Here is a 70,740-nt window from a genome sequence, read left to right on the forward strand (position 1 = left end):
TGGCTGTGGAGGTCTTCTCCATTTTAGCCTCTGGTGCTGGTTTACTGGCTTTCATCTTTTTACCAAAATGTTACATTATTGTGCTGAGGCCTGATTTGAACAACAGGAAACGACTAATTAAGTGAAAACGTTAGAATTATTAATTGTAAGCAGTTTTATTTATTAGAATGCATTTCATTTTTTTTTAACAGCATTTCCTTCAATACTTGCAAATACAAAATTCTCCTTGCCCCTGACATTTATAGATATCTTTAAATTGTGGGTAGTTCAGTTAGTCTCCTACAGAAAAGAACAACAACGGCTCTTCCGGCACATTAAAGACTAACAAATTAATTATGGCATAAGTTTTCTCCTGAAGCCCATGTTTTGTGTCAATTGCAAATTAGTGGCAATGATTTGTTCCAAGTACAGTACAGAATTTCCCTGTGAAGCTGCATGCAACTCTCATTGTAGTGTCCTTACTAAAAACTACCAGCATACTTTGGCCTTGACATTTGTGGTGAAGGAGATCAATCAAAACCACCATCTCCTGCCCAATGCTACCATGGGCTTCTGCATCTATGACAGATACTTCAGTGAAAGGTGGAGCTATCGTGCCACAATGGAATTTTTCTCAACACCGACCAGATTTGTCCCCAACTACAAGTGTGATGCATGGGATAATCTGAGAGCAGTCATTGGAGAATTTTACTCTGAAATCTCCCTGGTGATGGCAACTGTTTTAGGCAGTGCTTTATTTTTCTGGGGGACGCAGGGTTACATATACTGCACACCTAAACATTTTGTGAATCTAAGTTTGGCCTCATTGAGGGGCAGTATTTCAATATGAGTAGGAAAATGAGGGTACCCCTAAACATTTTTGTTTAGGAAATAAGCACTGATTTTAGGTCTCTACAAGGTTCCACAGGTGAGGTGCGCATGTGTATAGTGTATTTCCAGATATTTTTGTGTAGTTTGGGGATGAGAGAAGGACATGTTTGAGATGAACATGCAGACTATCCATTCTCTTTAGAAAACCCATCACAACCATATATATAACTTTCATCCAGCATAATTTGTTCACACAAAAAATAATATGTGGAACAATAAACATGCAGGATTTAAGAGTTACAATTCATACCTGTGACTGGACAGGTTTGAATCCTCTAATTTTCTGTTCTCTTATTTTATATGCTTTTATGTGTTCTTATATTACTGCTTTAATGGTTTCAATATGCTGTTAACTGGGAGCAACTGATGACATTTTTAAACAACTTGGTAATTATCTTGCAAACCCACTCGCAGCACCCCTACCCCTGTGGACGAAAATGAAGGCAACACTAGGTATAAACAACTAGACAAGACACTATTCAGGAAATTAAAATTGGTCACAACTTTTATTGATTACAGATGTAGGTAGACTTTGTCTCAAGTACTGGGCGTGTAGACATTATTAGCCGCCAGGTGGAGGGCTGAACCACACACACACACACACACACACACACACACACACACACACACACACACCCCTCTATTTCTATTTCTGCTTCTACTGCTTGCGGACTGCCTCGCCAGAGTGGTGCATGCTCTAGTTATCTCTCGCTTGGATTACTGCAATGCGCTCTATGTGGGGCTACCTTTGAAGGTGACCCGGAAACTACAACTAATGCAGAATATGGCAGCTAGACTGGTGACCGAGAGCGGCCGCCAAGACCACATAACACCAGTCTTGAACGACCTACATTAGCTCCCAGCATGTTTCTGAGCACAATTCAAAATGTTGATGCTGACCTTTAAAGCCCTAAACGGCCTCGGTCCAGTATACCTGAAGGAGCGTCTCCACCCCCATCGTTCTGCCCGGACACTGAGGTCCAGCGCTGAGGGCCTTCTGGCAGTTCTCTCACTGTGAGAAGCAAAGCTACAGGGAACCAGGCAGAGGGCCTTCTCAGTAGTGGCGCCCACCCTGTGGAACGCCCTCCCATCAGATGTCAAAGAGAATAACAACTACCAGACTTTTAGAAGACATCTGAAGGCAGCCCTGTTTAGGGAAGCTTTTAATGTTTAATGGATTATTGTATTTTAATCCGTTGGAAGCGGCCCAGAGTGGCTGGGGAGGCCCAGCCAGATGGGTGGGGTATAAATAATAAATAATAAATTATATCACTTCTTGGCCTTTTGGCTAAGATCAAGTGTAATAAATGATGATGATGATGATGATGATGATGATGATGATGATGATTTCACCATTCTCTAGTTCACATATGGCTCGGCTCCATTTATTAATGAGGACACCAAAGCCCTTTCATTTTACCAAATGGCGCCAAATGAGGCCCATCAGTACAAGGGGATTCTTTGATTGCTTATGCATTCCCACTGGCCATGGGCAGGACCCCTTGTTGCAGATGATAGCAACGGCGAAAGATTCTTGGAAATAGTGATGCCAGAGTTTTCACAGTGTGGCATTTGCTTTTGCTTTAATAGAAAGAGTCAAGGCAGTTTACATCACTGATGTTTTTAATATGCTGGAATGGGGAGCATAGCTATATGATAATATTATGGAGAACAAAGCCAATGTGCTCATGATCTCTGTAGAAACACAGTCTATGATAAATTGGAGGTAGTTGCTACATCTACCTGAAATAAAATAAGTCCAAGCTGACAGAACTTGAAAGATCAGCAACATGCAACAACCAACAACAACACGATCATAGAAATTGAGATGGTGAAGGGGGGTGGGTTAGAATATCTAATAATTAAAAATGGGGGGGGGAGTAGAATCCATCCTTCTGCCTTGGGTCGTCTTTTTTCAAAAAAACCCAAAAACAAAGCCAAGCCAAAGTTTTCTTCTTTTTGCAAGCTGTTAGGAACTGGAAAATAGATGGGCAGTGGTGTAACTACTTGCTCGGGCACCTGGAGGGGTACACATGCCGTGCACCTGGGGGCGCGGCAAGCCACCATGGGGGCAATCGGAGTGGCAATCCCTCCCAGGAGGGATTTTGTCAACCCCCCCCCCAAGGGATGATACACAGGGTGATGGGGTGGTGTGGGGGTGGTGTGGCTGAGGCTAGGAAGGGAAGTCTGCAAAGTTAAGAGCCCACAGACTTTCCTTGTGGACTTTCCTTCATTGGAGGTTTTTAGGCATCTGTCATAGGTGCTTGAGTGGAGATCCTTACCTTGCAGACTGTTGGACTAGATGAAGAGGTGGTCCATTTTCAGTCTCCCCAAAAGTCATTCAAAGTAAAATGCTGTCTGAATTTGAGATTAGAGTTGGGTGAAATGTTTTTTTATTATTATTTAAAATTGAGTTTATGAACCATCACAGTTGTCTCTTCAGAATGGCATCAGCATTTAGATCAGAAACAAAGGTCTCTCTCTCTCACACACACACACACAGTTTGTATTGCTAGAAAATTATATTGTATTCAGGTTTTTTTCCTGAGGAGTTGCTCCCTATTGTTCAGCTCAGGCCTCAGCAGAATAATGTAGCATTTCGGGAAAAAGATACAACCCAGCAAGCCAAAACTGGATGATATGATGGAAAAAATTTCCACAGCCACCATGTATTTCCCCTTGGTGCTCAGGTAGGTTGGGACAAAAGATAACCAGACACTGCAAAATATCAACATACTAAATGTGATAAACTTGGCTTCGTTGAAACTGTCAGGCAACTTCCTGGCAAAGAAAGCTACCGTGAAGCTAACAATGGCCAGGAAGCCCAAGTACCCCAAGACACAGTAAAACATAGTCACAGACCCTTCATTGCATTCTAGTAAAATTTCCTCAGTCACTGAATGCATGTCAACATCTGGGAATGGGGGAGAGGTTGCCAGCCATATAGCACAAATACCTGCTTGAACAAGGGAGCAGGAGAGAACAATGGTGTTCGCCAGTCTTTTCCCCACCCATTTCCTCATTGTAGAACCAGGCTTGGTGGCAATGAAAGCCAGAACAACAGTGATAGATTTTGCCAATACAGAAGAAACAGCCATGGAGAAGATGATGCCAAAGGCAGTTTGTCGGAATAGACACCCCAGTGTCCAAGGTCTGCCAATGAAGAGCAATACACAGAGAGGGCAGAGCAGGAGGGAGAGAAGGAGCAGGTAGGTAAGATTCCTGTTGTTAGCTTTGACAATAGGAGTGTCGTGATTCTTCATGAATGCCACGAGCACAAGAGCTGTGATCAAAGAACATGAAAGAGCACCGGTGACTAAGCTGATCCCCAAGGGCTCTTCAAAACCCAGGAAGCTTACAACTTTGGGAGTGCAAAAATCCTGATCTTCATTTGGGTGATGATCTTCTGAGCACCAGAAACAGTCATTCATGTCTGAAAAACAATATTCCCTGTCAGTCTTCCCAAACATTTCCTGATCGTCAATTAGAATTTCAATCTGAATGGCTAGCCCTTGTGCTGCATGTGGCGCTGTGGTCTAAACCACCGAGCCTCTTGGGCTTGCTGATTGTGAGGTTGGCAGTTCGAATCCCCGCATAGGAGTGAGCTCCCGTTGCTGTGTCCCAGCTGCTGCCACCCTAGCAGTTTGAAAGCACACCAGTGCAAAGTAGATAAATAGGTACTGCTGTAATAGTAGGAAGGTAAATGATGTTTCCATGCACTCTGGTTTCTGCCACAGTGTTACGATGCGCCAGAAGCAGTTTAGTCATGCTGGCCACATGACGTGGAAAGCTGTCTGTGGACAAATGCTTGCTCCCTCAGCCTGAAAGTGAGATGAGTGCCGCAACCCCATAGTCACCTTTGACTGGACTTAACTGTCCAGGGATCCTTTACCTTTACTTTTACCTTTACCTATGTGAAAGCAGAATATTTCTATCCTACAGCACAGATGTGGGAAAGCCTTGTTCCATGCCCAATATGTGTGGGGCACCTTTTCCTGGCAGCACTGAGGCCCAGAGACAGCAGCAAAATACTGGGCCCAAATATTGCTTGGTATCTTCCCGATGCCATGGGTTCATGGGGAAAAGTTGTCCCATTAGCCCTTGCAAAGGGAAGTGGAAATATTTCATCAGTTGTATCATTGGATGAAAGTGTCCTGAAGTGCCAGTGCAGTATCGTGTGTGTGTGTGTGTGTGTGTGTGTGTGTGTGTGTGTGTGTACAGTGGTACCTCAGAAGTTGAACGAAATATGTTCCGGAAATCCATCCAACATCCAAAACCTTTGAAAACCAAAGAACAGTTCCTGATTCACTGCAGGAAGCTCCTGCAGCCAATCGGAAGCCATGGAAGCCCCATGAAACATTCGGGTTCCAAAGAATGTTCACAAACTGGAACACTCACTTCTAGGTTTGCGGCATTCAGGAGCCAGAACATTTGACTCGCAAGGCATTCAGGATCCAAGGTATGACTGTATATTAAACCAGGCATATTCATCTCTTGTCATCACTTGTCAGCGACTTTCCTATCAACGCCTACAGGTCTTCAAATGGTATTTTGTATATTGCTGAGATTACATATTCACCCTGAAATTGCTTTTACAATGAAAATTCTATAATTGATTTTTATATGTGAGATTGTTAATTAATTGGTTTTACTATTGATATTTTTAAGGTTGCAATATTTTATGAGAAGCAATTCATAAAATACAACAAACAAACAAACAACATATGAGGCCCATATACTCCTTGCCTTTCTGGTTGGAAATCTTCCCTTCTGGACACGGGATGCAATCATGGCAGCAAAATGGCGCCCCTTCCTTCCTTTTTTTGTGATAACCAGGAATGCAACTGTCTGTACACACAGAAATAGGCAGTGTCTGACCCAGAATGAAATAAAACAATGTTACCATTTAGAAGATAAGCAGCAGGAAATTGTATTTTCTTAGTAAATCTTTACAGTAGTTCAACAGTAGGCATTGAGATTTTTGAAAACCTTTGGTATTTGATACTTTACTAAGGATTTTAGGCAATATGAATGAAATTTACCTCTAGTTTCATACACATGTTGGTGTTGGGAGATTCATTCCCCATCTGCAGTCATAGGTTTATTGTATATCATATGACTGTATGTGTTTTCATTCCACAGAGCTGGAAGTGACGTAGACAGGATGTTTGTCTTATGTGTTCCTGAAGTGGGAGTGTTGTTTCCTTTGTTCTTTCTGCCTGCTGTGCTAGAGAGAGGCAGCCATGCTAAACAGCTCTGAATGTCTGAGCTGGGCAAACAGAGAAAGACTCTGCATTTTGCCACAATAAAATAGTTTAGCCTTTTCCAATGTGTGTGTTGTTTTTCAAGCTGAGAGCAACCACAGATAATTGTACCACCGGACTCAAGTAGCCGGGCCTGTGTGCACTGGCTTTTTCCTTGCCCTGGGCAGTCTCACAACTGGCCTGGGCGACAAATGCTAACAGTTGGACCTTGGCCCAAAATGTTATCAAAGAAGGGAATGAGGGGATTCATGAGCTTCGTTCATTTATCTTTTCCAGGTTCACTCTGACCTGTGTTCCATTTCTCAGAATTTTGGATATATTAGGATAATTGCCAAAATTAATTCTGAGATTGAAGCAAGAACAGTTTGTTTCAGTGTTCTTTCCATCCATTTCTCTAATTTCCACATAACAACAAGAAAATTGATGTAGCTGTTAGTGTACGGTATGTTATAATCACAATGAGAACTGAGGCACATCTTGATGCAATTGTAAATATAATCACTTAGTTTGCATATGTTCTCTCCCTCTTTCTCTTGGATTATTTTATCAATGTGCACAGGATACAGACACAGTGGTGTAACACCACATTAAGTTTATAATTATATTAAATGAAAATATGCATGACCATTTTGGCCATCGCATATTTTTTCACCATATACATGTGTAACCTCTTTGTGTGTTGAAGCAATGATTCTTCGCCATCAACTTCGTTGGACTAGTCATGTTGTGCGGATGCCTGATGATCTTCTTCCAAAGCAACTACTCTATTCCGAACTTAAAAATGGAAAGTGTAGTGCTGGTGGTCAACAAAAGAGGTTCAAAGACTGTCTCAAGGCAAATCTTTTAAAATGTAGTATAAACACTGACAAGTGGGAAACACTGGCCTATGAGTGCTTCAGTTGGAGAACAGCCTTTTCCAAAGGTGTCATGGGTTTTGAAGAAACTCAATGTCAGGACGCAAGGGAGAAATGTGCTAAGAGGAAGGCATGCTTGGCAAATCCACACGGTGATCAACTCCCGCCTGGAAACCAATGTTCCCACTGTGGAAGGATATGTGGATCCAGAATTGGCCTCCACAGTCACTTACAGACCCATTGTTAAAATCGTGTTTATGGAAGACAATCTTACTCAGCTACGAGTGATCGCCAAAGAAGAAGAAGATTTTTTTGTATATTTGAAGGTTGATTTCAGTCTCTTCTTGCCTTCTCATTACTAAAATACTTATCCTATATAATAAAGTCCAAGTTGTCCCTGCATCCAGTCCCTGTGTCCCGTTTTCGCGCTAATGCGCATGTGTCCCGGGGACACAGGGATTGGACGCAGAGATTGGACCGTTTCCCTAACCATTTCCCTGCGGCCGCCAACCGCCAATATTTTTTTTTTGCCTCACGCGTGCGGTGGGTCGCGTTCCTCTTCCCGCCGAACTCACATGGACGTAGAGCGCGGCGGCCGCCTCCACTTCCTGAGCGGGAGGCTGAGGGCGGAGGCGCCTCCGAAGAGCCTCTCTGGCGGCTGAACTGCCCGCAGGCCAGCCAGGAGCGCCGCCTTGAGCTTGCCAAGGGCGCCCATGCCGCTCCGCGCTGCTCTCAGGTCCCGGAGATCTCTTCCAGTGCCTGACGGGCGGAGGCGACGAGGAGTCCGCCCATAGCGACGGGAAGGGCAGGGGGCGGGAGAGGCTGGGCTCGACTGGAGCTTCTCTGGCCCACGTTGCTTTTCACACAAGCGCGGTGGTCTGAGGGTGGGAGAGGGAAACAGGCTGCTTGCCTCCCTCAGCCCCCGGACAGCTCGGAAACCTTCCTCAGGCCTCATTCTGCCCCCTTCGGAGGCCGGCTGGGGAAATGCCTTGACGACGAGCGGGGCTCACGGCTTCCCCTCAGCCCCCTCTTCCCTTTGTCTCGCCTCCCTACCCCCTTTTCCCAGCGGCGGGAGCGGTGCTTGCTCCGGAACTCATTGTTGGGCAGCAACACCTCTGGGCGTGTGCAGAGTGCCCACACTTTTCTAGCGCCCGTTTTCTAAACGGGCTGAATGACACTAGTAAACAATATTACCCCTCATATTTCAGACAGTCAATGGGCAGAGAGCTAGTCACCACCCCACTCAAAGCTGCTTGAGTGTGCTTACCTGAGCTACCTAAGATATATTGCATTCTTGTGCATACTAAATTAAAAAGCAATGAAAAGGAATATCAGATGCTCAAATCCTTAAATCAAACAATAAAACACCCAATCTGTAGCAGTACACCCTTTATCTAAACATCTGTATGGAGTGGAATAATAACAATAATATAATCATCATCATAATCAACAACAACAACCAATAGCTAATCAGGGTCACCATTTGATAATCAAAGTAGCCTCCTGATCCGTGACTAGATAATCTCAGAGGGTAGATCAGATTAAAGTGGATAGATGGTAGCATCCCTGTGAATGAGATCACATCACATTTAAATATATCAACTGGATATATATGGCCATATTGAGCAGAAGCACCCTCAACCACTTTTTTGGGTTGGAAAACATGACTTCATAGTATTGAAGGAGGGATGGCCAGTGCTTTTTCTGGGAGTAGTCAAGGTCACACAGTACTGGCACCTCCCTCTACCCCAATGTTAAAAGTGTGGCACTTACTGTAACAACTTCCTGGTGATCACAATTAAAGCACCGGGGATGGTTGTACTCACATTCAAATAGTAGTAAAGTCTATCCCTATCTGGGCATTCAGACTCCTTGTGTATAAACATTTATGTGAGGGAGAACAAAAGTGCACTACGAAGTCCCTCATTCTCCAGCAGAAGTGGGGGAACTCTCCTCATGAAAAGTCCTAATGAAATTCAAACCCTGAATGTTCAAACCCTCAAATCATACCTGGTTAAATCCAATGTGCCATGTAATAGTAGACTCATTAATAGTGAATAATTTTACAGGAGTCTGGAGATTCACTTTTCCAACTTTCACTCTGAGGAAGGATTGATTTGGGAATGTGATCCAGTTGACAATGTCAAATCCTGCTTCCAGGGCCCCATTGTGATCAAAGGAAATTTTGTCCCCAGCACTGTTGTTAAATGAAATACTCCGAAAAAAGTGGTGGAGCTAGGTTGGGGTGTGTGCAGAAGAAGAGAAATGCAGGAATGTAGTAAGTTGCAACAAACTGATTCCAGAAATTCTAAGAATTCTACCCAAACACACACACACACACACACAGAGAGAGAGAGAGAGAGAGAGAGAGAGCGCCAAATATTGTAGCAGCATTTCTGGATAGACAAGTGAACATACTGTGGAGGGACCCACTTCCTATTTCTACTAGGTCCTCTTGATATACCTAAAGATCCCAGATAAATTATCTGAAATCATTACCTGCCATGGCAGCCAATTCTTAAGCTTCTCTTCATGCACCGTTGCTAGTGGGCCTGAATTTGCCACACACCTTATTTCTGAAAAACACCTCCAATCAATTTTCCTGAGAGGAGGGTTTGCTTAGAAGTTTGACAGGCCGACAGGGTACACATAATTAGTATGACCCTCTGGGGAGAACTACATAGAATTTATGTTATCTTTCTCACAGGCTCAGGACAGAAATATTAAGATGTATAATATACATAAACAACATACAAATGAAATGCTAATCATAATCATAGTCATTAAATAGGTAAAGGTAAAGGGGCCCCTGACCATCTGGTCCAGTCGTGTCCGACTCTGGGGTTGCGGCGTGCATCTCGCTCTATAGGCCGAGGGAGCTGGTGTTTATTTGCAGACAGCTTCCGGGTCATGTGGCCAGCATGACAAAGCCGCTTCTGGCGAACCAGAGCAGTCCACAGAAACGCCGTTTACCTTCCCGCTGGAGCGGTCCCTATTTATCTACTTGCACTTTGATGTGCTTTCGAACTGCTAGGTTGGCAGTAGCTGGGACCGAGCAACGGGAACTCACCCCATTGCAGGGATTCGAACCCCCAACCTTCTGATCAGCAAGCCCTCTAGACTCTGTGGTTTAACCCACAGTGCCACCTGGGCCCCAATCATTGAATAAGATGCAGTAAATTAAAACAGTCACCTCTGTGTTCCCCATTACCTGTGCTTTGTTGAAACTTTGGTACTTGCTATCTGGCCTCTAGGCCTTCCAGAAAACAAAGTCCCATTATTACCTAGAGACCCAGTCATTTATTAAATAATAACTCCCAAAAATGTATTTGTCAAAAAGAAAAACAGAGGCTGCTGTTTTAATGATGGATCTCGAGGCTTCTTGCTGTGTGGTCTTGTTCTTGATGTGTGTCTGTGCTCAATCATGGAGTCCCTTCAGCTCCCTCTGGAGCTTTGAAAACTCTATGAGAGTGTTCACTGACACTGCTGGACTCTCCGGAACCCAAAGTAAAACCTTCGGGGTTTTTTTGTTTTGTTTTTTGAGAAGGTGCATTGTCTTCACCACCTTCTTTTCTCCTCACAGCGAGCGGGTCGCTCGGAACGAGCAATCTCCGCCATCCGCCATTGCCTGCGGAAGACCCAGAAATCTCCTCTTCATAGAATTAGCAGACATTCTGTCCAATTTAGCACAATTGTCTAGAATTTGGGCTGGAAATGGTGGAGCAAGATAAGCTCAAATATCCCAATATTTGGGAGAAGATACATCAGAGGTGCATACTGACTTAAAGGTACATGTGTGGGGCCAACATCAGCTATGATAACTGTTTGCATCTACATATCTATCAATCTGTCTATAAACACACACACACACACACACACACACACACACACACACACAGTGTTTGAAATGCATGACCTAAAATTTGTGGCTATGAATATTTTCACAAAGCAGTGAAATATGAAAATATCCAGCAAGAATTAACTCAAAACATTACCTGCCAAGGCTGTGGATTCAGAAACTTCTCTCTGTCTCTGTGTTTTGACTTGAATGAAAGCATGGCGTGCAGCGCATGGGTCACAGCATACACAGCGTTGTAGATACTGTAGCTGTGGCCAGTTATTCTCATTTCAAAAACAGGATCAGGGAGGCTCTCCAGCCTCTCCTCCCCAGTGCATGTTTCATCAAACATCTTCTTCAACACTGAGAAATGACAGAGGAATGCCTGTTCCCAGAAGTCCATGATGAAACCATCTTCTTTTGTCAAGAGAGGATTTCTACTCATAAGAAATTGCTGGAAGCCTTGGGGTTCATTTGTGTGCACTGTGAAAGATAAGGCACCATGGATGATATGGATATCCCAACTCCTTTGGAAATAAAATGAGATGAAATCCATCTGTGCTGTCATAACCCACACTTTCCCCTTTGGCCTCACTGTCATGTATCCCATCTCTGAAAATTTTCCCATCCATCTCATATATATAAGAGACTCAATTTCTCCATGAAAGACCAACGTGTTGGCTTTACTCTCCATTACAGTGTCAAATGTTTTCCACATCAGTTGCGCCAAGTGAAAATAATCATTGAAATAAGTCATTTGGGGAATTTTTTTTATAAAGTCAAAACAGATGCCATTCTTCCAAAGCATGGGAAGCATGGTCTGCTCAAATCTTTCTCCATTGTCATCTTCCACAGTAATGATTCCTATCCATGTCCACCTGAAATGCAAAAGTAACTTCAGAATTCCTGTGTACTGAAAGTTTTCATTTGGGACCATCTGGTAGAAGGAAAGCCTTGTGGATTCATCACTCATATCTGGAGCAGAGCCGTAGGTCACCTAAATTTAAAATAAGAGAAGACGCAGAGAAAGAGACATGAATTTTTAGAATGAAATAAAACTAAGTTTATTAAAGCAAGATAGAAATAGACTTCTAAATGTATTAATGTTAGTTAATATTAACCAAAATTGATTAAACCTATACCAAATGCTATGAAATGCTGCTGGGTGATATTTTGAAAAATTATTTTCTTTTCTTGCCCAGAAGTCCCCAGAGTGAATGTTGGAAGTTATTACCCTGGTTTTGTTTCATGACAGCCTTCAATAAGCTGTGGATATGTATTGATGTGTGAAGCCAAATTAAAGTAAGGCTAATACTTCCCACCCAGGACTGGTGATTTGTTAGGCAAAATGCAAGTACAACAATAATCAGTGACTGCGTAGAACACCTGTATATTTTTTAAAAATTATCAAAGATTTTATTAGTTTACAAACGTATGTGCACTCTCTCTTTTCTCACGTTGTAAAGTCTTTTCTATATATCAGATACATCTGATGTGAAACATTGGTGTTATACGCAGAATAAGGTTGGGGAAGAAGAAAAGAGGGGGTAGGGGGTAGTGGTAAACTTATATTTTTATACTTAGTGTGTATGTGGGGTTTTTATGTCAGCCTCATTTGGGTAGGTTCTCTTTCTGTTTGTTTATTATCCTTCCTTGGTAGTGAGAAAGGTTGGGTGTGGGGCCCAGGGGATGGTTGATTGTGTTTAGCTGCCTGTGGTGAGATTTGTTTGTGGGGGAGGAATTGTTGGGTTAAGTTACCCAGATTGATTCATAGGCTGTCAGTGGGTTCTTGTTGCTGTCTTGTTGGGCTGTGATGTGATAAAGGGGAGCCATACTGGGGTGAAGACACCCTCTTTTATCTGTCCCCATGTCAGTTTCAGACTATTGGTTAGTTTTTCTAATGAGGTTGTTTCGCATAGTTTAATACCACTGGCCCATGTTTACTCCTGACAAGTCTCTTCAGTGTCTGGCTATGATGCTTCTGGCTGCTGAGAGTAGGTGGGTTATGAGCTCTTTATAGTGTGCATTGGCATTATTATCTTGGAAGATCTGCCTGATTGTTACATATACACCCCAGATGTCTCAAACCAGCCATTGTATGTGTATATTGCCTTTATATGAACTATTATAGTGGTAGTGATTTGGAGAGAAGTTCCATACTCAGGTCCCCCAATAACTGCAAAAAAGATGTCAAAAATCTCCCTGATTACTCACATATCCATACTTGTCGATAGATCAACAAGACACTTCTTAAATTCAATTGTATATGCGCACTGCCTACCTGTGGAATATTATAGATCCGTATGATAGTAGCAATATGCAGAGACGTTTCAGATTCAAGTCCCCCAATGACTGCAACCAGATTGTTCCAGGTGTCACATTTGTAGTTGGGGATAAGCCTTCTGCTTGTGCTCAGAAGTTTTAAGGTGGCATGATAGGTCTGCCTTGTACTGAAAGTGGTGTCGTAGATATGGAAGCCCAACGTGACATTGGGTAGGAGGTGGCTGTTTTTGTTGATTTGCTTTACGGCAAATGCCAAGGCCAGGACATGCTGGTAGTTCTTAGTCAGTACACTGCAATGAGAGTTGCATGTGGTGTCACTATGTCATATGCCAACCATGCTATTCTTGATCAGGAGGCCCTGAATCAAAATGCAATGCTCATTTCACCATACAATATCAAACAGATTGTTATTATTATTACATGCGATAAAAACAAATGCTATAGATTTGTTTGTGTTTTGGTTGTATTATGCAGATGAACGGTGTTATAATAATTTAATAAATACTATAATTAATAATAATCCCTGGAAGTCTGCAGAAAGTTTCAAAATGAGCTGTATATCCTTTCCGCTATATCCCCAAGTTTTCCATGATGAATGACCACGATTCTATCTGTCTACAGAGAAGCATATTTCTAACATGAGTTCTACCAATAAAATTAATTCAACACCACAGAGCTGAAGTTAATATTTACAAGTATTCAAAATTCACAAAAGCTTTTTATTTTTAGTCTGCCCAGGAATTAAGAATTCTGAATTAGTCTTTATAGTGTGAAATGTATACTGCTTTCAAAGATATTTTTAAAATGGTAACAGCTACATCAATAAATAGAGATACATGAACAAGTGTTTCTGAGCTCATATTACTAGGGGTGAAAAGAAATTTTAATCCACGTTTAAAGTTGAATGTACCAAATTCATGCTGTGTGAACCAAAGCAAAATCATTCTCCAAGATTTGCAGTTTTCAAAATTTTGCAATGCATTTCTCCAGTCAAGTAATGTGTTCAAAAATGAATCTACAGGGGTAAAGTGTGCATTAAAATTCATTTATTAGTGAAAATAATGGACACAAATGCATTTTATTAAGGGAAATTGGTCTACAAAAATTAGTTTCTTAGTGAAATTGCATACAAACCTGTATGTTAAGAAAAATTTGCACTAAAATTCTGATGAGTTTTAATGAGAGCCCTTTACTTTTAAAAAATAAAATACACACAAATGGATGCGGAAATGTGGAGAACTGAACTTAAGATGGGAAAAAATGAGGAATAGAGAGAGAGAATATTAACAAATTTATCCATTCCGACATATCTGATATACAACAGTTATTGAAAAATGCCTTGTATATATGTGAGTATTGTACTTCTTCAAGTAGGTAACAATTTTAGATTTAAAGCCTAATGCATGACATACTAGTCCGTCAATAATCCGTAGAACGTCTCCTGAAGGACTAGGGGGTGTTTAAGGTCCCCTGGATTATAATAAATATAACAGAGGAAGGGTGTCCTATCATTAAACCTTCATTCAATGTCAAAACAAAATCTGTCAAAACAAAATATAGACTCTAGATCATATGTGTGTCTTTGGTGTCACATGTAGTGTGTATAACATGCCCAAACAACCAGAGGCTGAAAACACTAATTCAGAGAAGGTAGTTGTTGTTTATGTCTGTGCAGTAAACGTTTGCTCCTGCCTTTCTGCATATTGAGTAAAGTGTTCTGACAATATTGTAAACTATCAAAAAAAATACTTTATTGCAACTGAAAACTAAACAGTGTGGAGAAGATTCGGCAATATTCACAAGAAAGTATTTTGAGGATTTAAAAATAAATTAAAATAATCCACCAGACTGAACTGACACTAATAAAAAATCAAGCATGCAGTTGTACAATTGTATGAAGTATGTTGGGGGGGGGGGACTTACACAGACTCTTCAATCACTGCCTCACTGGGATGGTGCTTGAAGGAAGTCAGCTCTGAAAGGATAAGTGAATGTGACACAATTCCACCAACAATGAAGTCTCCTGGTTGATAATATTTGTGAAGAATTGGAAGACGATCACTGATGGTGTGTGGCAGCAGCAACAGTGCCAATGCCACTAATAAAATCATCCTGCTGCGAACTTCTGCTTTGCCTCAGGTTTTCCTTTTAAGAAGTCACATTGCTGAAAATGACACTGAGGAATCCTTTGATTGGTTTCCAAGCTTCTTGCCAGCAGTAAATGAGGTTAGATGTTTGCAGAGACATTGAGGAGGGCTTAATCATATAAAAGAACAGATTGGTATGGTCACAGCTCCCTCTAATCTTCTGTTCCAACTCAGAATTCCATGGGGCACTTTTATATAACATCCTTCATAGACATAGCTATTAATTTTGCTAGCAACCACTAGAACTCTCTAGGAGTTTTGGCAAGATTAATTATAGCTTTTTGATTATTACAGGGCAGACAATCAATGACTAAAATTGAGATTTAATTATGGTGCTGTTGAAGAAATCATGTTTGCCACATCTTTAGTAGAAGGACAGAGAACACATGAACAGGAAATAAAACTCCACCAGAAAACACTGTAGAAAAATCAAGACCTAACTCGTGTGAGTCATGAGAAACCTAACTCTACTATGCACACAACACAACAAAAACAATCAGTTTCTGGGAATCTTTTCAGAGACAATATCACAGCAAGAGATGTGAAGGTATGGGGGGGACTGAATAAGATAAGGAATGGACATTTTAATTTTACATTTTAAAAAAAATCTGAAAAAAATTGGAGGGCAACAGAAAAATGGGGGGAATAGGGGTTTATCCCCAATTATTCCAGGTCTTGACAATACTTAGCACAGCCCACTTTGAGTGCCATCACGCTCAGAATATGTTTGCACCTCTTGCATTCAGTACTGAATAGGTTTACACCTCTGTGGTTTCTGTAAATTGTTGGACCTCATATTTCATTAGTCCTAGCCAGCATGGACAAAGGCCAGAAGTTACAGAAGTTGTTGTTTGACAACATCTACAGGGTCACATGTTCCCCACCCCTGCCCATCAGTCTGCCTTTACAAGATTGCCATGCTTTTTGTACACTTTGAACCCATAAAATAAAGTAGGAAGGCCTAGGCTATTCATTCTACCCTGCTCATCAGTGTGAACATATCTATTTCCTGTTTTGCCAATATGTGTGTTACTCTATTTCTTTTAGTCTTATTATTTAATCCGTTTACATTCCAAGATAATATTTTAAGATTCATTCTAGTATGTTAAGATGTTTATTCAGTTCTGCACGAGCCACTTCAGGTTTTATTCATTCATTCATTTATACTCCTTTTCTTCCTCCTCTTTCTCTTCTTCCCCCTCCTGTTGAACTTCCCCAAATTCTTTTTCATACAGTATTTTGTGGGAAATAGCAATATGGTGCAGTTCCAGGCTAGGATAGTTCAAACAGAAAATAAAGTCCATGTAAAACATCACTTTTGTTACATTACCTGATTATTTGAAATTTTTACTGATTAGTAGTTCCCTTTTGTTCAAATGAGGCTTTATTACAATGACGTAACATTTTGGGGAAAAGATGCAGCCCATCACCCCACTACTGGAGGCTAAGATTGAGAAGATCTGCACAGCTACTGTATATTTCCCCTTGGAACTCAGGTAGGTTGGAACAAAAGAGAACCAAACACTGCAAAATCCTAACATGCTGAAAGTGATGAACTTGGCTTCATTGAAACTATCTGGTAGCTTCCTGGCATGGAAAGCCACAGTGAAGCTGGCAAGTGCCAGGAAACCCATGTAGCCCAAAGCACAGAAAAACATGGTACTTGAACCCTCATTACATTCCAATACAATTTCATTAGGCATTGAATGTTTACCAACATTTGGGAATGGGGGAGAGATTGCCAACCATGTAATACAAATAGCTGTTTGGATAAAGGAGCAAGAAATCACAACAGAGGTGGACAGTTTTCTACCCACCCACTTCCTCACCCTGGATCCTGGCTTGGTGGCCATGAAAGCCAGAACCACAGTCAAGGTTTTTGCCAGCATGCAAGAAACAGCCACTGAGAAGATGATGGCAAAAGCAGTTTGCCGGAGAAGACACATTACCTTCTCAGGTCGGCCAATGAATAGCAATGCAGACAGGAAGCAGAACAAAAGAGAGATAAGGAGAATGTAGGAGAGAGAACGGTTGTTGGCTTTGACAATGGGAGTGTCATAGTGCTTTGCAAAAATGCCTAGCACCAGAGCTGTGATCAAAGAACATGAAAGAGCAGCAGTAGCTAAACTGATCCCCAATGGTTCTTCATATGACAAAAAGGTTACAAGCTTAGGAATGCATGTCTTTTTATCCTTGCTTGGATAATGATCTTCTTGATATTGAAAACATTCAGCCATGTCTGGAAGAGAAGATGAGATAATATTTCTCTGAATTATGTACACATTTTTTATAGTACTCTACAAAATCATTCTCACCATTCTTATCAGATATCCTCTCTTCTGGACATGGAAAGCAATCATAGCAGCAGAATGGCTCCCCTTCCTTCTTTTTCTTGCTATAACCAGGAAAGCAGGAATCAGTGCATACAGAAATGGGATGTGTCTAATGCGGCAAGGAAATAAGAGGGTGTTAATTTTTGTGTCACTTTAATGGCTGTTGTTTGTTAAGGAAGCTTAGCATGATTCAAATAGAATATGGAGAAAAATGTGAGCATTAAAAAGTGCAACAATTGCCTCTCACTATAGCCTAAAGTGTGGAAGTTACCCACTGAGATACAGCTATTTATTTATTTACTTTATTTATTTATTTATTTATTTATTTATTTATTTATTTATTTATTGAATTTGGATACCGTCTTTCATCTGAAGATCTCAGGACAGTTCACAACATAAAAGTACAGAATAAAACCACAAAGTACAAAATGAAAACAAGAAGAGCAACATAAATCAATAACCTCCACCCTCCCACATCTAAAATGACATTGACTGTTAATCAGCCAAATCCCTTGTTGAAGAGAAACTTTATTGCCTGGCACATAAAGATATATAATGAAAGTGCCAGACAAACCTCCCTGGGAGAACATTTGCCAAACATGGAACCACTGCAGAAAATGCTCATTCTCATGTTGCTACTTTCCAACCCCTTGTGGATGAGGCACATGAAGAAGGGCCTCAGATGATGCTCACAGTCTTGGTCAGTTTATATGGGAAAAGAAGGTCTTGAGGTGAGCTATTTATAGGTCAAAACCAGACCCAACCAGACCAAGGCACCACCACATAGAATGTATGGCAGTAATCAAGACTTGCATCTCATGAAGTACACAGTGATGGGGGTACAGAGGTGCCTTGCTAGACGAATGCCCTGTAAGACGAATTTTTCGCTTAACGAAGAGATTTTTCGAGTGGAGGTTGCCTCGCAAGACGAATTCATTTTGTGAAAAATTCGTCTAGTGAATTGCAGTTTCCCATAGGAATGCATTGAAATTCAATTAATGCGTTCCTATGGGCAAAAAATTAAAAAAAATTCAATGCATTCCTATGGGATTCGCTAGACGAATTTTTCGTAATACGAATTGACTCCCAGAACGAATTAAATTCATCTAGCGAGGCACCACTGTACACAGTCCATTCATTGTCTAGTCAGCTTTCTCACTGTGTGTCACGTATTGTAAGTCTTATAATATTGCCATTTAATTGCCTCCTGGAAAGATAAGGGAGAGCTAGAAGATGTCTCTACAGTTCCAGTGGCAATTTTGTGATTAGTGATGGCGTTCCTGTGCACCAAATGGCTATACACAATACAGCATTTCATATATGAAAAGTTTCTTTGGTGCCCCTGTGAAAATTCAAAATGAGGTTACTTCATTAACTATTGTATTTAAATCCTACCTCATTAAAACATCTGTGCCACACAATGGCATCTTCTTTAATGCTGATTGCTTGGTCTTCACTTGGAGCTTTGAGGTGAATATTTCCAACTTTCACTCTAACAAAAGATTTGTTTGGGAATGTGACCCAGTTTACAATATCAAATCCTGCCACTAATACCCGATTCTGGTCAAAGGAAACCACATCCCCAGCACTGTTGTTAAACAAGCCTTGTTTCAGAAAGTTGTGGACCTAGATTGAAAAGGCAAATACTGACATTTAATAAAATGGTGTTAATGTACAACAAGAAGCTGAACCTTTCTCTCTTAAACAGTAAATAATACAGATATAATAACCCACACTTTTTCATTGCAGTAAATCACCTTTTCCAAAGTTAAGGGAATTATTAAAAACAAACTTTAAGAGAAGTAGAGAGGGAATATAGGACATTTTCAAATTCACCCATGCACCAAAAAGTATAGACAGGATAAGATGGGTTTCTTTGCAACTTACAACCAAGCAAACACAGTTAAGGACTTCATCACATAACATTTGAGGGGAGTAGCTAGGAGAGCGAGCTGTCCTTAAAAGGTAGTACTTTCCACAAATGCTTCCTTATGCTACTTTTTGGGGTTGAGTAGAAATGTTGGGGTACATTTTGATTGGGCATTTCATGTTCATTTTCTTAATTGAATAGGCTTGCAGTGACCTGGTTTATTTGGCATTTACTGTGGGAAGGTAAGCATAACAACACATGGTGAGTGAAAAGTGGCATAGAAATATAATAAATGAAATGAACCTTTCTACCAGTTATTATTGTCAACTCTTCATTCTAGGTGTAGGGAAATGTATACAGCTCCCATTTTCAGCTTCCTCGCGTTGTTGGGCTTCAAATAAGATTAGCTGCAACCAGCATTACTAATGGTCAGGGATCTCACAAGCTGGAATCCAACAACCTCTAGAGTGCCAGCTTCCCCATTCCTGATGTACACTCTTTGCAACAACACTATACCTGGTTTTCCATCCCTAGTCCTTGTCCTATATACATCCCATGTACATCCTATGAACAGCAGCACCCAGGAAATTATTATGAGAGTGGCCCAGGGCATTATGAGGACTATTATCACCAAGTCTTCTGTATACAACTTCATCTGGGTTAGAGAATACCATAGGTCACTAGGAAAAGTTTGGGCAAATGCAGAAAATGTGAAAGGAAATGACATTGCCAGCCATTACCTGCCATGGTTGATTCCTCTGAAGTTTCTTTCTTTCTCCCTCTGCCATTGTTCTGTGTTTGGATGTGGATGAAAGCATATGCAGCGCATGGGCCACTGCATAGACAGCATTGTAGATACAGTAGCTGTGACCAGTCATGCTCATTTCAAAAATAGGTCCAGGAAGATTCTCCAGACTCTCATCTCCAGTACAGATATCACCCACCACATCATCCAAAGCAGAGCTTGGGAAAACACAGCCAAATGCCTGTCCCCAGAAATCTCTGATAAAACCATCATCTGTTGTACTGGAAGGGTTTCTGCCCTGAAGAAATTCTCTGAATCCCTGTACCTCATTGGAGTGGATTGAAAAAGATATAGCACCATGGAAGGCTTGGATATCCCAATCTCGTTGGTAGGATAATGTCTTGAACTCTATCTGTGCTGTCAGGATCCAGACTATACCTCTTGGCATTTGTGTTGTATATTCCACTTCTGGTAGATATAGCACCCATCTCAAAAATATTATGGAATCTGCTTCTCCATAGCAAACAAGTGCATTGGCTGTGATGCTCATAACTCTGTCAAACAGTTCAACTCCTTTTTTTATTATGTCTCCATTCTCATCATCAAAGCTGAGGTTTTGGAGACACGTTTCTACAAAAGCTAAACATATGCCACTCTGGGATAATAAGGGAAGCATGTGTTGCAGAAACATTTCTACCTTTTCATTGTCATCAGCAATGAATCCAATCCATATCCATTTGAAATGGATGAGTAACTGGAGAATCCCCAGGAACTGAATGCTATCATTTGGGACCATCTGATAGGATGAAAGGAATTCAGTGATATATGTCCTCTGAGGAGTGGAGCCATACAAAAGCTAAAAGTTTATTGGCAGAGGAGTGGGTGGAATACCAAAAAGAAAAAGAAAAGAAATAAGATTTTTATATATATTAAAAGAAAACATATATATATAATGAATTCAAGTCAATTCATTCCTTTCAATGCTATCTCAAATGGATTTAATTAGGACAAAGGTTTGTTTGTTTTTTAATTACACTATATGCTTCAATAGTCTTATCAATTCTGGGCAGACTGTCATTCCAAAAGCCACTGTTCTGTAATGAATCTGTTGATAGTACACTAATGTGCTTGTTTTGGAGATGTTGAATTTGGTACTATGGCATGATAAAGTTTTCAGTCATAATTTTGGGAGTATGAACAGGTATACTTCTTTTTCTTAATGGAGAAACAGGAAACTTTGGGTCCTTCCTGCTGCTCTGGCATTAGACCTCACTCCTATAGGCTGGAAAAGTACCACCATAATCAAGGAGTAGAAATGATTTGTGGCTAGAATAAAGAATCCCTTCTCCATTTCAGGTCAGACCAGAAAAATGTTCTGATTAAGTTTAAGGTAAAGGTAAAGGGACCCCTGACCATTAGGTCCAGTTGTGACTGACTCTGGGGTTGAGACGCTCATCTCTCGTTATTGGCCGAGGGAGCCGGCGTACAGCTTCCAGGTCATGTGGCCAGCATGACAAAGCCACTTCTGGCAAACCAGAGCAGTGCATGGAAACGCCATTTACCTTCCCGCTGTAGCTGTACCTATTTATCTATTTGTACTTTGACGTGCTTTTGAACTGCTAGGTGGGCAGGAGCTGGGACCAAGCAATGGGAGCTCACCCCATCGCAGGAATTCGAACCGCCAACCTTCTGATCAGCAAGCCCTAGGCTCTGTGGTTTAACCCACAGCGCCACCTGCGTCCCTGATTAAGTTTACTACATTCCCTGATTACATTACTAAATGGGTGGGGGGAACAGGATGACTTGATTATGTCATTCAAATGGGTTACATTATTTCTAGTTAATAGCAATTGTGGGCAAATAGTAGGAAAGACACCAGGACAATGGGAAACTAGGAGTTCCTTATGCAGATTTTGCATGGATCACCAATTAGATGTCATGTGTAGTTCCTTCTGATAATAACAATAAACAACTCTTTGTGGCTTCCAGCACATATAAAAACATAATAAAATGTCAAACATTAAAAACTTCCTGATACAGGGCTGCCTTCAGATGTCTTCTTAAAGTTGTGCCGTTCTTTATCTCATTGACATCTGATGGGAGGGCGTTCCACAGGGAGGGCCTGGTTCCCTCTAACTTCACTACTTGCAGTGAGAAAACTGCTCGAAGACCCTCGGAGGTGAACCTCAGTATCTGGGCTAAACAGTGGGGGTCCTTCAGGTATACTGGGTTTTCCGTTATTTTATTTTTAAAATAAAAATGGCTGGTCAATAGTTCAATTAGGTGATTACTACAAATGGTCTTATATGAGGTTCACTATAAATATTATCCTCACATACATCCAAGTGTAATAAAATGAATTGTGTTACCCTTGACAGCAAGCTTGTGGTTATTATTAACATCTGTACATTTCTCCTGTTGTGTTTACGTCCAGTAAACAGGCCATAACCTGGTGCGTTATGGGCTTCCCCAGTGCGATCATGCACCAAAAGTCCCAGGATCTGCAATGGCGTCTCTGTGTGTCTCTGCTATGCCTTACAGCGACTCCCGGATCCCGCAGAGTTTCTTCACAGCGTGTGTGTCTGCAGAAGGTGTCGGCACAATAATGAATCTCACGGACACAGCTACTTCTGTTCTAAGAAGCATTTATTTACAGCAGCAATAAATCAGCCGGGAGAGAGATCAGGCATGATGTTTCTCCGCTCGTGACCAAAAACGAAAGTAAAGAACCATTCACATAACAGACAATGCACCCCAGCGACAGGACGTCACTTCCACAAAGCTATTAACCCTGTAAGCTCTGGGTCTCCTCACATCTTTTTTGTCACTAAATAAAATGTCCTTCCTTGGTAAGAGTAGGGCTATGGCAATGGAAGTTGTGATCCCAAACCAGAACAGAATTGTACTTGCATTGTACTGAGCATTGTAATTACTCAGCAGCAGAATACTTCCTTCTAAAATATTATAAAGGAGAATGTGAGATCCAAATGCAAAAGGATAGCAAATGGATCCAGGAATGTTTGAAATGTCCCTCACAATGAACAATAGGCTAATTAATGGCCCTAAAGAACTTTAAGCACTTTTGAATAACTCTTCTTTATGGCCTAAAAGTATATTTTGGTCTTTTCATCCACCATAAATGATTTACTGTTTTCCCTTATCTGCATATCTTCTTCTTCTTCATTTGGCAATCACTCATAGCTCAGTAAGATTGTCTTCCATAAACCTGGTTTTAACAGTTGGCCCATAAGTGACTGTGGAGACAATTCTGGATCCCCGCATCCTTCCACAGTGGGGACATAGGTCTCCAGGAGGGAGTTGATCATGGTGAGGGTGTGTCAAGCATGCCTTGCTCTTAGCACATTTCTCCCTTGCGTTCTGAGTACTAGCATCTTCAAAACCCATGACACTTTTGATAAAGGTTGTTCTCCAATTGGAGCACTCGCAGGTGAGTGTTTCCCAGTTGTTGGTGTATCTGCATATGGCATTCATATAAATGGTAAGGTCTACATGTTTCCATGAAATGTACCTATTTCTGTCTTTCAAAGATTAGGCTACATCTGGTAAAAAAAGAAAAAAAGGGGGAAAACAACAACCGTACATTTCTAAACTCTGCACACACATCCTACCTGTGGAATCTTGTAGATACTCAAAACATTAGCTATGTGGTGAGACGTTTCTGAGTGAAGTCCCCCAATGACTGAAATAAGATTATCCTGGAAGTCACATTTATAGTTGGGTATAAACCTGTCTCTTGTTGAAAGAAGTTTCATTGTAGCATGATAGGTGAATGCAGCACTGGAATATATGTCATACATATGAAATCCCAGGGTGACATTTGGTAGGATCTTGGGGTTTTCGTTGATCTCGTTTATAGCAAACACCAAGGCCAGGGTGTGCTGGTAGTTCTTAGTCACTACACTATGAAAAATAAAAAAATTCCTTCAGTAGCACCTTAAAGACCAACTAAGTTTATATTTTGGTATGAGCTTTCGTGTGCATGCACACTTCTTCACTTCTTCTTCTGAAGAAGTGTGCATGCACACGAAAGCTCATACCAAAATATAAACTTAGTTGGTCTTTAAGGTGCTACTGAAGGAATTTTTTATTTTGCTTCGACTCAGACCAACACGGCTACCTACCTGTAACTACACTATGAAAAGATTTGCATTTTGTGTTATATTTATTTTCTAACTTTGTAATAATATTTCTATTGCATCATGCACATTTCTCATTATTATTAAGTTATTTATTGTTGTTGGCTTTGACCAGTACAGTACTGGAGTCCAGCACTTCATAAAGTAATCCTTTTTTCAGGTGCTCAGCATTATGTTAGCATATCAAATATACATCAACAAGTAAGGTACCATGTCACCTGGATTAAGAATGAGTTCAGAACTGTAGACTTCATAATTTATCTTATAATCCCGTTGCTTGGTCCCAGCTCCTGCCAACCTAGCAGTTCGAAAGCACGTCAAAATGCAAGTAGATAAATAGGAACCGCTACAGCGGGAAGGTAAATGGCGTTTCCATGTGCTGCTCTGGTTCGCCAGAAGCGGCTTTGTCATGCTGGCCACATGACCTGGAAGCTATACGCCGGCTCCCTCGGCCAATAATGCAAGATGAGCGTGCAACCCCAGAGTCGGTCACGACTGGACCTAATGGTCAGGGGTCCCTTTACCCTTTACCTTTATCTACTTATTTAGCCTTCTTTCCCATACCTTATCAGCAATAAAATAAAACAGATCACAAAATTCTATTTTCAAATGCCTATTTATTCTATTTTCAATTGCCACATTATCTCTATGTGGAATATTTCCAGGGTGTGTTGTATTGAGACTCTATATTCAAGTTCTAAGCTTAAATATTTCCTGTCCCATAAAATGAAAAAGTACTTAAAATGCCTCTCTCTTTCTCATTTATTTTGCTACGACTTGGGTCCATCCTTCTGCAATTGATGGTCATGCAACTCCAAAGTAGCAATGAAGCTGGATTACAATACCATATCAATATTAGGCAATACCACTGATGCATAAACATCATGCTTGCTAAAGCTGTGGCCCTTAACAGCTGTACTTTCTTGTCATCTTGGAGTGTGGGTCAACATAGAAATACCTTAACACATCATGCTAAAAGGTTTAGTAATGAAAATACATCTTTCATGCACTGCTACAGAACAAATTTGCCAATTCTATTGGGACCTTGTAAGTACACGGTAGAAAAATTTTTTTTTCTTACATTGATTCTTCAGATAGTGTCTGGGGAGGTTGCTGGTCAAAAGCCTTTGGACTGGAAAGGATTATGCTCTGAGAACCAATGCTTCCAAAGATGATGTCTCCAGGCTGATAATACCTGTGAAGAATATCAAAGGGTTCCTGCATTCCATATTTAACAACAGAAGTGGCCAATATTTGGGACAGTAGGAGCATATGCAATACCACTGATGCAGGCATCCCGAATACTAATCTTTAGTAGAGATCTTGCTCCCTGTCTTCAGATGTAACATAATAATCAATGTTCCTTCATTGTCGAGCCTTGTAGGTCCCTGCTCCCTAACATTGGAGTTTAAGATCTTGCATCTGAAACAGGAAACTCATGGAGCTTTATCTCTCCCAAATTATGCTCCTTAGTTCAGAACTGTATGGGATTGGGTTATATTTATTCCAAAGTTGCAGTATTTAAATTAGTTCTGTTCTTGACTATGCTACTATAGTTCTCAGGGGGATTCTGCAAGCAGCAGAATAATTTGCAGTTTGTTAGCTAATTACAGGGGACTCAGATGAAAGATGTATTAACTCTGGAGAACAATGAAATAAATACATGATTGTCATCTCTGAAGGGAAGTATTATCTCTTACTCAGTTGGGTAGCCTTGAGTAACAAGAAGAAAATGGCGCTAGTAGTTAAAGAAATTGATCTGGATCCAAATTTGGACCCAAAATCAGAAACATGAGAAGCTGCCTTAAACTAAGTAAGACAATTTGTACATCTAGCCCCATATTGTTTATTATGCTGACTGGCATGGGTTATGCACCTTTTCAAACAGGGGTCTCTGAATCCTACCTGCAGATACCAGGATTTGAACCTGGTACCATCACTATTGTTAGCTGAAGCTCTACCACTGAACTATGGCCTATCCCCCAAATTGGTAGATGAAAGCAGTGCTAGATGAAAGTGGCATAGCTGCCAAGTTATCCTCCTTTTTAAGGGATTTTCCCTTATGCTGAATAGGCTTCCTCGCGAGAAAAGGAAAAACTTGGCAGCTATGGAAAGTGGTGACAATACGTTGGAGGACAGGACTGTATGTGTTCATTAGCTTGCAATGTAGTTTCCAAGTTGGTCAATTGGAGTTGGTCAGAGCAGTGTTAAAGGGTGATTCCACTCTCACTCCAGTCACCTTCTGTAGTTGGAATGGAAAGGGGGCTGCAATTTAGTTCTTCACCTCAACAATAAAATGTATTGGGCTGGCCCTGCTACCTTCCCTTACGTGTTTTCTCCACACTTCGTGGTTATGATGGTAGAGGGCTTGGTTATGATTACCAGCCTACTTCTGTTTGTGGATAGCTTTGCATATAGAAGCATTTTGATGGCCTTGAATTCTTGTAGTGAAGAAGAAGCTGAAGAAGTTTAGGAGAGATGGACAAAGATCTAAAAAGAAGGTGGCAATGAGGAAGTGCTATGTTGAAAAAGGTATTCAGGTAGAGGAAACTAGTATACTGATTTTCAAAAACTGTTTACCACCTTGGATATCTATGGATTAAATAAATTAAGTGCTGCAGGACCACAGCCATCCCTCCCCAGCCCCCCACATTATATCATATGAGAAAAATGGTGGAGAGAAAATGGCAGTCTTGATGTCATGTCAGTATTATGAATCAACTAGATGCTCCCCAGAGGTCTGGAAAAGTCTGTTTCCCCTAGAGACTGCATCAATGATACCATCAGTATTTCTCAAGACTAAATAATAATAAATAATAATAATAATAATAATAATAATATTTTATTTATACCCCGCCCTCCCCAGTCGAAACTGGGCTAAGGGCAGCTGACACCAGTAAAATTACAATAAGACATAAAGAAAGAAAAACAATTAGTTAAAATACAGATTAAAATACAATTTACATTTAAAATTTTAAATGCAGCCTCATTTTTTAAAAGGCCCAAGTCAAAAACCATAAGGGAGGAAAACATAGGGGTCAGACTGAGTCCAGGCCAAAGGCCAGGCGGAACAGCTCTGTCTTGCAGGCCCTGCGGAAAGATGTCAAATCCCGCAGGGCCCTAGTCTCCTGTGTGAGAGCGTTCCACCAAGTTGGGGCCAATACTGAAAAGGCCCTCACCCTAGTTGAGCACAATCTAACCACCTTATAGCTCGGTGTGGTGAGGTTACCCAGTAAAGGCCCCCAGACGTTTCATGGTCTATTGACCCAGTTCCTCCCTCGTCTATATTCTTCCTTGCTGCCACCAACCAGTAAGTCTGCGTACTGGTACACAGTATTGGATTCTAGTCAGGTGAAAGGTAAACCAAACAATTAAGTTTATTAAGGTGATGATCTTACAAGCATATAAATTATTCACGGTTTCTCAGGTACTTTTGCTTAAACTTAACCTTTAGTGCTAGTTCCTCCCTTTTCCTCCCTGACTGAAGTTCCCTTTTTATTACTCTCTCAGATTCAGCACCACAGCTCACCTCACTAGCTTCTCTAACCCTCTCTCTATCTCAAATCCTCTCCACCTCACTCATCAACCACACCCTTCTGACTGACTGCTTCTCCCTGTATACCCCTGCTTCTTCCTGAAGAACTCCTATTGGCTATTCACATCCCATACAACTTAACTCTTGCTGGTCCCCTAGAGGTGAAACGCCACACTCGGGATCTCCAATGTGTTGTTATTTGTAGACCTTAGGGTCCTCCGCAGGGCATACCAGGAGAGGCGTGAGGTAAAATGAGCTCATTTTAGAAGCTGCATGCTGGGTCATGTAAACGAGCCGGACTGAAGTTGGTTGGCAGCAGCTGGGACTGAGCAATGGGAGCTCACCCTGTCATGGGGATTTGAATCGCCGACCTTCTGAATGGCGAGCCCAAGAGGCTCAATGCTTTAGACCATAGCGCGACCTGCATTGTGTTACTGACTACTGAAAAAAAAGGTCTCCAATGATACGGAAAGAATGTCAGTTTGCGATCAAATATGTATTAACAACATTTTTAAAACTCTGGAACATATACAGAGAAGAAAACAAAATCTATCGCATGTCACTGAGATTCATTTCCATGGAAAGATGTGCCACAACATAATTCTAAATTAATAAATATGAACCTAAGGTATGCAAGCTTCTATAAGTCAGTGAAAAGAAATTTATCTTTATTATGTTGTATTATCCTGTTATGTAGAACCCAGAACATCCTTAATTGCATTATTTATATTTTTCCTTGTTCAAAATCAATATGCCACAGCTTTCAGTATTCAGTGAAAGAAACTAAGAAAAACAGAAAGAGATAAAGAAAGAGCAACTCCTTACGCAAGCTCTTCGGGCAATGCCTGTGGGGGTTCTTTGGTGAAAGCGAATGCATTGGAAACAATGAAGCTGTGAGAAGCTATGCCAACAAGGATGAGTCACAAGGACTGCTTATCCCCAAATGAACTGACCCAGACCAAGGACTGCTTATCCCCAAATGAACTGACCCAGACTGCTTATCCCCAAATGAACTGACTCATAACCTGAGGCCCTTCTTCCTGTGCCTGCTCAACAAGAGGTCAAGAGGGTGGCAAAATGAGAACAGGCCTTTTCTGCAGTGGAGAAAAGCCCCTGATTGTGGAGTGCTCTCCCCAGGGAGGCTCGCATGGTACCGTCATGATATATATTTAGGAACCAGGCAAAATCTTTCCTATATAACCAAGCCTTTGGTCTCTATAACATGTTTACTTTGTAATAGGTCATGCACATTTATTGTTTGGCTAAATTCTCTTAGAGTATACAAGTTGCACAGCTCTCATCAAGATGTGTTATAGGCTCATGGGTTTCAAGATGACTTGCTCTAAATAATTCAGGTTTATGGTCACATGTATGTACATAATGAGATCTAGCTACAGAGTGCAATGATTTTTTTTTTAAGAAGAGAGAGTATGTATACATGTTTAAAAGAAAGAGAGGTCCAAAGAAAATTGAGATAGAACAGATTTAACAAGAGAATAATTCATAAGCAACCAAACAACCAAATAACCATTGGTTATGCAGACTAGAGCAAAACATACCCACACATTCATTCAGCTTTTCGTCTTATAAGCTGTTCCTTATCATTCAGTTCAGGCCTTAAAACAATGATATAACATTTAGGGGAAAAGATGCACCCCAGCACCCCAGCACCGGAGGCTAAGATAGAAAAGATCTCCACAGCTACCATGTACTTCCCCTTTGTGCTCAGGTAGGATGGAATAAAGGATAACCAAACACTGCAAAAGACCAACATGCTGAAAGTGATGAACTTGGCTTCATTGAAACTGTCAGGCAACTTCCTGGCAAGGAAAGCCACAGTGAAACTGGCAATAGCCAGAAAACCCATGTAGCCCAAGACACAGTAAAACATAGTTACAGAACCCTCATTGCATTCTAGAACAATTTCTACATAAGTTGAGTGCTTATCGACATCTGGGAATGGGGGAGAAAAGGCCAACCACATAATACAAATGGTTGCTTGAATAAAGGAACAGGAAAAGACAATGGAGTTGGCCAGCCTCTTCCCCACCCATTTCCTCATCCTGGATCCTGGTTTGGTGGCCATGAAAGCCAGAATCACTGTGATAGTTTTTGCCAGCACACAAGAAACAGCCACTGAGAAGATGATGCCAAAAACAGTTTGTCGCAGAAGACATGTCACCTTCTGAGGCTGTCCAATGAATAGCAATGCACAAAGGAAGCAGAGCAGGAGGGAGAGGAGGAGCATGTAGGTGAGATCCCGGTTGTTGGCTTTGACAATGGGAGTCTTGTGGTACTTCAGAAATGTCCCTAGCACCAAAGCTGTGATGGTTGAAGAGGAAAGAGAAAAACAGGCTAAACTGATCCCCAAAGGTTCTTCATAAGACAAGAAGCTTACTTCCTTCAGAATACATAAATCCTGTATTTTGTTGGGATAATATTCATCTGGACATTTAAAACAGTCATTCATATCTGAAGAGGAAGCAAAGAGTTATGAGGTTTATATTGGTGTGCCAAACAATAAAATAAATGTTAATCTCATAGATTAAGGTTATGTAATCCTGTCATCCCAAGCAATGATTTTCCTATGAGAATTTATCTATGAGATTTGGGCATTTTTGAATATATACAACAAAACCTCAAATATAGTGCTTTACCAAGGACAATGTTACACCAGGTCCTGATTTTCCTCTGCCAAGGCCTTTTATCATGAATGTTCAAGACATTTCATTAAAGCGTTCTGCTGGTTTTTTTTTCTTTACTCTTTATGCTTTGATTTAAAAATTCTTAATCAAAGGTGAATTAAAATGTAAACTTTCTTCTCAATGAATACATTGTGTTTTCTTCTCATTCCACACTCCTCTCTCTCTCTCTCTCCCTCCAGCTTTTGGAGAAGGAGAAAAGGACAGAGGTTGAAGAAGGATGAAGGCCGCTCCCTGAAAGGCCCTTTCCACCTGCCCTAGGGGGCGGGGTCCAGACTCACCCAGCCCTACTATGTTAAATATGTATTCTTCAGTTGACCTCCTTTGTAATGTTTTCTTTGAAATCTTTAATATAATATTTTAGTTTTCTGTTATGTTTCTTTGACTGCATACTCTATATTTTACTTTCTTCAAAATGTTTTATTTATGTTTTATTGATTTAATAAGTTGTAAACCACTTCAAGATTTTTCTTAAAAATATAAAGTGGTATAGAAAAAAAATAAGAAAGAGACCTCTGTGTATAGAGCGGTATATAAATTCAAAAAAATAAATTAATAAAGAATAATAATAATAAATTAAAAGGCCCGTAAGTGAAGAAGTGCCCTTTCACCAACCTTTGGACCACGTGGGAAACTCAACAAACCTGCTGCTCCTGGAACTGGATGTGCAGCTGAATGGGACACAACTGTAGACAGCCTGAGGTAGTACCACGCCCTCATTCCTTGTTATCAGGAACTCTTCTCATTGCAAGGCTTTTGTGGTTGAGCTGAGAGTTTGTTTAGACCCTAGGTAAGAACCCAGAGACTGGAAGGCAGTCATACCTTGGTTTGCGACCACCTCCGTTTGTGACCGCTTCCGTTTCTGACCACCGTGGAACCCGAAGTGTTTTACATACGGGTTCCGTGACACTCAGATGTGCAGAAGCGATCTGTGCAGCGCGCGCATGTGCAGAAGTGATCTGCACAGCACATGTGTGTGCAGAAGTGCTCTATCGGTGCTTCGCGGACGCGCAGAAGTGTGCATCGGGGAACGACCGATTTGGGGAGCAACCGGGGAACGACCGATTTGGGAAGGAACAGATTGCGGTTGCAAACCAAGGTATGACTGTATGTCAGAAGGAAAATGTCTCTCTCTCTCTCTCTCTCTCTCTCTCTCTCTCTCTCTCGTATAAATGTAACATTTTTATATGCAACTGTGTATCTTATATAAAAAAAGTTTCCAGAAGCCAAACCCCTTGTTCTCCTATTATGAGAAAACAGGATAGGGGAAGCAGAATATGTAACACAGACGGCATAAGCTTCCAAACCTATCTCAACTTCGCTATTGTTGAACCAATAAACAATTAGTCACACTGCAGTTGTGGACATGAATGAGACTTCAAGGAGGAGATTGCTTATAATCACAGAAACTCATACAAGGATGACAGGTAAAACCCACTCCTCTTTTTGCCTCTTCTGAGGTCCTGGGATGAAGTTGACGCAAAGAGGCCATGGGCCGATCAGGTCACATTTGACACAAGGGCAATTTTTTCCACCAAGAAAACCAGATTGGATTTTTGCATCTTCAACAAGGCCCTCTGCATCACTCGGATTTAGCATCCCCCCCATTTTTTTTAAAGAATAAAACCGTAACCATATTGTACACACATATTTATGCCTATTCTTATTCCTCTGAATTACTGGCCATCTGCTTCCTATTTCTGTATGTGATATTGCTTACCTATCTGGTCTGAAACCTTCCCTTCTGGACAGGGAGTGCAATCGTAGCAGCAAAATGGCTCCCCCTCCTTCATTTTCTTGCTTGAACCAGGACTGCAACTCTCACTGCACACAGAAATAGGCCTTGCCTAATCCATGAAACAAAGGAAAATATAGAGCTGGAAATCTTTATGGTTCCAGTAGAGGAGGCTCCTGTTACTGGAAAACTGGGCAGAGACCTGACAGGAATCCAACTCCCTCCCCAATCACCAAGGATGGCTCAGGCTTTCTCCTATTACCCACAAGCATATTAATACATTTTCTGCAACTGAGATGTTTTCTAGAGGTTTGGGTCCATCGTCCAGTCATAAAAACCACTAGCAGCAGATTCCAACCTGGTCTGCAGAGAGGGAAGACACTTAAAGAAAGGAAAGTCCTTAAACTATGACAGGCATAGCAATTGTCCATTCCTTTTATTCCCTTAGAAGCTAAAGCAGGAGAAGCCTCAAAGGCACACAAACAAACAAAAAAGCAGTTGCATGGCAGGCTTTTGACTGCCCACCATAAGCAAATAAGGACAATGTGTTCTTCAGATGATTGCTGCTCTTTGCAAATTTGCATAGATCATCCCATCCCTAGCTTGTGTTTGTGTCTGAGAGAAGAGAGAGAGAAATAGAGAGAAACAGGGGGGGGGGGGAGAGAAAGATTTTATTTCTTTTTCTTAACCAAAAGGTACAGGACAGGAAAATTCTAAATGGGTTTCTTGTTTGAAGAGGAAAGAAGTAAAAAGAAATGCTTATAGTTGCATTTTTAAATTGGCCATTAGTGAGGTGGTAGAGTTAGTGTGCTAAAAAGTGAAGTTCTGGTTTGATAAAGGCAAGCAAGAAATAAAGTTTTCCACTTGGTGAAAACTTTGGGAACAAAAGAGGAGATTCTACCTGGTTTTCTCACTTCCTTCATTTTCACAGAGCTGGTTTCAACCACACTGCCGAAGATTATTTCATAAATAAAATGAATAAAGGTTACATATACAGTGGTACCTCAGGTTATTAACTTAATTCATTCTGGAGGTCCGTTTTTAACCCGAAACTGTTCTTAACCTGAAGTGTGCTTTCACTAATGGGGCCTCCCACTGACGCCGCAACACCGGCACACAATTTCCGTTCTCATCCTGGGGCAAAGTTTGTAACCCGAGGTACTACTACTGGGTTAGTGGAGTTTGTAACCCAAAGCATTTATAACCCAAGGTACCACTGTACTTTGGTCCTATTGGTGGAATTTTGAATGTTTCGAATGAAAACAATCATAAGTGATATTCAAAGATGGAGTGCTCTGGGCTGACTCAATGAAATAAACGTGCATGACTAACTTTGGACTGAACCTCAACATCAAAAAACCCAAGATCATGGCCACTGGTCCCATCACCTCCTGGCAAATAAAAGGGGAAGAAATGGAGGCAGTATGAGATTTTACTTTCTTGGGCTCCTTGATCACTGCAGATGGTGACAGCAGTCACAAAATTAAAAGATGCCTGGTTCTTGGGAGAAAAGCAATGACAAACCTAGACAGCATCTTAAAAAGCAGAGACATCATCTTGCCGACAAAGGTCCATATAGTTAAAGCTATGGTTTTCCCAGTAGTGAGAGCTGGACCATAAAGAAGGCTGATCGCCGAAGAATTGATGCTTTTGAATTATGGTGCTGGAGGAGACTCTTGAGAGTCCCATGGACTGCAAGAAGATCAAACCTATCCATTCTTAAGGAAATCAGCCCTGAGTGCTCACTGGAAGGACAGATCCTGAAGCTGAGGCTACAATACTTTGGCCACCTCATGAGAAGAGAAGACTCCCTGGAAAACACCCTGATGCTGGGAAAGATGGAGGGCACAAGGAGAAGGGGACGACAGAGGATGTGATGGTTGGACAGTGTTCTCGAAGCTATGAATATGAGTTTGACCAAACTGTGGGAGGCAGTGGAAGACAGGAGTGCCTGACGTGCTCTGGTGCATGGGGTCACGGAGAGTCGGACACAACTAAACGACTAAAGAACAAAAACAACAACTTTGGATCTCAACCAAAGATCATCATTTGACATCAATGTTCTTTCCAAACTGGAAGTCTCCCTACCTTGTTAAACCGCCTTTGCCATGTTATAGCATCCTCATGAATGGTGAAAACCTGATGTGAAGAAGTCTGGGGATCCATCCTCCCAACTTTACTTTTATGAAAGGATTGGTTTAAGGAAGCAATCCAGTTAATAACATCCAACCCAACTTTCAACTCCCCATTCTGGTTAAAGGAAACCTCCTCTCCAGCACTATTATTAAATAATACACCTCTGAGGAAATGATGGAACTAGATTTTAAAAAGGAAATGAGAAGAAGAGGATGTGCATCAGTGTTACAAATATATTCAGTGTCAACGGTAGCACAGAAGAACAAGCAAGCAAACAAAAATCAAGGAGATAATATATTAAATGAGTCATGGACTATTTCGGCACCCATTATATGGGGCGCTACTGCAAGAGAAAATTAGCTTCATTACCTGCCATGGCTGTTGATTTTGAAATGACAACTGCCCTTGGTCCTTTAACATTCTTGATTTGAGTCTCCATGAGAACATGTCCTGAACAGCATGTGCCATGGCATAAACAGCCATGTAGATACTGTAGCTGTGGCCAATCATGTTCATTTCGAAGAAAGGCCCAGGAAGAGTCCTAACATTCTCATCTCCAGTGCAGATATCCCCATCCACATCTTCTGCACCTGCACTTGGGAATGAGCAGGCAAAGGCTTGCTGCCAGAAGTCCTTGATGAAATAATCTTCTTTTGATGTGGCAGGTTTTCTGCTGGCAGTAAATTGCTGAAATCCTGATATATCATTGGAGTGAATTGCGAAGGACAGAGCCCCATGGATTATTTCGTTATCCCAAGTCCTTTGATAAACGAGAGAAGTCAGCTCCACTTGGGCTGTCATTATCAACACTGTACCTTTTGGCTTAATATTCACATGTTCTTGCTCAGATAAATATGGAAGCCATCTCAGAAATATCATTGCATAAGATTCTCCATAGAGGACTATCACATTTGCTTTGCTACTCATTACTTTATCATATATTTTTGCACCCTGCTGTAATAAGTCTTTAAGATCAGTGACTAGAGATAATTTGGAAACTCTTTCTATAAAGGCAAAACAAATGCCACTAGAAGAAAACATTGGAACCACAGTTTGCACAAATCTTTCTCCGTTCTCAAGATCCATAGTAAGGAGTCCAACCCATGTCCACCTGAAATGCAGAAGTAAGAAGAGAATCCCCTCATACTGAAGGGCTTCCTGTGGGACCATTTGGTAGAACGAAAGGCCTGGAGTCTTATCCTTCATGACTGGAGCAGGGCTATATATGAGCTAAAAGGGATTTCAGAAAAAGAAAGAAAGAACAGGAATGGTTTTATGGATATATTCAGTCATTTTTATTCAACGTTTCAAGTTACCTTGTGAGGAAGGACCGTGTTGCTCCATTATTCAACACAAGATGCAGAAAATAATAGTACTGAAATACTTCTTGAGTCTTATGTGTTACTATAGCCAATTAGGCGTACGCCCCAAATAAAACAAGATTGGGGGCTCTCGACTGTCACTATAAGAAAGAGGAAGAAGGGTACCATGTTTCCAAGAAAAGCAGTGTCCTAATGTATTTAAACCCTGGACACTCTTCATTGCTGTATCTTTCTTTTTCAGTCAAAACACACTTCCCAGCTTTTCTTATAACATGGACTTGTACTCCCGGCATAAAGGTACACAGACACCCTTCTGCTCACATTTTGCATGCCCATGTTGATCCTATACTATGGCACCACAAATCCTTAGCAAATGCAAAATCCCTTCATAAAGACATCAATACACCCTTCTGCCTGCATTCCTGTGAACAAAATGTGGGCATTAACATCAACTTTATGTAGTACAGTCTAGTAGATACTCAGTACCATTTGTGGTTAATTTTAGCATAGTCCAAAGAATACTCATCAAAATGTTCCTTCAATGAGATTTATGTTCCACAACTTTTCACTCCATTTCTAAGAAGAACAATCCAAAAGCTGCCATTTTCAATTCCCATTCCATCGCCATCATTTCAATCTCTTCGGACTAAATTTGTGAGGCAATGATATTTACATCCCTGAGACTTTTTTACATTTCCCCGCAAAAGATTGGTGACTGAATGGGAAACAACCTGCATCATTAGCCCCTCTTCAAATTAAAAGTATTTATTTGCCCCCCCAATTGTATCAATAAATTCAAAACTGCATCCCCTATAGAAGAGTCTTGCTGAGGTATTTAAGCTTATGCTTTATTCACCACACCAGTTCAAATATTGTGGCCCACTCGCTGAACCAGAGAGTGAAATGCAGTCATACCTTGGTTTAAGTACACCTCGGTTTGAGTATTTTCAGTTTAAGTACTCTGCGGACCTGTCTGGAATGGATTAATCCACTTTTCATTACTTTCAATGGGAAAGTTCTCTTCAGGTTAAGTATGCTTCAGGTTAAGTATGGACTTCCAGAACCAATTACACTCATACCTCGGGTTAAGTACACTTCAAGTTAAGTACAGACTTCTGGAACCAATTGTGTTTGTAAACCGAGGTACCACTGTATGGCAGGCAATGGAATCATGGAAGGAAAACAACAACCTTAAATCCATGGTGCTCAGCACAGAGATGGATAAAGTATACCTGTGGAATTTTATAGATATCCAAGACGGTTGCAGCATGAAGAGAGGTTAGGGGGTCCAGTCCCCCAATGACTGCTATCAAATGATGATGGATGTCACATTTGTAGTTGGGGACCAATCTGTCTGGGCTGGACGTTAGCAGCATTGTAGCATGATAGGTCCCTTTTGCAATGAAATAGCTGTCAAATATGTGGAAGCCCAAGGTGGTATTGGGTAAGATCTGAGGGTTGTCATTGATCTCCTTCACTGCAAATGCCAAGGCCAGGATGTGCTGGTAATTCTTAGTCACCACGCTGAAATGAGAATTACATTTTGTACTAAAAAGATATCTCTCATTTTATAAATCACTATTATTGCCTTCTCATCATTGTTTGCATTATGAAATAGTACAGTATTTTAAGCCACATTTGTGGATGCAGTCCAGGGTGGTGTAGAAAATTGTGTGGTTGTTTTGTTTTTTAGTAAACATTATAAGAAGCCTGGAACATATAAAGGAAGAAAACGAAATCCATATGACTGTGATCTTTTTCCATGATAAGATTGACAACAACAGATTTCAAAATTAATAGATATGAAACTATGCTATGCAAGCCTAGTCAGTGAAAGAAATTTATCTTTATTATGTTCGCTTATCTTGTTATGGGGAACCTGGAACATCCTTAATTGCAATATTTATACTTTCCTATGTTGAAAAATCAGGATTCCACAGCTTTCAGTATTCAGAGAAAGAAGCTAAGAAAAACAGAAAGAGATAAAGAAAGAGCAACTCCTTACGCAAGCTCTTCGGGCAATGCCTGTGGGGGTTCTTTAGTGAAGGCTAATGCATTGGAAATGATGAAGCTGTGAGAAGCTATGCCACCAAGGATGAGGTCTCCTGACTGGTGATACTTGTGAAGTGGAGGGTGTGGCTCATGGATATGACACTTCACAATGTGAGTCTTGCATGTCATTTCAGGAAGCAGTGCCAGCAGCAAAATAACAAAAGTTGCCATCCTGAGTGGGAAAGCAAATCTTCACTTGAGAAACATGACATTCTATGCACAGAAAACTCCCTTATTTCAATGTCAGCAGTTGCAGAGGCTGATTTAAATGTTTATTCAGTTTTTAAATAGACCAGAACTCTGAAGTATAAACACCACTAATCTCTAATGGTAGTTATAAATTCTAGTGTGTAGATTTTATAAATAACAACTTTCAATCCCCCCCGTTTGAATTTCACAGGGGGTTCAGCATGCAATGTAATTAATTATAGTCATTGCTATAATGACAGAGGGAAATAATTACAAAGTCATGTTTGGGGTTCCTCTGTGAAATTGCAGAAGGAAACTTGTTTGTTACATCTGAAGATTCCCCTCGGCATCCACCTACCTGAGTGTCAAAGGATGCTTTGGCTTGGATGAGAAAGACAGGAATGCTTTAGATGTATAACATCATAGTTTGGAGTTAATGTACACTGAAACATGTACACTCAAACCTCTGTTTACGTAACCCTCTGGTTACATAAACTTCAGGATGCACACACGGCAAACCCGGAAGTATTTTACCGGCTTTCGCTGCGTGCGCATGCGCAAAAGCAGTACTCAGGTTATGGAAACCTCGGGATCCAACCAGACCTCCGGAATGGATCCCGTCCGCAACTGGAGGTACCACTGTATTAGGAGATTCGGGTAGCTAACCGTGTTGGTCTGACACTGTTGAAATAAAAATAAAATAAAATAAATTGTCCACTAGCACCTTATAGACCAACTATGTTTGTTCTGGTATAAGCTTATACGAGAACAAACTTAGTTGGTCTATAAGGTACTACCCGACATATTCTTATTCCTATTCTTATGTATTAGGAGCACTGTGCTGAAGATTTGTTTTTTAAAAAACAGAAACAACATGTACCAAGCTTTAGTCTTACAATACATTACATATATATAGTACAACTCTTAAACTAAATTGAAATTTCAATCATGTACACAAACAAAAAGAAGAAGAAAAAACCATATACTCATCTTTTCTTACATAATTATGAACCTTAAGCTGTATTTATGCTACTTTTTATGCAGATATCAACAAAGATTATTAACAAAGATTATCAACAAAAATATCATAAAGACTTTGGATTTCCTGTCAATTCCTGTTGTATGATTTTATTCTAATAGTGAATGTACCTACCATTATTAATCTATTCTTTATATATTCTCTAATACATTCTTACAGCAATTTGTACCATTGCTCTTATTTCACATATCGTTCTTTATCCAAGGTCAATCAAATGCTGCCATAGATGAAAAACCTCTGGTATACTTTTGTACATATCTCTTATATTTATCCCATTTTTGTGCAAATTCTTGTCTTGAACTTAGGCTGTTGGTCAATTGTGCCATTTCCACATATTCTTGTAACTTATTCTGCCAATCCATTATAGTCAGAACATTTTCCTCTTTCCAGTTCTTTGCTACTAGTGTTTGGGCTGCTGCTGTAGCATATAGAAATATTTTTCTTAATTTTTTTGGGATATCTTTACCAACAATGTTTAACAAGAACACTTCTGGCTTTTTAAAGAAATGTTATTCCAAAGATTTTTTCCAGCTCATCATAGACAAAGCCCAAACACTCTCCCATTTTTCTACATGTCCACCACATGTGGTACATGTCTCCATTATGTTCCCCACACCTCCAGCAGTTACTTGCAATATTTTTATAGATCTTGGAAAGCCTTGATGGGGTAAGATACCATCTATACTGCATCTTTAACATGTTCTCTTTAATATTGTAGCACACCGTAAAATGAATAGTTGTTTTCCAAAGATTTTCTCATTGCATAGACAGGCGGAGTCCCCCTAAGGCGACTCCCGAGTGGAATAATGACTCAAGACAACATGCTATGGGATTAAAGTTGCAGTGGAAATTGGAGTTCTTGGAAGAGTCCAGAAATAAATGATAAATTACAAGAACTCAGGCCAAAGAAGGATGATTTCAAAAGAGTATCTTCACAGAGTTTTAATAAGGATAAATTCCAGTAAACATCAACATCAGGACAAGGCCCTGTTTCAATTATTCTTCATCAGCTGGAATGTAGAAAGTAAAATAAACCTTAGAATAGTTCTCCTTGTAATGAAAAATCATTGAACTCTCTAAACATAAGTTTTACCATATATAGAGGACAGAGATTGTATTTAAATGAACATAACTTTCATAATTTTCTAAAGACAAAGATATAATAACTTTCATAATTTTCTAAAGACAAAGATATAATACTTGTAATAAACAAAAGTAGCTTACCACAGTTTTACAGGTCAAAGTGTACCAAATGTGTTTGCCTTACTAGCTCAAATTGTTTGCTGCACTTAAATGGTAGAGGAAACGAGGTTATAACAGAATTAAAGAGACAGTATTACATCTAGGCATACTAAGAGTGTTAAAATAATTTAAAGGCATAGGGTCATAGTTAAGTTCACTGTTGTTTCAAAATGCAAAGATGATTATAGAAATGATGTGAAGTCTAGACTGTTGTTCAAGCCCCCTGGATGTAATGTGTTGAAGAGATGGATAAATTTGGATTCCTGTTGGAGAAGGAGTCTGTCATTGTTCATACTTTGAAAGCGGGTTTGCGGCAATGTCCAAATTACAAAGAATGAGAAGTCATCCTCTGTGTGTTTAAATCGAGTATAATGTTCAACTAATGGCGCCTCCAAAATGTGATTACGGATTCTGGAGCGGTGCTCGCTTATTCTAAGTTTGATGGGCCTAGAGCATTTTCCAATGTACATTTTTTGGCAAGGGCAAATCCATGCATACATACAGTTTTTTGTGTTACAGTTGCTGAAATGTTTGATGGTGAACTTAAACTTAGAGTGTTGATCAGAAAACTCCTTTACCTGTAAAGAATATTTGCATACATTGCATCTTCCACACTTGAAGTGACCTAAGGGAAAATCTTCTCTCATTGTGGTTTTTGGGAGTATATCTGATTTCACCAAGAGATCTTTGAACGATTGTGTTTTTTTGAGTCCGAAGAGAGGTGGCTTTTGACATCCAGGAATGTTGGAAAGTAAATGCCAGTGTTTGTAGATAATGGCTTTAATCGCCGGTGTACGAGATGTATACTGCAGAGTGGAAGTGATACGACTATTATTCACCTTGTCTGGGCGTGGTTTGAATAAATCTTGCCTATTTATCTTTTCCGTTCTTCTTAGTGCTTCACTTAGTCTTTTCTGTGAGTATCCCCGTTGGACAAGGGAAGCAGTCATCTTCCTTGCAGAAATGTCAAAGTCTTGGTGTAATGAAGAGTTTCTTTTCAATCTTAGAAATTGGCCGTACGGAAGATTCTTAAGTAAATGAGGTGGGTGGAAAGAAAATGCATGAAGCATGGTGTTGCGGTCTGTGGGTTTGTGAAAGACAGTACTTTGAGAAGTTGATGGTTGTCTCGAAATACTGTGGTATCTAAGAAGTTGACTTGTACATCATGAATGTTGCTCGATAGGCGAATATGAGAATCGCAGGTGTTAATTCATTGTACAAAGTTCCCAGCCAAATGGCGGTCTTTCAGAATCATAAAAAGATCATCAATATAACGGTAATATTGGAGAATATGTGATTTAAATCTATCATGTATATGTTGGCGATGGAAGGTGCGCACGCCGAGCCCATAGCCACCCCTTTCACCTGTAGATAAAACTGATCCAGATGTCTGAAGTAATTGTGATCCAGAATGACATCAAGTATATCAATGAGAAAATGAGTGGGGGGCTCTTTCACAGTTCTTGAATCCAAAAGTTCCTTAATGATCTGTCTAACTTCAGGAAGGGGGAAATTTGTGTAGAGGGATTCTACGTCCAGAGTAAGTAAGCATGCTGATGCTGGTATCACTTTGTTTTCAATAGTTTTGATGAATGTCTTTGTGTCCTTAATGTAGGACAAGGTATCGATTGCAAAGGGGTGAAGGAATTGTTCAATATATTTACATAGTGGTTCCAGTAATGACCAGACACAATAGGTCTGCCCGGTGGTTTTTCTAAGGATTTATGGATCTTAGGCAGTATGTAGAAAACTGGAGTGCGCGGGAAAGGATTGAGTAAAATTTTTGCAGTTTTTGAATCAATATAATGCAACATGATGGCTTCGGATAAAACCATATGTATTATCCGTGAGATATCCTCCGTTGGATCCTTATTTAGAAGTTTGTAGAAAGAGGTATTGCATAGTTGTCTGTCAATTTCATTTAGGTAATCATAAGAGTTAAGGATCACTATTGCACCTCCTTTGTCAGCGGGTTTAATGACGATATTGGAGTCATTAGCTAGATTGTGTATTAGTTGTTGTTCATAGGTTGTGATGTTCTTTTGAAGTTTGGGTGGTCTTTGTTTTTCCATTTTCGTAATGTCCTCCAGTATAAGCTGATAAAATACGTTCAAACGTGCATTCTCCACAGGTGGAACAAAGGTAGAGCGGGAGCTGAGTTGTTGCTTTTGAAGGGGAGTGTCGCCAAAGAAACATCTCAATTTGATGAGTCAAATCAATTTAAATAAATCCACTCGGGTTTGAAATGAATCATATTTAGGAGTGGGGACAAAACTGAGGCCTTTATTTAATATTCTTTCTTCATCAGCGCTCAGAGTCCGGTCAGAAAGATTAACGACTAGGGACGTTTCCGGAATCGGCGGCGGGAGGGAAAATCCTGCGGACGGGATTGAGTTAATGAATGCGATCTCAGGGAGTATTGTCAGGGTCGAGTCCAGGTATGTGTCATGGTTTGTGAGTCGCTGTAATCTGAAAATTCCGTGCTACTGGACGAAGAAAAGGTTAACATGCAAAAGAAGGCTTAACTGAGGGAGGGCAGGATGGGAGAAACTCTGGAGCCAACTGACGCTTCACAGGTAAAAGGTAAAGGGACCCCTGACCATTAGGTCCAGTCATGACTGACTCTGGGGTTGCACACTCATCTCACATTATTGGCCAAGGGAGCCGGCGTATAGCTTCCAGGTCATGTGGCCAGCATGACTAAGCCACTTCTGGCGAACCAGAGCAGCACACGGAAATGCTGTTTACCTTCCCGCTGTAGTGGTTCCTATTTATCTACTTGCATTTTGGCGTGCTTTCGAACTGCTACGTTAGAGTCACCAAACTTTGTGAGGGCAGGGCAGTCCCTCTGCCTAACTGGCCAATCCCCTGGCAATGCCTACCCAGGCAGGATTGGGCGATTGGCTGAGCTAAGTGGCGACCTCAAGGTATCCCTCCTGGGGAGGGCAAAGCCAGCCCGTACTACCAGGAGCCACACTGGGATCCGGGGACTGTGCGCGACCACACAAAAGGCATGTGGGGAGCGCCTTTCTGCTAGCATTATCAGGTGACCAATATCTTGTGCCCATCTAATCATAACTGCCTTGACCTCTTCCTCCTTGACTTCCCAGTCAAGGAGGAGTCGGTACATTCTTGAGATTGTCTTAACTTTATTATTTAGTGATTCCTTTTCAAATTTTGAGGGCTCATTGTCAAATCCGTTCCTTTTTGTCCCGTTTATATGTCTCATAAATTTGATGGTATTCCAGACAACCTGAAAGCTGATATTTATTTTCCTCGTATTTTCTAAATTTAAATTGGCCATCCTCCTCTATCAATAATGAATTATATGTTAGCCAGGTTCCTTTCATGTTCTTTCTTTTGACAGCCTTTGCCTCTATTGGCGATATCCTGTTGGTGAGTGAGTGTCTCATGGAGAATGAAGGACACGCATCTGAAGTCAACCTGCAGTGAACTGGAAGTCCTAACTGTGGTTACTTATACTAACTTGCTCTCAAAACTGTAAAATGGTGACAGCAGCTGCCTCACCCTGCCTCACAGGTCGGTGGCCATCTTGAATCTCTCTGTGCTGAAGATTTAAAGACTACTTAAAAGCACATACTGCAGGTTGTGGGGAGGGAGGCATTTTCTAAATAGGGAATGTGGCGGAAATGTGGTGGGAAGAATTATCAATGAAGTTGGAGGGGAGAGCGAGTCCTTTTCTTTTAGAAGAGCAAAGCCTAATTGGCAACAACCAAGCTGCTGAGTCCTTTCAATCTGTAGCCTCAAATACCTCCTTTGCCACTTTTCTTGTCTTGCTTCTGAATGCCGGAGAAAGAACCCCTTAGCCTTTGGGAAGAAAGAGAGGGACTGATGCAGGGTCCCAAGAAGGTTGCCCATGCCTGCAGCTTCACAAGGGTTTTGCTTGTTCCCGCTATTACATTACTGTCCATCACCCCAAGGTCCCAGAGGTGATTTACAACAACTGAAGTAATATTTTAAACAACATAACATTTAATAAATATGGCAGTAATAGAAATTGGCATATCAAGTGTCTAGAGCCAGGGTAAAGAGATGAGACTTCTTCAATTGCTGAAGGTTGTACAATGAAGTACCCTCTCTGTTTCAGTTGGAACAGTTCAGGCATTTGGCACTGGGCACCATGCACAAGTTAATGAGGATTCCGCCAGAGCTCTGGAGCCTTGAGAGTTGACAACCCAGCAAGTCACTATGTTTGCCTTAGTGCTTAGCACCCGGTGATTATACTACTGCTTACTCTATGAATTTGAGATCTTCTGGGTTTCTTCTAATCTGCAGCCTTCATGGCCCATATTTGTTTACCATTTAATGCAATTCTTAGTATATTTGAAGAGCTATGGTATGGCAGTATCTACCTTTGCGGGACATTAGTGGGAGGCTCCTTAGACTGTATGGATGGAAGCTGAACAGCTCTTGATGTTTACACTACCTCTGAAGGAGAGTGCACACAACGCAGGGGTAATTATCGATTCACTTCTGTCACTTGAAGCTCAGGTGGCCTTGGTGGCCCAGTTGTGCTCCTATCTAGACAAGTATGGCCTAATGTCATTCGTCTGACTGTATGTGGGACTGCCTCTGAAGATGGTTTGGAAACTACAGCTGGTGCAGAATTCAGTGGCTAGGTTGCTCACCTGTGCAAGAAAGTTTGAGCATATAACACCAATCCTGGAACAATTGCACTGGTTGCCGAGGCCAAATAAAAGTGATGGTTTTGACGTATTAAGCCTTCAGTTGCACAGAACCACAATGTCACAAGGGCTGCCTCTCCCCAAATGAACTGACCCAGACCGTGTGCTCATCATCTGAAGCCCTTCTTCATGTGCCTGCTCCACAAGAGGTTCAGAGGGTGGCAAAGCGAGAACAGGCCTTTTCTGTCATGATTCCCTATTTGTGGAGTGCCCTCTCCAGGGAGGCTCACCTGCTACCATCATTATACGGTATATCTTTAGGCACCAGGCAAAATCTTTCCTATATAACCAAGCCATGCACATTCATTATTTGGCTAAATTCCCTAAGCCCTTACTCTTAGAGTATAAGTTGCACAACTCTGATCAAGATGTGTTTATATTTTAAGGGTTTCCAAGATGACTTGCTCTAAATAATTCAGGTTTATGGCCACATGTATATAAATAAGGAGATCTGGTTACAGAGTGCAAGGGTTTATTTTTTTTTTTTTTAAGAAGAGAGAGAGAGTATACATGTTTAAAACATAGAGACGTCCAAAGAAAACTGTGATAGAACAGATGTACCAAGAGAATAATTCATAAACACCCAAACAACCAAATATCCATTGGTTGTGCAGACTAGAGCAAAACACACCCACACATTCATCCAGCCTTTTGTCTTATAAGCTGTTCCTTATCATTCAGTTCAGGCCTGAAAACAATGATATAACATTTAGGGGGAAAGATGCACCCCAGCACCCCAGCACTGGAGGCTAAGATAGAAAAGATCTCCACAGCTACCATGTACTTCCCCTTTGTGCTCAGGTAGGATGGAATAAAGGATAACCAAACACTGCAAAAGACCAACATGCTGAAAGTGATGAATTTGGCTTCATTGAAACTGTCAGGCAACTTCCTGGCAAGGAAAGCCACAGTGAAACTGGCAATAGCCAGAAAGCCCATGTAACCCAGGACACAGGAAAACATAGTTACAGAACCCTCATTGCATTCTAGAACAATTTCACCATGAGTTGAGTGCTTATCGACATCTGGGAAAGGGGGAGAAAATGTCAACCACATAAGACAAATGGTTGCTTGAATAAAGGAGCAGGAAATGACAATGGAGTTGGCCAGCCTCTTCCCCACCCATTTCCTCATCCTGGATCCTGGCTTGGTGGCCATGAAAGCCAGAATCACTGTGATAGTTTTTGCCAGCACACAAGAAATAGCCACTGAGAAGATGATGCCAAAAACAGTTTGTCGCAGAAGACATGTCACCTTCTGAGGCTGTCCAATGAATAGCAATGCACAAAGGAAGCAGAGCAGGAGGGAGAGGAGGAGCATGTAGGTGAGATCCCGGTTGTTGGCTTTGACAATGGGGGTGTTGTGGTGCTTCAGAAACGTCCCTAGCACCAGAGCTGTGATGGTTGAAGAGGAAAGAGAAAAACAGGCTAAACTGATCCCCAAAGGTTCTTCATAAGACAAGAAGCTTATTTCTTTCAGAATACATAAATCCTGTTTTTTGTTGGGATAATATTCATCTGGACATTTAAAACAGTCATTCATATCTGAAGAAGAAGCAATAAGTTATGAGGTTTATATTGGTGTGCCAAACAATAAAATAAATGCTAATCTGGCATAGATTAAAGTTTATGTAATCCAGTCATCCCAAGCAATGATTTTCCTATGAGAATTGGTCATTTTTGAATATATACAAAAAAACCTCAAATGTAGTGCTTTTCCCTGGACAATGTTATCCCAGGTCCTGATTTTCCTCTGCCATGGCAGCTTATCATGGATGTTAAAAACATTTCATTAAAGCGTTATGCTGCTTTCTCTTTTACTGTACTCTTTATGCCCTTTAAAAATAAATAAAACTTAATCTCTTCTCATGTCACACCTCTCTCTCTGTGTCCCTCCAGCAGTTGGAGGAGGAGAAAAGAACAAAGGGTGAAGAAGGCATGAGGCATGAAGGCCGCACCCTGCAAGTCCCTGGCCTAGCAGGGGAGCTCACACTCACCCAGCCCTGCTATGTTAAATATGTTTTCTGTAGTTGAGCTCCTTTGTAATGTTTTGTTTTGAAATCTTTAAGATAATATTTTAGTTTTCTGTTTCTTTGATTGTGTATTCTATATTTGACTTTCTTCAGATTGTTTTATTTATCTTTTATTGATTTAGTATCCTGTAAACCGCTTTGAGATTTTTCTTAATAATATAAAGTGGTAGGGAAATAAAAAATAAAAATAAAGAGACCTCCGGGTATTGGGCAGTATAAAAACTCATTAAATAAATAAATAAATAAATAAAATAATACCCTACCTGCCCGCGGTCTCGCCAGAGTGGTGCATGCTCTAGTTATCTCTCGCGTGGACTACCGCAATGTGCTCTACGTGGGACTACCTTTGAAGGTGACCTGGAAACTACAAATAACCCAGAATGCGGCAGCTAGACTGGTGACTGGGAGCGGCCGCCGAGACCACATAACACCGGTCCTGAGAGACCTATATTGGCTCCCAGTATGTTTCCGAGCACAGTTCAAAGTGTTGGTGCTGACCTTTAAAGCCCTAAACAGCCTCGGTCCAGTATACCTGAAGGAGTGTCTCCTCCCCCATCGTTCTGCCCAGACACTGAGGTCCAGCACCGAGGGCCTTCTGGCGGTTCCCTCGCTACGAGAAGCCAAGTTACAGGGAACCAGGCAGAGGGCCTTCTTGGTAGTGGCACCCACCCTGTGGAATGCCCTCCCACCAGAGGTCAAAGAGAACAACAACTACCAGACCTTTAGAAGGCATCTTAAGGCGGCCCTATTTAGAGAAGCTTTTAATGTTTGATGGATTTCTGTATTTTGATATTTTGTTGGAGGCCGCCCAGAGTGCCTGGGGGAACCCGGCCAGATGGGCTGGGTATAAATAAATAAATAAATAATAAATAAATAAATAAAATAAAATAAAATAAAAGGGCTGTGAATAGGAGAATAAGGGATTTGGTTTCTGGAAACTATGTTTATATAAATTACACAGTTGCATATAAAAATGTTACATTTACATATACACACACAAACATTTTCCTTCTGGCATGCTCTGCCTCCCAGCCTTTGGGTTCTCACCTAGGGTCCAAACCAAATCTGAGCTCAAACACAAGTCTTACAATAAAAAGAGTTCCTGGAAACAGCGGGCACCACTCTAGTCTCTTGTTTCATATGGGCAGGCAGAAGAGGAATGGTACTTCCTAAGGCTGCCCACAGCTGTGTCCCATTCAGTTGCACACCCAGTTCAAGGAGCAGCAGGTTTGTTGAGTTTCCCACGTGATCCAAAGGGTGGGGAAAGGGCACTTCTTCATTACAAAAAAAAAACAGGAGTGGGGAAGGTGAATATGAAACAAAAAGGCCATAATCTTCCAAGCCTATCACAACTTCCCTACTGTTGAGCTGATAAACAATTAGCCAAACTGCATTTGTGGTCTTGAATGAGACTTGAAGGAGGAGATTGCTCATACACACAGAAACTCATACAAGGATGACAGGTGAAACCAACCCCTGTTTTCACCTGTTCTGAGGTCACGGGATGAAGCTCACATTCAACACGAGGGCAAGTGATTCCACCAAGAAAACCATATTGGATTTTTGCATCTTCAACAAGGCCCTCTGCATCACTCAGACTTGCCATTCTCCACCCCCCCAAAAATCTTTTTTTTTAAAGAATAAAACTTGTAAGCATATTGCATGCATATATTTATGCTTATACCCATCCCTCTGAATTACTGGCCATCTGCTTCCTATTTCTGTATGTGATATTGCTTACCCATCTGGTCTGAAACCTTCCCTTCTGGACAGGGAGTGCAATCGTAGCAGCAAAATGGCTCCCCCTCCTTCATTTTCTTGCTTGAACCAGGACTGCAACTCTCACTGCATAGAGAAATAGGCCTTGCCTAATCCATGAAACAAAGGAAAACATAGAGCTGCGAATCTTTATGGTTCCAGTAGAGGAGGCTCCTGTTACCGGAAAACTGGGCAGAGACTTGACAAGAATCCAACTCCCTCCCCAATCACCAAGGATGGTTCAGGCTTTCTCCTGTCACCCACAATCATATTAATACATTTTCTGTAACTGAGATGTTTTCTAGAGGTTCATGTCCAACATCCGGTCATAAAAACCACTAACAGCAAATTCCAACCTGGAGGGAAGACACTTAAAGAAAGGAAAGGTCTTAAAATATGACAGGCATAGTAATTGTCCATTCCTTTTACTCCCTTAGAAGTTAAAGCAGGAGAAACCTCAAAGGCACAACAGGAAAAAAGCAGTTCCATGGCAGGCTTTTGACTGCCCACCATAAGCAAATCAGAACAATGTGTTCTTCAGATGATTGCTGCTCTTTGCAAATTTGCATAGATCATCCTTTCCCTAGCTTGTGTTTGTGTTTGTGAGAGAGAAGGGAGGGAGGGAGGGAGAAGGGGAGGGGAGAAGGAGAACATAGCTGTCAACTTTCCCTTTTTTTTGTGGGAAACTCCCTTTTTCCAAGCCACAGCTGTCAACCTTCCCTTCTTTTGCTGGAAATTCCCTTATTCCAGTGCCGTTTCCCACTGCTATCCTGGATTTTAGATATATTGTAGACTGTCCCCGGGACAGGTGAGGCTGCTGATCCCTTATTTTCAAATCCAAAAGTTGACAGCTATGAGGGAGAGGGAGATCAATTTTATTTCTCTTTTTTATTAAAGATTTTCTTGGTTTACAAAAATATGTGCAATGTCTCTCGTAACATTTTTGCAAATCAGTTTCATTTGTTGAGACATTAGGATTTTATTTCCCTTTTCAACCAAAAGTTGGAGAACAGGAGAAGAATTCTGAATGGGTTTCCTTGTTTGAGGGGGAAAGAAGTAAAAACAAATGCTTATAATGCCTTTTTTATTGGCCATTAGTGAGGTAGTAGAGATAGTGTGCTGAAGAGTGAAGTAATGGTTTGATAGAGGCAAGCAGGAAATAGAAGTTCTCCACTTGATGAAAAGGTGGAGAACAAAGGAGGTGATTCTGCCTGGTGTTCTCACTACCTTCATTTTCACAGAGCTGGTTTCAGCCACATTGCGGAAGATTATTTCATAAATAAAACGAATAAAGGTTACATATACTTTGGTCCTATTGGAATTCGGAATATTGCGAATGAAAACGATCTTAAGTGATATTCAAAGATGTGGTGCTCTCAGCTGGCTCAGTGAAATCAATGTGCATGACTAACTTTGGATCTCAACCAATGACCATAATTTGACATATATTCCAAGCAAAAGATGGATATATTTAGCTCATCCAATAATTTCTCAATAGATAAAATCTAGAACACTGCCCCAGTGAATAAATTCATGAAATGTAATTTCCCTAACCAGCTCAAGAGTTCTTCCTACATCACAAAATTATTATGGTCAAGTGAAACGATCTTTACAAACAGTACGGAAGTCAATGTTCTTTCCAAACTGGAAGTCTGCCTACCTTGTTAAACCGCCTTTGCCATGCTATAGCATCCTCATGAATGGTGAAAACTTGATGTGAAGAAGTCTGGGGATCCATCCTCCCAACTTTAATTTTACGAAAGGATTGATTTAAGGAAACAATCCAATTAATAACATCCAACCCAACTTTCAACTCCCCATTCTGGTTAAAGGAAACCTCCTCTCCAGCACTATTATTAAATAAGACATTTCTGAGGAAATGGTGGAACTTTATTTTAAAAAGGAAATGAGAAGAGTATGTGCATCAGTCTTACAAATATATTCAGTGGCAACGGTCACACACAAGAACAAGCAAGCAAACAAAAATCAGGGAGATAATTTAGTGAACAAACCATGGACTATTTCAGCACCCATGATATGGGGCACTACTGCAAGAGAAAATTGGCTTCATTACCTTCCATGGCTGTTGATTTTGAAATGACAACTGCCCTTGGTCCTTTAACATTCTTGATTTGAGTCTCCATGAGAACATGTCCTGAACAGCATGTGCCATGGAATAAACAGCCATGTAGACACTGTAGCTGTGGCCAATCATGTTCATTTCGAAGAAAGGCCCAGGAAGAGTCCCTACGTTCTCATCTCCAGTGCAGATATCCCCAGCCACATCATCTGCACCTGCACTCGGGAATGAGCAGGCAAAGGCTTGCTGCCAGAAGTCCTTGATGAAATAATCTTCTTTTGATGTGGCAGGTTTTCTGCTGGCAGTAAATTGCTGAAATCCCGATATATCATTGGAGTGAATTGCGAAAGACAGAGCCCCATGGATTATTTCTTTATCCCAAGTCCTTTGATAAACGAGAGAAGTCAGCTCCACTTGGGCTGTCATTATCCATACTGTACCCTTTGGTTTAATATTAACATGTTCTTGCTCAGATAAATATGGAAACCATCTCAGAAATATCATTGTATAAGATTCTCCATAAAAGATCATCACATTGGCTTTGCTACTCATTACTTTATCATTTATTTTTGCACATTGTTGGAACAAGTCTTTAAGATCATTGACAAGAGATAACTTGGAGATTCTTTCTATAAAGGCAAAACAAATGCCACAAGAAGAAAACATTGGAACCACGGTTTCCACAAATCTTTCTCCGTTCTCAAGATCCATAGTAAGGAGTCCAACCCATGTCCACCTGAAATGCAGAAGTAAGGAGAGAATCCCCTCATACTGAAGGGCTTCCCGTGGAACCATTTGGTAGAAGGAAAGGCCTGGAGTTTTATCCTCAATGATGGGAGCTGGACCATATATGAGCTAAAAGGTATTGCAGAGAAAGAGAAAGAATAGGAATGATTTTAAGATTTAGTGAATCATTTTTCTTCAACATTATAAAATGTACACCAGCACAATAAACAAAAACTACAGACTCATGAATTACAGATTAAGGGCCTGTTGCTCCATTACTTAATACAAGATGCAGAAAATGGTTATGGTATACTGAAATACTTATGCAGTCATTGACGTTACTCTAGCCAATTAAGGATACCCCCCCCCCAAAAAAAAACCCTGAAAATTGGAAGGTGAGGACCACACCATCCCCATCATTACAATCTCCCCAGACTAAATATGTGAGGCAATGATGTTTACAACCTTCAGACTTTTGCACATTTTTTCCCAAAAGATTGGTGACTGAATGGGAAACAAACTGCATCACTAACCAAAAAGTATTTATTTGGTTCCCCCACCCCAAATTGTATCAATAAATTGAATACATTCAAAATCACATCCCCTGTAGAAGAGTCTTGCTGAGGTATTTAAGCTTATTCACCACATCAGTTCAAATATTTTGTCCTCTGAACCACAGAGTGAAATATGGCAGGCAATGCAATCATGGAAGGAAAACAACAACCTTAAATCCATGGTGCTCAGCACAGAGATGGATAAAGTATACCTGTGGAATTTTATAGATATCCAAGACGGTTGCAGCATGAAGAGAGGTTAGGGGGTCCAGTCCCCCAATGACTGCTATCAAATGATGATGGATGTCACATTTGTAGTTGGGGACCAATCTGTCTGGGCTGGACGTTAGCAGCATTGTAGCATGATAGGTCCCTTTTGCAATGAAATAGCTGTCAAATATGTGGAAGCCCAAGGTGGTATTGGGTAAGATCTGAGGGTTGTCATTGATCTCCTTCACTGCAAATGCCAAGGCCAGGACGTGCTGGTAATTCTTAGTCACCACGCTGAAATGAGAATTGCAGTCTGTATCGGAAAGGTATCTCTCGTTTTAAAAAATTACAATTACTGTACCCTCATCATTTTTTGCATTATGAAATAGTACGGTATTTTTTTTGGGGGGGGGAACATTCGTGGAAGGAATCTAGGATGGTGTACAAAATTCCTTGGCTTTTTTAATGTAATTATTTTAGTATGTACGTATTTGTGTGGGCAATTAACCTCTTCAGTCAACCAACCTAGTGCAGAATGTAACTGTACTGGAGAGAGCACATTCATTGTTTAAAGCTGTGATTCTCCCCACTATATAATAAATTTTTTAGGGGAAAGTAGTTCTTGTTAGCAAACCATTACGGGTCATAAATCAGCATTTAACAAAGGAGTTAAAGGTAAAGGTAAAGGGAACCCTGAACATTAGGTCCAGTCGCGAACGACTCTGGGGCATAGCTGCCAAGTTATCCCTTTTTTACAGGGATTTTTCCTTATGCTGAATAGGCTTCCTCGCGAGAAAAGCGAAAACTTGGCAGCTATGCTTTGGGGTTGCGGTGCTCATCTGCTTTACTGGCTGAGGGAGCTGGTGTTTGTCCACAGACAGCTTCCGGGTCATGTGGCCAGCATGACTAAGCCACTTCTGGTGAGCCAGAGCAGCGCCTTCTCACTTGGAGCAGTACCTAGTTACTGCCAACTTAAAAAAAAAGTCTCCAATGATAGGGAAAGGATGTCAGTATGCGATCAAATATGTATTAACAACATTTTTAAAACTCTGGTACATATACAGAGAAGAAAACAAAATACATCACATATCACTCATATTCATTTCCATGGAAAGATGGACTACAACAGATTTCAAAATTAATAGATATGAACCTAGGCTCTGCAAGCTTATATGTCAGTGAAAAGAAATTTATTTTTATTATGATGTATTATCCTGCTATGTAGAACCCGGAAAATCCTTAATTGCATTATTTATATTTTTTCTGTTCAGAATCAATATGCGTCAACTTTCAGTATTCAGTGAAATAAACTAAGAAAAACAGAAAGAGAAAAAGAAAGAGCAACTCCTTACACAAGCTCTTCGGGCAATGCCTGTGGGGGTTCTTTAGTGAAGTCGAATGCACTGGATATGATGAAGCTGTGAGAAGCTATGCCACCAAGGATGAGGTCTCCTGACCGGTGATACTTGTGAAGTGGAGGGTGTGGATCCTGGACATGACACTTCACAATGTGAGTCTTGCATGTCATTTCAGGAAGCAGTGCCAGCAGCAACATAACAAAAGTTGCCATCCTGAGTGTGAAGGCAAATCTTCACTTGAGAAACATGACATTCTTTCCACCAAAAAACTCCCTTATTTCATTCTCACCAGTTGCAATGACTGATTTAAATGTTCATTCAGTTTTTAAATAGGCCAAAACCCTGGTATAAATATCACTAATGCCTGGCAGTAGTTATAAATTCAAATGAGTATATTGACTAAATACCTACTTTCTTTCTTTTTTCCTGTTCAAATTGCCAATTGCACATCATGCAATGTAACTAATTGCTGTAATGACAGAGCGAAATAATTACAATTCAAGTTTAGGATTCCTATGTGTAATTGCAGAAGGAAACTTGTTTCTTACATCTGAAGATTCCCCTTGGCATCCACCTAGTTGAGGGTCAAAGGATGCTTTGGCTTGGATGAGGAAGCCAGCAAGGTTTCAGACATAAACAACATCATAGTTTGGAGTCAATGAACACCTAAGCATGTATTATGGTAGGAGCACTATGCTGAAGATTTAAAGGCAACTTACTAGCACATACTGCAGGTTGTGGGAGGGGGACACTTTCTAAAGAGGGGATGTGGCAGAAATGTGGTGGGAGGGTTCATTAATGAATTTGGAGGGCAGAGTGAGTCCTTTACTTTTAGAATAGCAAAGCCTAATTGGCAGCAACAGGGGTGGAGCAAGAGAGGGCGGGGGCGGCAGCAAGCCCCGGGTGAGGGCCCTGGGCAACGCCCTGGAGGGGTGTCAGTCGGGGCCGCTGGCCCGCCCCTCGACTCCATCGATAGTGCACATCGGCCGAGGGAGGAAGCCGCTTACTCCCTCGGCCGATGCATGCTCTCCCTGCGCTCTCCGCGCCCCAGGGAGAGTGCATGGGGCGTCAAACGCAGCGGGTCAGCAACAGGCGTCACGCCCACGCCTCTGGGGGTGCTGCCGCGTTTGACGTCCCAGGTGTCAAAGCGGCTAGCAATGCCCCTGGACAGCAACCCTGCTGCTGAGTCCTTTCAATCTGTAGCCTCAAATCCCTCCTTTGCCACTTGTTTCTTCTCTTGCTTCTGAATGCCAGAGCAGGAACCCCTTAGCCTTTGGGAAGAAAGAGAGGGACTGATCCAGGGTCCGCAGAAGGTTGCCTATTCCAGCAACATTTGAAGGGTTTTGCTTGTTCCTGTTATTACCATAATTTATTTTCTGTCCTTCATTCTAAGGTCCCAGGGGTGGTTTACTACAATTGAAGTAGTATTTAAACTTAGCATTTGATAAATATGGGGGTAATAGAAATTGTCATATCAAGTGTTGAAAGCCAGGGCATATAGGTGACATTTAAGCAATTGCTGAAGGTTGTACAATGAAGTGCCCTCTCTGTTTCAGTTGGAACAGTTCAGGGATTTGGCACTGGGCACCATGCACAAGTTAATGAGGATTCCACCAGTGCTCTGGAGCCATGAGAGTTGACAACCCAGCAAGTAACAGTGTTTGCCTTAGTGTGTACCACCAGGGGATTACACATCACTTACTCTATGAATTTGAGACCTTCTGTCTATGCTCTGGTAACTTGTAGGTTAGATTATGGCAATGTGTTATACGTGGGGCTGCCTCTAAAGATGCTTTGGAACCTACGGCTGGTGCAGAATTCAGTAGCCAGGTTGCTCACCGGTGCAAGAAAATTTGAGCATATAAAACCAATCCTGGCACAATTGCTTAGGACCACAATGTCACAAGGACTGCCTCTCCCCAAATGAACTGACCCAGACCGTGTGCTCATCACCTAAGGCCCTTTTTCCTGTGCCTGGTCAACAAGAGGTCAAGAGGGTGGCAACATGAGAACAGGCCTTTTCTGAAGTGGAGAAAAGCCCCTGTTTGTGGAGTACTGTCCCCAGGGAGGCTCACCTGATACCGTCATTATATATTTTAGGCACCAGGCAAAATATTTCCTATATAACCAGGCCTTTGGTCTTTATAACATGCTTACTTTGTAATAGGTCATGCACATTCATTATTTGGAAAAATTCTCTAACCTCTTACTCTTACAGTATAAGTTGTACAACTCTGCAGAAGATGTGTTCATAGGTTGCAAGATGACTTGCTCTTCAGGTTTATGACATTTATACAAATAAGGAGATCCGCCTACAGAGTACAAGCGATAATATATATATATATGGAGAAAGAGTGTGTATATATGTTTAAAAGAGGTTCAAAGAAAATTGAGATAGAACGGATGTACCAAGAGTGTAATTTATAAACACCCAAACAACCAACTATCCATTGGTTGTGCAGACTAGAGCAAAACACACCCAGTGGCGGAGCTTCATGCTCTGGCACCAGGGGGCAGAGAGCAGGCGGGGGAGGGCTGGCGCACATCCTGGGGTAATGGTGTGCCACCCCTAGGTGTGTGACACGCATCCTGAGGGCGTGGCCCACCACCTGCAGGAATGTAGCGCCCATGGCAGGCAGGGCAGCCATGATGGCACCCCACCGAGATTGCGCTGCCGGGGGTGGTGCGCTCCTGCCACACTCATCTTCCTCCGCCACTGAAAACACCCACATATTCATCCAGACTTTCGTCTTATAAGCTGTTCCTTATCGTTCAGCTCTGGCCTTAAAACAATGATGTAACATTTAGGAGAAAAGATGCAACCCAGCACCCCAGCACTGGAGGCTAAGATAGAAAAGATCTCCACAGCTACCATGTACTTCCCCTTTGTGCTCAGGTAGGATGGAATAAAGGATAACCAAACACTGCAAAAGACCAACATGCTGAAAGTGATGAACTTGGCTTCATTGAAACTATCAGGCAACTTCCTGGCAAGGAAAGCCACAGTGAAACTGGCAATAGCCAGAAAGCCCATGTAACCCAGGACACAGTAAAACATAGTTACAGAACCCTCATTGCATTCTAGAACAATTTCTCCATAAGTTGAGTGCTTATCGACATCTGGGAAAGGGGGAGAAAATGTCAACCACATAAGACAAATGGTTGCTTGAATAAAGGAGCAGGAAATGACAATGGAGTTGGCCAGCCTCTTCCCCACCCATTTCCTCATCCTGGATACTGGCTTGGTGGCCATGAAAGCCAGAATCACTGTGATAGTTTTTGCCAGCACACAAGAAACAGCCACTGAGAAGATGATGCCAAAAACAGTTTGTCGCAGAAGACATGTCACCTTCTGAGGCTGTCCAATGAATAGCAATGCACAAAGGAAGCAGAGCAGGAGGGAGAGGAGGAGCATGTAGGTGAGATCCCGGTTGTTGGCTTTGACAATGGGAGTGTTGTGGTGCTTCAGAAACGCCCCTAGCACCAGAGCTGTGATGACTGAAGAGGAAAGAGAAAAACAAGCTAAACTGATCCCCAATGGTTCTTCATAAGACAAGAAGCTTACTTCCTTCAGAATACATAAATCCTGTTTTTTGTTGGGATAATATTCATCTGGACATTTAAAACAGTCATTCATATCTGAAGAAGAAGCAAAGAGTTATGAGGTTGATATTGGTGTCCCAAACAATACAATCCATGCTAATCTTGCATAGATTAAAATTTATGTAGTCCTGTTATTCCAACAGACTCCAAGCAATTATTTATCTATGGGATTTGGGCATTTCTGAATATATACAAGAAAACCTCAAATGTAGTTCTTTACCATGGACAATGTTACACCAGGTCCTGATTTTCCTCTGCCAAGGCACTTTATCATGGATGTTCAAGACATTTCATTAAAGCGTTATGCTGTTTTTTGTTTTGCTTTACTCTTTATGCCATTTAAAAATAAATAAAACTTAATCAAAGGTGAATTAAAATGTAAACTTTCTTCTCAACTAATACATTGTGCTGTCTTCTCATGTCACACCTCTCTCTCTGTCCCTCCAGCAGCTGGTGGAGGAGAAAAGAACAAAGGGTGAAGAAGGCGTGAGGCGTGAAGGCCGCACCCTGCAAGGCCCTGGGCTAGCGGGCAGAGCTCACACTCACTCAGTCCTACTGTGTTAAATATGAACTCCTTTGTAATGTTTTGTTTTGAAATATTTAAGATAATATTTAATTTTCTCTTATGTTGCTTTGACTGTACCGTGTTTCTCACATTTTAAGACACCGTCTTATATTTTTTTCTCTCAAGAAAACAAGCCTATGGCTTATTTCCGGGGTGTGTGTGTGTGTGTGTCTTATTTGGGGGCTGGATCATAACAGGGAAATGATTTTTTTATATGAATTTTACAGATGCTGTACAATTGGCTGTGTTTATTTCTCTATTTAGAAATCATGTTTCTCTCTCTCAGGACTGATTAGCCAGATGCTGCCTGAGATCACAATTGGCTTTACCAAATAGCTGTTGAGTTCTTTCCTTTGATGCCCGGATCTCATGGCTACCATAAGGTTTCTACCTTTCAGGAAAAAGGCAAGGTGATAATAGGAAGTTGTCTTTATCTGTCTCCTTAATCTCTTTCATATGCATAACCTTTGAAGTCTAGGAATGCAAGTTGTCTGTGTCTCTCGGCAAAACGAGAAGGGAGGGGATGTCAGTTTTTTAAAAACCGCCCACGTGTCTGCGAGAGCTCTGCACTTTCCTACCGGTTAGCTGCAGTTTTAATTTCTGTTTGCCTGCCTCGCTCTCTGTCTTGGCCATCAAGAGGAAATCAACAGGCAACTCATGGCTGGGCACCTAGAATGGAAGGGGGGAAAGGTGGGGGGAAGCGAGAGGTGGGCTGTGTGTGTGTGAGAGAGAGAGAGGGAGATAGAGAGAGAGAGAGAGGAAGAGGGGGAGAGAGAGAGAGGAAGAGGGAGAGAGAGAGAGAGGAAGGAGAGAGAGAGAGAGAGAGAGAGAGAGAGAGAGAGAGAGAGAGAGAGAGAGAGAGAGAGAGAGAGAGACACGCACACGGAGGTCATTCACGAGGCAGCGTCTTTAATCGCCCCCTCTTTTCTTCTTCGTGCCTTCCTCTCCTCCCCACCGCAAATGCCACTTTTTGTGCTTTAGCTTGGCTAAAAATATATTTTTGAATCCTTTTATTTTTAAAAAAATGCTCTCAGAAACGGGGAGGGGAAATCACGGGGCTTCGGCAGCCAGCAGCTACGGCTCTTCAGTGCATTTTTACAAGCTTTTCTGTGGAGCGACAGCAAAATGGGGGGAGATTTTTAAGGGGGGGAGTTGGCTGGCGGGAGGGGGGTTATTGCTAAAGGGTCTTTCACTATGTCTTATTTTCAGGGTATGAATTATATCGCGCAATTGCCTAGAAATCCTGCTATGGCTTATATTATGGCTACATCTTAAAATGTGTGAAACACGGTATCCTATATAATAATGTCCAAGATGTCCCTGCGTCCAGTTGTCCCGTGTGTCCCTGAGGTACTGCGCATGTACCCCAGAGACACAGGGATTGGACAGCAGAGACTGCCCGCGCGCACTCTCCCCCCCCTCTGCCTCCTCCAACCGCCGCTCCCGCCGGACACCGCCTCACTGCAGGGCACGTCAGGGAAGCGAGGGTGGAGGCCGGCGAAGGCCTCCTCACAACCCTCCCTGGCCCGTGAGGAGCGGCGGTTGGAGGAGGCAGGGGGGAGAGTGCGCGCGTCCTTCCTGTCGGCGGCTGGGGGAGAGGAAGGAAGGAGAAAGCGCTCCTCCATTCCTGTCCCCCTGCCGCCGACAGCAAGGACGGGTCCCAGGGTTCGGAGAAGCAGCGCTTTCTCCTCCTCCGTTCCTGTCCCCCTGCCGCCGACAGCAATGACAGGTCCCAGGGTTCGGAGAAGCGCTGCACAAGCGCTTCTCCGAACCCTGGGAGGTCTCCTTGCTGACGGCGGCTGCGGGAGAGGAACGGAGGAGGAGAAAGCAGCGCTTTTTCCTCCTCCGTTCCTGTCCCCCTGCCGCCGACAGCAATGACAGGTCCCAGGGTTCGGAGAAGCGCTGCGCAAGCGCTTCTCCAAACCCTGGGATGTCTCCTTGCTGTCGGCGGCTGCGGGAGAGGAACGGAGGAGGAGAAAGCAGCGCTTTCTCCTCCTCTGTTCCTGTCCCCCTGCCACCGACAGCAAGGACAGGTCCCAGGGTTCGGAGAAGCGCTGCGCAAGCGCTTCTCCGAACCCCAGGATTCTAGCGCCCGTTATTAAACGGGCTGAAAACCACTAGTACTCTATATTTTACTTTCTTCAGATTGTTTTATTTATGTTTTATTGATTTAATATGCTATAAACCGCTTTGAGATCTTTATGAAAAATATAAAACAGTATTGAATTTGTTTTTAAAAAATAAAAAAGAAAGAGACCTCTGGGCATAGGGCGGTATATAAATTCATTAAATAAATAAATAAATAAAAATAGAATAAAAGGGCTGTGCGTGAAGAGGTGCCCTTTCCCCACCCTTTGGACCACCTCGGGAACTCAACAAACCTGCTGCTCCTAGAACTTGGTGTGCAGCTGAATGGGACTCAGCTGTGGACAGCCTGAGGAAGTACCACCCTGATTTTGCCTCCCCATAAGAAACAAGAGACTAGGGTGATGTCCGCTGTTTCCAGGAACTCTCTTTAATTACAAGACTTTTGTGGTTGAGCTGAGAGTTTGTTTGGACCCTGGGTGAGAACCCAAGAGGCTGGGAGCCAGAGCGTGTCAGAAGGAAAATTTGTGTATGTGTGTGCGCGTGCGCGCATGAAATGTAACATTTTTATATTCAACTGTGTATTTTATATAAACATAGGTTCTAGAAGCCAAACCCCTTGTTCTCCTATTATGAGAAAACAGGGTAGGGGAATGTGAATATGAACCAAGGAGGCCATAATCTTCCACGCCTATCCCAACTTCCCTTTGTTGAGCCGATATAGAATCAGCCACAGGGGTGTAGCAATGGGGGGGTGGGGGACCCGGGCTCCACTCTGCAGGGGGCTCTGGGGGCCACCTCCACCGACGGCAGCAGCATCTCTGTACAGGGCTGAGGTTTCCCAGGCTGGTGGCTCACCTCTAGCACTTGGATCCTCCGCTCGCGATCCCAGCGCTAGAGCTGAGCCGCCAGCAAACCTCAGCCTCATACGGGGATGCTGCCGCCTGGGCTCCTCAAGCGGAGCGGAGGATCCCAGTGCTAGAGCTGAGCCGTTGGCAAACCTCAGCCCCGTACGGGGATTCCGTCGCCCGGGCTTCTCTGTGAGCGGAGGAGCCCAGACAGCAGCATCCCCATATGGGGCTGAGGTTTGCCAGCGGCTCCACTGTGTAGCCACTGCAAACAGCGCATGCATCGTGCACGGCACATGCATCGTGATGCGCGATGCACGCCCCGCCCCCTGGCGGGGTCCCATCTGGTTTGCCCCTCCGGGCAGCCAGAAGGCTAGGAACGCCACTGATTAGCCACACTGGATTTGTGGTCTTGAATGAGACTTGAAGGAGGAGATTGCTCATAAACACATAAACTCATACAAGGATGAAATGTGAAACCAACCCCTCTTTTTTCCTCATCTGAGGTCATGGGATGAAGTTGAGGGAAGGAGCCATTGGCTGACCAGCCAACATTTGACACAAGGGCAAATGATTCCACCAAGAAAACCACATTGGATTTTTGCATCTTCAACAAGGCCCTCTGCATCACACAGACTTGCCCATCACAACTCCCCCAAAAATCTTTTTTTTAAAAAAGAAAAGAAAAGAACAAAACCGGTGGCATATGTATGCTTATCCTCATCCCTCTGAATTACTGGCCTCTGAATTTTCTTTGTGGAATCCCAGATTCTTACTTTTGACAGCTTCCATTTCAGACCCATCATTTATAAGCAGTGGTGAAATGGTAACCATATTGTACACATATATTTATGCCTATTCTCATTCCTCTGAATTACTGGCCATATGCTTCCTATTTCTGTATGTGATATTGCTTACCTATCTGGTCTGAAACCTTCCCTTCTGGACAGGGAGTGCAATCGTAGCAGCAAAATGGCTCCCCCTCCTTCATTTTCTTGCTTGAACCAGGACTGCAACTCTCACTGCATAGAGAAATAGGCCTTGCCTAATCCATGAAACAAAGGAAAATATAGAGCTGCGAATCTTTATGGTTCCAGTAGAGGAGGCTCCTGTTACCGGAAAACTGGTACCGGAAAGCTTTTGACTGCCCACCATAAGCAAATCAGAACAATGTGTTCTTCAGATGATTGTTGCACTTTGCAAATTGTATAGATCATGGGTAGGCAAGCTAAGGCCTGGGGTTTGGATTCCCCCCCCCATCGCCTTCTAAATCTGGCCTGCATATCTGGGTTATTTGTGGGGCAGAGGAATTCATTCATAGTCTGGGCCCCCACAAGGTTTGAGGGACAGTTTGCTGACCCCTGGCATAGATCATCCCTTCCCTAGCTTGTGTTCGTGTCTGTGAGTGAGAGGGAGAGAAAGATAGAAAGAGGTTGATTTTATTTCCCTTTTCAACCAGAAGTTGGAGGACAGGAGAAGAATTCCGAATGGGTTTCACTGCTTGAGGAGGAAAGAATAAAAAAAGAAATGCATATAATGTCTTTTTTATTGGCCATTAGTGAGGTAGTAGAGATAGAGTGCTAAAGAGTGAAGTCCTGGTTTGATAGCTGCAAGCAGGAAATAGAAGTTCTCCATTTGATGAAAAGGTGGAGAACAAAAGAGGTGATTCTACCTGGTTTTCTCACTACCTTCATTATCACAGAGCTGGTTTCAGTCAATTGCTGAGGATTATTTCATAAATAAAATGAATAAAGGTTATATATACTTTGGTCCTATTGGTGGAATTCTGAATGTTGCGAATGAAAAAGATCTTAAGTGATATTGAAAGATGTGGTGCTCTCAGCTGACTCAATGAAATCAATGTGCATGACTAACTTTGGATCTCAACAAATGATCATTAGTTGACATATTCAAACCAAAGTATGAATATATTTAGCTCATCCAACAATTTCTCAATAAATAAAATCTAGAACACTGCCCCAGTGAATAACTTCAAGAAGTGTAATTTCCCTAACCAGCTCAAGAATTATTCATAAATCACAAAATCATTGTGGTCAAGTGAAATGATCTTTACAGACTGTACAGAAATCAAGGTTCATTTCAAACTAGAAATCTCCCTACCTTGTTAAACCGCCTTTGCCATGTTATAGCATCGTCATGGATGGTGAAAACATGATGTGAAGAAGTCTGGGGATTCATCCTCCCAACTTTACTTTTATGAAAGGATTGGTTTAAGGAAACAATCCAATTAATAACATCCAACCCAACTTTCAACTCCCCATTCTCATTAAAGGAAACCTCATCTCCAACACTATTATTAAATATTACACCTCTGAGGAAATGATGGAACTAGATTTTTTTAAAAAGGAAATGAGAAGACAAAGATGTGCATCAGTCTAACAAATATATTCAGTGGCAACAGTCCACAAAAGAACAAGCAAGCAAACAAAATTCAGGGAGATAATTTATTGAACAAACCATGGACTATTTCAGCACCCATGATATTTTGCACTACTGCAAGAGAAAATTGGCTTCATTACCTTCCATGGCTGTTGATTTTGAAATGACAACTGCCCTTGGTCCTTTAACATTCTTGATTTGAGTCTCCATGAGAACATGTCCTGAACAGCATGCGCCATGGCATAAACAGCCATGTAGATACTGTAGCTGTGGCCAATCATGTTCATTTCGAAGAAAGGCCCAGGAAGAGTCCCTACGTTCTCATCTCCAGTGCAGATATCCCCAGCCACATCTTCTGCACCTGCACTTGGGAATGAGCAGGCAAAGGCTTGCTGCCAGAAGTCCTTGATGAAATAATCTTCCTTTGAGGTGGCAGGTTTTCTGCTGGCAGTAAATTGCTGAAATCCTGATATATCATTGGAGTGAATTGCGAAGGACAGAGCCCCATGGATTATTTCTTTATCCCAAGTCCTTTGATAAACGAGAGAAGTCAGCTCCACTTGGGCTGTCATTATCCATACTGTACCCTTTGGTTTAATATTCACATGTTCTTGCTCAGATAAATATGGAAGCCATCTCAGAAATATCATTGTATAAGATTCTCCATAGAGGACTATCACATTGGCTTTGCTACTCATTACTTTATCATATATTTTTGCACCCTGTTGGAACAAGTCTTTAAGATCAGTGACAAGAGATAATTTGGAAACTCTCTCTATGAAGGCAAAACAAATGCCACTAGAAGTAAACACTGGAACCACAGTTTGCACAAATCTTTCTCCATTCTCAAGATCCATAGTAAGGAGTCCAACCCATGTCCACCTGAAATGCAGAAGTAAGAAGAGAATCCCCTCATACTGAAGGGCTTCCTGTGGGACCATTTGGTAGAAGGAAAGGCCTGGAGTTTTATCCTCCATGAAGGGAGCTGGACCATATATGAGCTAAAAGGGATTGCAGAGAAAGAGAAAGAATAGGAATGATTTTAAGATATAGTGAGTCATTCTTATTCAACATTATAAAATGTACACCAGCACAATAAACAAAAACCACAGACTCATGAATTACAGAGTAAAGGCCGTGTTGCTCCATTACTTAATACAAGATGCAGAAAATAGTTGCGGTATACTGAAATATTTATGCAGTCATTTGTGTTACTCTAGCCAATTAAGGATACCGCCCCCCCAAAAAAAAACCCTGAAAATTGGAAGGTGAGGATCACCATCATTTCAATCTCCTCAGACTAAATACGTGAGGCAATGATGTTTACAACCCTGAGACTTTTGTAGATTTCCCCCCAAAAGATTCATGACTGAATGGGAAACAACCTGCAACATTAACCAAAAAGTATTTATTTGCCCCCCCCAAATTGTATCAATAAATTGAATAAATTCAAAATCGCATCCCCTGTAGAAGAGTCTTGTTGAGGTATTTAAGCTTAGGTATTTAAGCTTATTCACCACACCAGTTCAAATATTTTGTCCTCTGAACCACAGAGTGAAATATGGCAGGCAATGCAATCATGGAAGGAAAACAACAACCTTAAATCCATGATGCTCAGCACAGAGATGGATAAAGTATACCTGTGGAATTTTATAGATATCCAAGACGGTTGCAGCATGAAGAGAGGTTAGGGGGTCCAGTCCCCCAATGACTGCTATCAAATGATGATGGATGTCACATTTGTAGTTGGGGACTAATCTGTCTGGGCTGGACGTTAGCAGCATTGTAGCATGATAGGTCCCTTTTGCAATGAAATAGCTGTCAAATATGTGGAAGCCCAAGGTGGTATTGGGTAAGATCTGAGGGTTGTCATTGATCTCCTTCACTGCAAATGCCAAGGCCAGGATGTGCTGGTCATTCTTAGTCACCACACTGAAATGAGAATTGCAGTCTGTATCAAAAAGGTATCTCTCGTTTTATAAAATTGCAATTATTGTACCCTCATCATTGTTTGCATTATGAAATAGTACAGTATATAAAACTACATTTGTGGATGAAATCTAGGATGGGGCACAAAATTGTTTTGTGTTCTTTTTTAGTAAGTCTCTTTGCCTCTGTCGTTGGCAGCCAGCCTTGTTTGTGGGCCCCACACCTCCACAGTTAACCTGCCTATTGGAGAAACTATATTGGAGAAAGCACATTTATTGTTTAAACCTTAGATTCTCTCCACTATTGATTGTTTAGAGGAAAGTAGTTATTCTTAGCAAACCAATACAGCTCATTAATCAACATTTAACCTAAAATGGAGTTTTTGACAACTAAAAAAATAAAGTCTCTGATGATAGGGATAGGATATAAGTATGTGATCAAATAATTGTAGATGCAATCTAGGGTAGTATACAAAATCATTTCGCTTTATTTTAAAAAATAATAATAATAAGTCCATTCGCCCCCTTTTATGTGTTTAAAAACATTTTTAAGACTCTGGAACATATAAAAGAGAAGAAAAGACAAAATCATATCACTGAGATTAATTTCCACGGTAAGATGAACCACAACAGATTTCAAAATTAATAGATATAAAGTTAGGCAATGCAAGTTTATATTAGTCAGTAAAAGAAATTCATCTTTATTATGTTCGATTATCTTGTTATTGGGAACCAAGAATATATCCTTAATTGCATTATTTATACTTTTCTATGTTGAAAATCAGTATGCCACAGCTTTCAGTATTCAGAGGAAGAAGTTAAGAAAAACAGAAAGAGATAAAGAAAGAGCAACTCCTTACGCAAGTTCTTCGGGCAATGCCTGAGGGGTTTCTTTAGTGAAGTCTAATGCATTGGAAACGATGAAGCTGTGAGAAGCTATGCCACCAAGAATGAGGTCTCCTGACTGTTGATACTTGTGAAGTGGAGGGTGTGGATCATGGACATGACAGTTCACAATGTGAGTCTTGCATGTCATTTCAGGAAGCAGTGCCAGCAGCAACATAACAAAAGTCGCCATCCTGAGTGTGAAGGCAAATCTTCACTTGAGAAACATGACATTCTATCCACAGAAAATCCCTTATTTTAATGTCGCCAGCTGATTTAAATGTTCATTCAGTTTTCAAATAGGCCAGAACCCTGAAGTATAAATGCCAATATTCCCTAGCAGTAGTTATAAATTCTAATGGGTATATAGACTAAATAACAACATTCAATTTCTTTCTTATTCAAATTCCACAGAGGATTCAGCATGCAACATAATTAATTATAGGCATTGCTGTAATAACAGAGGGACATAATTACAAAGTCATGTTTGGGGTTCCTCTGTGAAATAGCAGAAGGAAACTTGTTTGTTACTTCTGAAGAATTCCTCATTCCTTCCACCTAGTTGAATATCAAAGGATGCTTTTGCTTGAATGAGGTCTTGGATGGTAACTTTTAGGTGAGATCACGGCAATGTGTTATATGTGGGGCTGCCTCTGAATATGGTTTGGAAACTATAGCTGGTGTAGAATTCAGTGGCCAGGTTGCTCACCAGTGCAAGAAAGTTTGAGCATAAAACACCAAAGCTGGCACAACTGCCCTGGCTGCACATTGGTTTCCAGGCCAAATAAAAGTGCTGGTTTTGAGCTATTACGCCTTCAGTTGCACCGAACCACAATTTCACAAGGACTGCCTCTCCCCAAATGTACTGACCCAGACCATGTGCTCATCATCTGAGGCGCTTCTTCCTGTGTCTGCTCCACAAGAGGTTCAGAGGGTGGCAACACGAGAACAGGCCATTTCTGTGGTTATTCCCTATTTGTGCAGTGCCCTCTCCAGGGAGGCTCACCTGCTACCATCATTATATATCTTTAGGCATCAGGCAAAATCTTTTCTATATAACCAGGCCATTCACATTCATTATTTGGCTAAATTCTCTAAGCCCTTACTCTTAGAGTGTAAGTTGCACAACTCTGATCAAGATGTGTTTTAGATTTTAAGGCAGGGTTTCCCAAACTAAGGCCCGGGGCCCGGATGTGGCCCAGTCGCCTTCTCAATCCGGCCCGCGGATGGTCTGGGAATCAGCATGTTTTTACATGAGTAGAATGTGTCCTTTTATTTAAAATGCATCTCTGGGTTATTTGTGGGGCATAGGAATTCGGTCATTTTTTTTTCCAAAATATAGTCCGGCCCCCCACAAGGTCTGAGGGACAGTGGACCAGCCCCCTGCTGAAAAAGTTTGCTGACCCCTGTTTTAAGGGTTTGCAAGATGACTTGCTCTAAATAATTCAGGTTTATGGCCACATGTATATAAATAAGGAGATCTAGTTACAGAGTGCAAGGGTTTTGTTTTTTCGGAGAGAGCGTGTGTATATATGTTTAAAAGATAGAGAGGTCCAAAGAAAATTGAGATACAACAGATGTACCAAGAGAATAATTCAAAAACACCCAAACAACCAAATAACCAAATAACCATTGCTTATGCAGACTAGAGCAAAACACACCCACACATTTATACAGACTTTCGTCTTATAATCTGTTCCTTATCATTCAGTTCAGGCCTTAAAACAATGATGTAACATTTAGGAGAAAAGATGCAACCCAGCACCCCAGCACTGGAGGCTAAGATAGAAAAGATCTCCACAGCTACCATGTACTTCCCCTTCGTGCTCAGGTAGGATGGAATAAAGGATAACCAAACACTGCAAAAGACCAACATGCTGAAAGTGATGAATTTGGCTTCATTGAAACTGTCAGGCAACTTCCTGGCAAGGAAAGCCACAGTGAAACTGGCAATAGCCAGAAAGCCCATGTAACCCAGGACACAGGAAAACATAGTTACAGAACCCTCATTGCATTCTAGAACAATTTCTCCATAAGTTGAGTGCTTATCGACATCTGGGAATGGGGGAGAAAATGCCAACCACATAAGACAAATGGTTGCTTGAATAAAGGAGCAGGAAATAACAATGGAGTTGGCTAGCCTCTTCCCCACCCATTTCCTCATCCTGGATCCTGGCTTGGTGGCCATGAAAGCCAGAATCACTGTGATAGTTTTTGCCAGCACACCAGAAACAGCCACTGAGAAGATGATGCCAAATGGATTTGGGAAATCCCATTCAAATGGAAAGATGGGAAATGTCTGGAAAACATCATGGAAATTTATGGCGTCAGAGGGAATTAGAGAAAATTCGATCAAGATGTTTTATAAATGGTACCTGATGCCAGTCAAAATCCATAAAATGTATAAAACTAAAGACAATCGTTGCTGGAGATGGCAAAAGGAGGCAGGGACCTTTCTACATGTATGGTGGCATTGCGATAAAATAAAACCCTTTTGGAATGAGATATTAGAGGAATTTTTTAAAAAATATTTAAATATATTTTTTTTTTTTAAAAAAAAAACCCCCTGTCTTTCCTATAAGTAATGATAGAAATAGATGAAGAGAAAACCAAACAGGATGAAAAGGATTTTCTGTATGCGGGGGCAGCGGCGAGAATTTTAATTGCCAAATTTTGGAAAAAAACAAAAAATCCTGAGTGTTAGAGATTGGCAAGAAAAGGTAATTAGTTATATAGATCTGGCCAAATTGACAAATTCAATCGGGGGGGGGGGGGTAGTAATAAGAAATTTAATTACAATTCGGAAATTTTTGGAGAGTATCTGAAAAGAGTTGGGTTTAATTCAAATATTCTGTAGAGAATCTAGATGAAAAGTAAGGGAAAGCAGTATAAAGGTAGGCAAACCAGTAGCCGAAGACAAGCGGAAGTCGATTTATAGAAGAATCTGCAAGATATTAAAAGACGGTATTTTATTTACAAGTATTAAGATATGATTTATTTGAATTAGGTATACGAGCTTGATATTTGTTAGTAGATTTCGATATTCGTTAGTAATGTTTTGTGTTGTCTAATGAGTTATGAGGCAATGAGTTATGAGGTTTATATTGGTGTCCCAAACAATACAATCCATGCTAATCTTGTATAGATTAAAGTTTATGTAATCCTGTCATTCCAACAGACTCCAAGCAATGATTCTTCTATGAGATTTGGACATTTTTGAATATATACAACAAAACTTCAAATGTAGTGCTTTACCAAGGACAATGTTACACCAGGTCCTGATTTTCCTCTGCCATGGCAGTTTATCATGAATAACCATAGGAGGTATGATTGCTCATCTACTGTTCTCACCTGTTTCTGTGTGATGTTGATTATTGCCAGATTGGTACATAATAAAGTTTTCATTAATTTATGGTTTGGTTGTGGACGAGGGTTCCTGTTTTGCTTGCATAACTGAAACCTGAGTATGTGCAGCATTTGCACCGACTTTAGGGATCAGGTGGGGCAGGGCTATGATCCACAGGAGTCCCATCTCCAACACCAGGAAACTCCAGGTGTCAGGCTGAGAAGAAAGTATCATTCTAACTCCATATCCTGTTTTCAACCAAGTGTAAGAGCAAAGTTTTACAGTGGTACCTTGAGTTAAGAACTTAATTCATTCTGGAGGTCTGCTCTTATCCTGAAACTGTTCTTAACCTGAGGTACCACTTTAGCTAATGGGGCCTCCTGCTGCTGCCACACCATTTCTGTTCTCATCCTGAAGGAAAGTTCTTAACCCGAGGTACAGTGGTACCTCGCAAGACGAATGCCCTGCAAGACGAATTTTTCGCAAGACGAATGCGTCTTGTGATCTGATGGTGACTCGCAAGACGAATTCGTTTTGCGAAAAATTCATCTTGTGAAACACGGTTTCCCATAGGAATGCATTGAAATTTAATTAATGCGTTCGTATGGGCAAAAAAAAAAGAAATTTCAATGCATTCCTATGGGAAACCGCGATTCGCAAGACGAATTCTTCACAAAACGAATTGGCTCGCAGAACGAATTAAATTCGTCTTGCGAGGCACCACTGTACTATTTCTGGGTTAGCAGAGTCTGTAACCTGAAGCATCTGTAACCTGAAGCGTCTGTAACCTGAAGCGTCTGTAACCCAAGGTACCACTGTATTTAGATGTTACAGATTTCCTTCAGCAAGTCCACAGAGAAATGCAATTTTAATGGTGCATGGCAATCTGAACTAGTTTATAGAGAGAGACACTCAATGAACGATCTTGAACCTGGTACTCGTCTTTATGCTAATCCTGACCTGGAAGTCTTAACTTGATATCTTGACCTCTTAATACCTGCAGCACACTGATCCTCTGTTATCAGTAAAGTTTCCTGTAGGAAAGAATGGAGTTTTGCACCTTCCTAAAGTAAAATCATGATTCAGGAAACATACAGATAACCAACATTCCCCCCCACCCCCCAGTTACTGAATGTATTTTCACTGGTTCCTATATGGCTTCGAAATTCTATTTTCAGTTTTCTTGCTATGTGTATAACAGAGGGGGAATGAAGAATGAATGAATAAAACCTGGTTTGAGTGATTTCAACATTCATGCTGAGGCTAGTGTCTCTGGAGTAGCTAAAGTCTTAATAGATTTCACAACAGCCTTCTTTTTTCATTGTATGTGTTTATGTTTGCAT

General features: G+C 41.4%; 6 protein-coding genes across 6 annotated transcripts; all 6 read right to left on the bottom strand.

The window, feature by feature from the left end:
- Positions 1-3,401: 3,401 nt before the first annotated feature.
- LOC118095429 (vomeronasal type-2 receptor 26-like) lies at positions 3,402-15,220 on the bottom strand. Its single transcript, XM_088654697.1, has 5 exons — positions 15,033-15,220; positions 13,108-13,426; positions 8,999-9,223; positions 5,617-5,743; positions 3,402-4,303 (listed from the first exon to the last, which is right to left on the bottom strand). The coding sequence occupies exons 1-5, from the start codon at positions 15,218-15,220 to the stop codon at positions 3,402-3,404; spliced, it is 1,761 nt and encodes a 586-aa protein (XP_088510823.1).
- A 1,370-nt stretch (positions 15,221-16,590) lies between these two features.
- On the bottom strand, positions 16,591-26,298 carry LOC118095431 (vomeronasal type-2 receptor 26-like). Its single transcript, XM_088654698.1, has 6 exons — positions 26,267-26,298; positions 25,443-25,556; positions 23,834-24,125; positions 20,200-20,859; positions 18,985-19,215; positions 16,591-17,523 (listed from the first exon to the last, which is right to left on the bottom strand). Exons 1-6 carry the CDS (start codon positions 26,296-26,298, stop codon positions 16,591-16,593), a joined length of 2,262 nt encoding a protein of 753 aa, XP_088510824.1.
- A 3,165-nt stretch (positions 26,299-29,463) lies between these two features.
- On the bottom strand, positions 29,464-42,385 carry LOC118095432 (vomeronasal type-2 receptor 26-like). Its single transcript, XM_035136681.3, has 8 exons — positions 41,978-42,385; positions 41,476-41,555; positions 37,797-38,015; positions 37,024-37,315; positions 34,795-35,699; positions 34,422-34,611; positions 32,319-32,445; positions 29,464-30,368 (listed from the first exon to the last, which is right to left on the bottom strand). Exons 1-8 carry the CDS (start codon positions 42,383-42,385, stop codon positions 29,464-29,466), a joined length of 3,126 nt encoding a protein of 1,041 aa, XP_034992572.3.
- A 3,273-nt stretch (positions 42,386-45,658) lies between these two features.
- On the bottom strand, positions 45,659-48,907 carry LOC148683956 (vomeronasal type-2 receptor 26-like). The gene is made up of 2 exons (XM_088655304.1): positions 48,793-48,907; positions 45,659-46,563 (listed from the first exon to the last, which is right to left on the bottom strand). The coding sequence occupies exons 1-2, from the start codon at positions 48,863-48,865 to the stop codon at positions 45,659-45,661; spliced, it is 978 nt and encodes a 325-aa protein (XP_088511430.1). The 5' UTR covers positions 48,866-48,907.
- Positions 48,908-49,893: 986 nt separating this feature from the next.
- Positions 49,894-53,949, bottom strand: LOC118095095 (vomeronasal type-2 receptor 26-like). The gene is made up of 4 exons (XM_088654699.1): positions 53,732-53,949; positions 52,382-52,673; positions 50,884-51,744; positions 49,894-50,052 (listed from the first exon to the last, which is right to left on the bottom strand). The coding sequence occupies exons 1-4, from the start codon at positions 53,947-53,949 to the stop codon at positions 49,894-49,896; spliced, it is 1,530 nt and encodes a 509-aa protein (XP_088510825.1).
- A 2,522-nt stretch (positions 53,950-56,471) lies between these two features.
- On the bottom strand, positions 56,472-66,244 carry LOC118095094 (vomeronasal type-2 receptor 26-like). Its single transcript, XM_035136063.2, has 6 exons — positions 66,027-66,244; positions 64,879-65,170; positions 63,379-64,239; positions 62,960-63,187; positions 61,757-61,883; positions 56,472-57,376 (listed from the first exon to the last, which is right to left on the bottom strand). The coding sequence occupies exons 1-6, from the start codon at positions 66,242-66,244 to the stop codon at positions 56,472-56,474; spliced, it is 2,631 nt and encodes an 876-aa protein (XP_034991954.2).
- Positions 66,245-70,740: the final 4,496 nt, after the last annotated feature.

The sequence above is a fragment of the Zootoca vivipara genome, chromosome 12 (assembly GCF_965207765.1).
Source record: "Zootoca vivipara chromosome 12, rZooViv2.hap1.1, whole genome shotgun sequence".
NCBI lineage: Eukaryota > Metazoa > Chordata > Lepidosauria > Squamata > Lacertidae > Zootoca > Zootoca vivipara.

Bases quoted from the DNA above. Each gene is read 5' to 3' on its own strand.
- LOC118095429 (XM_088654697.1), bottom strand. From the start codon at position 15,220: ATGATTTTATTAGTGGCATTGGCACTGTTGCTGCTGCCACACACCATC. The intron at 13,427-15,032 runs GTAAGTCCCCCC...CATATGACATAG, and splicing joins GCAGTGATTGAAGAGTCTGT to TGACACCACATGCAACTCTC. The intron at 5,744-8,998 runs GTATGATTTGAG...ATTCTGGGTCAG, and splicing joins GGCACATTGGATTTAACCAG to ACACTGCCTATTTCTGTGTG.
- LOC118095431 (XM_088654698.1), bottom strand. From the start codon at position 26,298: ATGGTACCAGGTTCAAATCCTGGTATCTGCAG. The intron at 25,557-26,266 runs GTAGGATTCAGA...TATTCTTCACAG, and splicing joins TCAAATCCTGGTATCTGCAG to GTATTATCAGCCTGGAGACA. The intron at 24,126-25,442 runs GTAAGAAAAAAA...TATTTTTCATAG, and splicing joins ACACTATCTGAAGAATCAAT to TGTAGTGACTAAGAACTACC.
- LOC118095432 (XM_035136681.3), bottom strand. From the start codon at position 42,385: ATGGAAAAACAAAGACCACCCAAACTTCAAAAGAACATCACAACCTAT. The intron at 38,016-41,475 runs GTACAAGTCAAC...TTTCCCACTCAG, and splicing joins TATCGAGCAACATTCATGAT to GATGGCAACTTTTGTTATTT. The intron at 34,612-34,794 runs GTGCCGAAATAG...ATTTAATAATAG, and splicing joins AGTAGCGCCCCATATAATGG to TGCTGGAGAGGAGGTTTCCT.
- LOC148683956 (XM_088655304.1), bottom strand. From the start codon at position 48,865: ATGAAGGAGGGGGAGCCATTTTGCTGCTACGATTGCACTCCCTGTCCA. The intron at 46,564-48,792 runs GTAAGCAATATC...CTTCTTCTTCAG, and splicing joins GAAGGTTTCAGACCAGATGG to ATATGAATGACTGTTTTAAA.
- LOC118095095 (XM_088654699.1), bottom strand. From the start codon at position 53,949: ATGGCAACTTTTGTTATGTTGCTGCTGGCACTGCTTCCTGAAATGACA. The intron at 51,745-52,381 runs GTATACTTTATC...AATACCTTTTAG, and splicing joins ATATCTATAAAATTCCACAG to CTCATATATGGTCCAGCTCC. The intron at 50,053-50,883 runs GTAATGAAGCCA...GGCTGAAACCAG, and splicing joins AAAATCAACAGCCATGGAAG to CTCTGTGAAAATGAAGGTAG.
- LOC118095094 (XM_035136063.2), bottom strand. From the start codon at position 66,244: ATGGCGACTTTTGTTATGTTGCTGCTGGCACTGCTTCCTGAAATGACA. The intron at 65,171-66,026 runs GTAAGGAGTTGC...TTCTCATTTCAG, and splicing joins GCATTGCCCGAAGAACTTGC to TGTGGTGACTAAGAATGACC. The intron at 64,240-64,878 runs GTATACTTTATC...AATCCCTTTTAG, and splicing joins ATATCTATAAAATTCCACAG to CTCATATATGGTCCAGCTCC.